The 71,862-nt window shown below is 38.8% G+C and overlaps 6 protein-coding genes across 6 annotated transcripts; 3 read left to right on the top strand and 3 right to left on the bottom strand.

Moving 5' to 3' along the window:
- Positions 1-9,490: 9,490 nt before the first annotated feature.
- Positions 9,491-11,122, bottom strand: LOC108595263 (4-coumarate--CoA ligase 1-like). The gene is given in 7 exon segments (XM_033293880.1): positions 9,491-9,845; positions 9,847-10,095; positions 10,444-10,564; positions 10,567-10,650; positions 10,653-10,792; positions 10,794-10,930; positions 10,979-11,122. Coding segments are annotated over 7 exon segments (1,230 nt in total).
- Positions 11,123-13,488: 2,366 nt separating this feature from the next.
- On the top strand, positions 13,489-35,432 carry LOC108595272 (4-coumarate--CoA ligase 1). The gene is made up of 4 exons (XM_017980488.1): positions 13,489-13,679; positions 13,734-14,632; positions 35,055-35,267; positions 35,410-35,432. Exons 1-4 carry the CDS (start codon positions 13,489-13,491, stop codon positions 35,430-35,432), a joined length of 1,326 nt encoding a protein of 441 aa, XP_017835977.1.
- A 951-nt stretch (positions 35,433-36,383) lies between these two features.
- On the top strand, positions 36,384-50,509 carry LOC108594409. Its single transcript, XM_017979577.1, is given in 7 exon segments — positions 36,384-36,955; positions 38,374-39,175; positions 44,050-44,258; positions 44,960-45,095; positions 47,931-48,193; positions 49,301-49,427; positions 49,546-50,509. Coding segments are annotated over 6 exon segments (1,146 nt in total). The 5' UTR covers positions 36,384-36,955; positions 38,374-39,069; the 3' UTR covers positions 49,851-50,509.
- Positions 44,330-44,924, top strand: LOC108594410 (ribosomal L1 domain-containing protein CG13096). The gene has a single exon (XM_017979579.2). It carries the CDS (start codon positions 44,404-44,406, stop codon positions 44,845-44,847), a length of 444 nt encoding a protein of 147 aa, XP_017835068.1. The 5' UTR covers positions 44,330-44,403; the 3' UTR covers positions 44,848-44,924.
- Positions 50,510-61,371: 10,862 nt separating the features above from the next.
- LOC108604620 lies at positions 61,372-61,992 on the bottom strand. Its single transcript, XM_017994169.2, has one exon. The coding sequence runs from the start codon at positions 61,921-61,923 to the stop codon at positions 61,552-61,554; it is 372 nt and encodes a 123-aa protein (XP_017849658.1). The 5' UTR covers positions 61,924-61,992; the 3' UTR covers positions 61,372-61,551.
- Positions 61,993-68,315: 6,323 nt separating this feature from the next.
- LOC108604557 lies at positions 68,316-69,127 on the bottom strand. Its single transcript, XM_017994089.1, has 3 exons — positions 69,110-69,127; positions 68,800-68,990; positions 68,316-68,748 (listed from the first exon to the last, which is right to left on the bottom strand). The coding sequence occupies exons 2-3, from the start codon at positions 68,975-68,977 to the stop codon at positions 68,402-68,404; spliced, it is 525 nt and encodes a 174-aa protein (XP_017849578.1). The 5' UTR covers positions 68,978-68,990; positions 69,110-69,127; the 3' UTR covers positions 68,316-68,401.
- Positions 69,128-71,862: the final 2,735 nt, after the last annotated feature.

Here is a 71,862-nt window from a genome sequence, read left to right as displayed (position 1 = left end):
CGAAAAATTGCAAATGTCAATGATTTTTGTTGTTGTTGTTGTTGCTTCCTTTTTTTTCGCTTATGATTATCATCTGGCTGTTTGCCCGTCTGTCTGACTTTTGATCAGCAAAAATTTATGAATTTCAGCAATAAGTTGGTTACAGCAAACAAAGAAAGTATTGTGTACTGTCTATGTTTGGCATGGAGTGCAACAATTTCGAGGCACTGTGGTTATCAATTGTCAAAGTCAAGTGAATATTGCTAAGCTTAATTAAGTGCTTTGTAATTTTAGCAACAGCGTTAGGAATATATAAAAAATAATGTAATTACTAATAGCATTGTTATTGCATAAAAACAGCCAGAAAATTCTATAAATTTAATATAAATAGTTGCTGCTAAAATTGGTTAATAGAATGTTTAATGCTTAGTTGCTAATAAAATTGTTTAAGCATTTTACTATACTAAACTTTTCTATCATTATCTTATTAGTTTTTATTAATTCCAATCAATTGATCTATTAAATGTATTTTAAGTTAAAGAGACATTCATTTTATAATGTACAGCTGTAATTAACTTGATCTTGATGTTTCTCTCTCATACGCAATGTTCAGCCCTAAGCTGATTTCGAATTTCAATTTTTAAGCATTTGCATGTTAAGCTGATCCACTGTTTTTAACAAGCAGCCAACCGCCTACAGTTTTTGCCTAAACATGCAATAACCATAACTCAGTCAGACTGCTACAACTTGCTCATAGCCCCTTACCTTATACGCTTGTTGTCTGTCCGTCCGCCCGCCTGTCTTGCTGTCTGTTGTGCGCGCTTTTGATTGACAGGCAACAGCTAAAAGTGGCGGCTAAAAAACGAGAAAAGTACAAGTGTTGTATCTTTGAGCAGCATAATGAAAAAAAAAAACAAAATGCAAAGATTGCAAAAAATCAAAAACAAGTCAGAGAGAGTGAGAGCGAAAGGCTGGGAGCGAGCTCTTGCTTTGTTTTTTGGGTAATTGAACTGTAAGTGCTCGTTTGTGATTTTTCTGTTGTCAGAGTTAGGCAAATGCAGTGCGACGAGTACGACAACGCACTTTTGAGGGCAAACAGTAAATAAAGTTTAAAATTCAATTACAAGGCAATGGCTCACAAGTTGACTGACTAACTGACTGACTGATTGATTGACTGCCTGACTGACTGACTGGCTGGCTGGCTGGCTGGCAAAGCAAATGATAGAGCAGCTGGCATATCTGGTCTGGGATTGCCTTTTGTCATGTTGAAAATCAAATCCTTTATTGCTGCTTGCTGTTGGATCAATTAACGTTGAATGTGTATGCAAAGGCAATACCGCAAAAGCCACACACACACACACACACACACACACACACACACACGCATTGCTAGTATATGTGTGTGCTGGCCGAAATGTGGCAACTTCAACCACTGACAACCACTCAACTGCTGCAGTTTTTCGGTTAACAATTTTGTGTGTGTGTGTGTGTGTGAGTGTTGACAATGCAATTGGTATGTGCATCATGGCCCGGTCCAGTACGGCCCGGCCCGGCCCGTTAGCCCGCTTGTCCGCTGTCCGCTGTCCGCTTGGCAGCAGTTTTGCGGTAAAACGTTAATTTACCCCAGCGAGTCACTTGTCAACACACTGCGCACAACTGAAACGCGGTTTATTGTTTCAATAACAACTTGGCTAGCAAAACAGAATCTGAATGCAACTAGATTTGCTACAAGTTTACAATTTTATTCTGTTATTAACCAACCGAATGCAAGGCAATGTTATTTTAGTTTACCCTCGTTTGCTTCTTTTTTGCGCCTCAACTCGCTGTTAAACGAGAAAATTTGCTTTAGACGCAAATTGAAAGTGTTTGCTTACATGAAGCACTTTGGTAAATATCAATTAAAACTGATTTACCCTTAGCATGGGATTTTGCTTTTCAAGCGACTCTCTCTCTCTCTCTCTCGTTTTACCCTACGCCATATGCTTGGTTGGCTGGTTGGCAGCGCTTGATAAAAACCGAATTTTTGTGGCATTGCCTTTGCCTTTGGGTTTTGTACTTGACTCTCAGGTACGTGCGGTAAGTATTATTACGTTTTATTTCTTGTTTTTGCTTTTGTTTTGCTCGAAATTTGTTTGGCCAACAAGCAGTTGGCACTTAAGTGAGTTTTCGCTTTGGCAGTTAATTAATTTTGAAGCCGCTGCTGCTACTGTTGCCATAAACGTATTTGCATTAACTGTTAACATATTAAGCATACGCAGCGTGTGTGTGTGTGTGTGTGTGCCACACAATTGAGCTTAAAGCAACAATAAGCTTAATATTGCTGTAAAGCCAAGTGGAGAGCACTTAAGCTGCTTAGTCGATTGCGCAATTGTATTAAAAGCATTAATAAACTAAAAAATAAATTTCACAGCATTTCTATTTATTTATTTGGTTTATGGCTGTGCTTTATTTGTTGTAAAATACATCGATTCATTTTAAGTGAGCTGCTGAACTGTTGAACAGTTACAACAATAACAACAAAAGAGAGGCAAACACAGTGGCAAGAAGTGAAATGGCAAAAGCATAAACAATACAAAGCAATGGCGCCGTTTTCCATTTGCACTTTGGTATATAAATATTACGTATACGTAAGTATTTGTGTTTTCTTTTTCTCTGTGCTGCGCTTTGTTTCGCTTGCGCTGGCCCAACAGAAATTTCACGATTGCGGCGGTTTATGTGATTGCGCAATATGCGAAGCCAACAACAATGCATGTAACTAAAAAAAAAACAAGAAATAAAAGTATAAACTATATATAGTATATATATACTTACAAGCAATTGTAGGGGAGCAGGCAGGTTTGGTTAGTTTGGAATTTCGTTGTGCGGCTGAAAAGTATGCTACGATTTTGTACTTGGCTGACTGCCTTACAGCACACACACACACACAGGTATGTAGGCCCGCCTGTTCGGTGTGCCATAACCAGACAGCTGCTGCCTTTGGCTTTAGCACGGCCCGATGGCAATGCATTGATAAGACTATGGCAGTCCATTATGCAGCTCACTTGGCAGCGCATGAAAAAAGAAATTGTATTGAAACTGATAAAGCCTGTGAATGCCAAAAGGACTATATAAAATAGTTGAAATCGCTGCTGTTGCTTTAAAGTTGACTGACTTTAGCGTAAACTAATTTTAATTGCTGTTGTTTTAGCGCAACTCATATAATTAACTAAAAATTATTTGCTTGTTGTAGTTGCATTTAATATGTTGCTAATGGCAAAATACCAAACCAATTGCCACTAGACTTGCACATTTTGTGTGTGTGTGTGTTTCAGTTAAATTGTCTGCAACGATTTCTGCTGATGCCTCGCATTTGCCAATTTTGCATTTGTTGCACAAATGTTGTGGCCATTTGTTAGAGCGCTACATTTTCATTTTACACAATTTTCGCGCAATTGAAAAAATTGCATATTTTGTGGTTCGACGATAGAGAGAGAGAGGCGACGCATAAAATTCAATTGCAATTTAATACATTTAGTGTAATATGTACGTGAGTATAAAAAAAAGCAGAATGCATAATGCGCTCTGTATATAACAATGGCTCTTTATAATTATATTCGGCAATTAAAATGCAATTGCCGCAGAGTGCGCAGCTTACTTTTGATGCGCTGATGAAATGTTATATGCTATGCAAAATAAACATGCTTTTGTTATTGCTGTGCTAAGCTAAATGTTATTAGTATATAATAAAATAAAATTTTAGTGGCAAGTTTAACAATGGTTTCAAATTTTATGGCAATAACTTTAATATTACTTTGAATTATACTTTTAGTTTTAAAAGAAACTTAAGGGCAACGCTCTTAGCCACTTTGAATATAAAGTGCAGCTTGTTTCCAGAGTCGCTGCCACTTACTCTAGCCACTAGTTTGAGCTCCCTTACCCTTAATATTCTAACGCTGCTTATAACTTGTAATTTTTCCATTTCATGCTTATTGCCTGACAAGTAAATAATTGATTAGCTGCATTCCGGCGGCTGCTGCTAATGCCAATGAGACGCACCCCTCTCTCTCACACACACACACGCGTGCATTTTATATGTAGCAATGTCAACTGTCGTGTTGCTGCGTTGCATTCATAAATCAAATGAGTATAAATGCGTTTTCAATGTTTTTCACTGGCTGCATGTTGATTATGACTATTTGATGTTTGTGTATGCGGCGACGCCAGGGGACAGGGAGCTGAGAGCGCTGAGCGTGTTTAGCGCGTTGACTAAAATTTTGTGTGCAGCTAACAAAATATTCATAATGCGGCTTACATGTCGTATGCGTGATGTGTGCTACTCTTTTTGCGGCGTGGCTTAGCTAAGCGCACTGCGTGCTTAGCGGTTACAGCTCATACTCACATATACATATATGTATGTGTATTAGTTTGTTTTACATGCAAAACTGATCTAAATTGAAATGTATTTTTGGTGTTTGCCGAAAATTAGCAAATAATGCTTCAGGTGTACGTTGCACGTTGCGTTGAGAATTATCAAAGCATCATTAGCTGCAAAATACAAGTTGACATATCATGCGTGTGTGTGTGTGTGTGTGTGTGCTAAGGCAAAAAGTTGTTATTGATTGCAATTTCGTATAAATAAATACGCAAAGCCGTTAATGTGTATTTTTCTTTAGCTCGCCGCATTTAATCAAATTAAATATACGCTGGGCGTAGTGGGAAATTCAATTTTAATCAATTTGTCGTTTTGTGTGTTGTGGAAAATAATTGATTTGCCTGCCATTAGCGCCACAAATCGCAGACAATCAATTGCAAAGCGTTGAGAGAGTAAACAGCAGCAAAAGCTGTTGCTCTCTCTTTCATTTTTGTATGTTGCTGTGTTTGTTGGGCTGGGGAATTTGTCTCGAAGGCTCAAACAAATTAAGGACAATTATTTCAATTAACCAAATGCAAATAAATCGAACGGCATTAAGCCCACAGAAAAACTCAGCAGGCAGCAAATATTAAAAGCTGTGGGTTTGGGCTGCCAAAGTAGAAATGGAAACACGCATACACTTTCAAATAAATCTATAGATGTATTTTAGAAAATATACTTGTTAAAAAAAATAATGCAGGCAATACACTATAGAAAGATATGCTGCTGGTTAGCAAATTATATGCATCAATATAAAAATACGTATACGCAATTTTTTTGAAGCGCATTCAATATTTGTCGTTCCCGCGCTTGCGCCTGTTGAATTGCTTATAATTTAGCATTTGGCGTTTGTTTAGGGGCTTCAATTAATAATGTATTGAGAAACTCATTACGCGTCTGCAAACAAAATATAGCCAAGGCAAAAGCCAAGGCAAAGGTTAAGCTAGCCGTGCGCCTTGGCTGGGGGTCTCGCCCAAAATTTTGGTTGAGCTAAGCGTTTTGTGCAACACTTAAGGCTAATTACAATGCCAGGGCGTAGATATGCTGCTACGGCAGCTAATGAGCCTGGCAACCTTTTGCCAGACACTCTAGATCAGTGGATGCCATTTGATTGGTTTGTGCCCGTTATATCAACAGGCAAGCAAAGCAAACCAAACCATGCAAACATTGAGTAGAGGCACTTCAAGCAATGTCCTCTCTCACTACAATACAGTTATTTATGTATGTGTGCGTATCTGTGTGTGTGTGTTTGTGTGTGGTTTATTACGCTGCTCTTGGCAATTATATTTGTTACCCAATTAGCGTAAAATTGTGTTTATTGGCATATTGCGGGTAAGAGAGGCCGCCTGCCTAAAGTCGCAGCCGCATTGAATTAGCTAATGAAGTTGTAGTTGCAACTACACGCAAAATTCAACATGTATGTGTGTTTGTGTGTGTGTTGTATCTATTAGTTTGCTAACCTAATTTGCTAAGCACACTTGGCCCTGCTGTGTGGCCAGGCTAGAGCTGCTTGAGTTGCCATAACTTCTTAGCTCTCGGGCCTGTTCTCATAGGTGTTACGTCTAATGCCCGGATAAAATATCTAATTAAGTATTGTAGTTGCTGCTCCTGCTGCTGGTCTGGGGCTGGGGCTGGGACTGGGGCTGTTATAAATCGCTTGTGGGGCTTACGCTACTTTGCTTTATGCTCTGGCGAAACTTTATTCACTTGGCTCGCTTTGGTTTCCTTTACTGCCGCCATCCAAAGCAATTAATAAGCTCCACCACAAAAAAAGAAAAAGTAAACTAGCTTTTGAATGTTTCCAGCTAGCGCTACAATTGGCTCAGCTAATAGTTGCATTTGCCTTTGTTTAATCAAATTCAACTGCTTTATTAGCCGTTTGTTTTGTTTCAGCGCGCGCTACTTGAGCTACGGCGCTAATTATTATAATTAGATTGCCAGCGAGTCATTTAAAGTGCGCCTGCATATCAAGTCTACAAAATGGCTTGCAAAATATGAAAGATAAGTCAGCTATTTAAGTGGACGATGCGGCTTTGTTTGCAGTTAAATGTTTTGGAATTAATTAAACGTTACTACCCCATGCTCGAGAGTCCTCACTTAGAGCTTCACATAATTGTGTACTCAGCTGGCTTGCATAAAATTTAACTAAGAGATTGTGCGTAAATATTATGAATGAGATTTATGTAGATTTTAATTAATGCTACTGGGCTGCTTGAGCAACTTATAGTAAATGTAAATGCAGTGATTTTCACTTTAAAAACTTTAGAGTGTCTACACAAATATAAAATACAATTTATGTTATTTCAACAAAATTCATGTTGAATGTTCCATTGAATTGACTAAGTAGAGATACAAGTTAAGAAGGATAAACATTATTTAAATATTTTGCCAAAAACAATTTAATTATTGAACATATTAAAGAGAAATTATTTATTTAAGCGCTCAACTATCCAAGTATGCATAAAGCTGTTGAATTGGAATTTTGTTGAAATTCTAAACAAAAGCAAGTAAAAGCTCTATTGGTTTTTTAGCCATAACTTGCATTAAAATTATGCGAATATTCAATGTTTTACTACATTTTGCTCGTATTGATAATAAAAACAAAGTTGCATCATTACAGTTTTACAATTTTCATCTTTAAAATATTTTACAATTTAAATTTTCATGCAGTTTAATTCTGGGGAATTTCACAAGTTTAAAATCGGCTGCCATTTAGCAAAGTTGCTCAAAGTAACTCAAAGAGTTTTAGGTTTCTATAAAATTTACTTAATTTGATTACATGACTTTATTTAATGTTTGTTGGTTATCAAGCAATCGCTGCTTACGTTTTTTATAGCTTAAGAGTCTTTGCTTTTCGTTGCTAAGCCAGTTTAAATATTTAAGCTTTTAGTTAGCTCATGCGTTAATTTGTGGCATCAACTGTTGGCATTTAAGCAGACACCAAGACACATGCAAAAGTCGCTGCTTAAGTCACACAAGAATCCCCAAAGCGTGCATGATTTATATGTGTGTGTGCGTATTTATTTATGTTTGCTTTAGAGAATTTTTCACAGTCTGACAAAACGCATAGGCGCTACTTTGTCTTTTGCTAACCAGACAATTATTTATTAGCTGCTGCCTGTTGTGGTTGCGATTTTCACAGCTACGCGTTTGCCTTTTTGTTGTTACTGTTATCTTGACTGCTTAAGACAGCTTAAGACAGCTTAAGACAGCTGGTCAGACGACGAGCAGACAGCAGGGAGCACAGGCTGTTGAAAAATTGATTTTCATGTTGTGAGCTCAAGTAATTTTTCATAAACATGCGTTACCAGCGGCTTGTTGCGCTCAACAATAACAGAAAAAAAAGAAAAAAGAAAAGAGCAGGAAAATTAAATTTGCTGCCGCTTATGCATGCTGGCAGTTGTAAGCCGCTTAGTCGGCAACGCGCATATGCTGCGTGCATGGAGTGCTCAGGTACGCATCAATCATACGACAGGCAGGCCGAGTATTTAAAACAGCAATTACACAAGCAGGCTGACTGGCTGGCTGACTGACTGACTGACCAATGAGCAGCTCAATTAAGGCATGTTTTCGCTCGCTTTGAGTTCGCAGAGTTCGTTGGCTGGTACTTTTGCTTTATTGTGATTATTATTTTTGCATGGCGCTGGCGCTGGCGCTGGCAATGGCAATGGCAAGACGGCTGCTTGACCATAAAACAGCTTTAATGGCGGTCGTTTGTGCGCGCCTTGTACTGGCGTTTAACTCCTACGATCATTTATCATCCTTTTTACGCAGGCCTCGGCTCTGCCAGCAGCGGATCCATGAAATCCGTCTGCTGTCGCCTCGCCAATTTATGTGTATAAGTGTGCATATGTTTTCGCTTCGACTTCATAGCCGTTTACGTATGTATTGGCTTTCTTTTAACTGCAAGTGTGTATGTGAAAATATTTATGCCAAGTGCTTGCAACGCTTAAAACTTTTATTTTCCATATTGCGCATTTCATTTCAATGTTTGCGCTCAAGCAGCTTCCGCTTTTGGTCGCTTAAGTCGTATTCATGACGCAATATGGCCACTTAAATTGATGGATCTGCGCTTTATTTGTCGCAAATTTATTATGTTGCATTAATTGCGCATACGCCACACACACGCCCTTTAAGCAAACATGCATATCTCAATTTCAACTTTGGCTTGCGTACTATATTAAAATATTTGATATGCATATCACAAATATTGCTTGCTAGCTATATTTTTATATATTTCGCCTTATTGTATTGTAGTCGAAATAAGTCACGCAGCTGTACATTTGCAATGAGTTGCATTCAGCGCCAGTCGCATCAAAGGCAGCAATGCGTTTTGCATTTTCTGACACTTCCGTTTCCGTTTACACACGCATTCTTGCCGTGGGTGGTGCCGGGCGTTAGAGATATGATGCAGTGTCAAGCACAATGCTTGCTTAACACTTCACTTCGCATGCATATTTTAGCTGATTGCAACGTCTTGTTGACGCAAAATATTTTTCTATATTTTCTAAATACACTTAAACGCAGTTTACTCGGCTGCTCAATATTTAATGCAAACAAGTTTAGTCAGCAATGCAAGATGAAAGCTGAAAACTCATAACTTAATATTGAATAACTAAAAGAAACTGTAAGTTGTATTAAAAACTGTGTTCATATGTTGCTCCCAACTCACCTGCCTAAGCTACAAACGTGCCTTTGTTTTAATTTTGCTGCAATTTGTAGTTAGACGAAAGCCCAACTAATTGAGCTTTTATCTTTTAATTTCTAGCACATTTTAAATGTATTTCTATTTTAGCCGGCAAGGCCACTTTGCTTGCCACTCTGCTATTGTTTGCTTTTAGATTTTGCTATGTTTTAGAACCATTTGTTTTACGGCTTGCCGCATAAATTATTGTATTATTTGCTGGTCGCCATAATGCTGAGCCAATGCGTCTTTGCTCATTTCGCTAATAGTGTTTATCTTCTAATTGATCAGCTGTCATTTTAAACTTATGTGTCGCATTGTTTCAAATAGCTGCACTTGTATTATAATTGCACATTAAAATTAGCCAGCTATTACATTTAGTTATTTTATTTTTTAAATACGTAATGTAAGATTGTAATTCAAGCTTGATGATCCAATTACTGTCTAAGCTTCAAAAAATGCGCCTTGTTTGCCTTACGATCCGTTTTACCATTAGGCAGACGTTTCAGATCGTCCACAATTATAGCTCCAGCATGCAAATGCAGATGCTTGGCCTTCGCATGCTGCTGTACATATTCGACAACGTCCTGCGCAGTTATTTGTGCGTCTAACGTTTTGACAACGACTGCGGCAGCTTCATCGCCGTACTCATCACTAAAAATGCCAAAGACGCACACATCAGACACTTCAGGCATTTCAGCAATGATAACCTCTATTTCTACGGGATAGTACATGGTGGTATTATATCTTAGCATTTCCTTCTTACGACCCAGCAGAAATATAAAACCATCCATAGCCCATGTCACCAGAGTGAAGCCACAAATCCGTGTCCTGGATCTTGCTACTCTCTGCTCGATCACCATAATAGCCAACCCAGTTTTGCTTATAGCTAAAGCATACCTCACCTACTTCACTAGCTGCTAGAGCCTTTCCATGCTCATTAGTTATCTTCAAGTGGAGCCCAGCAGTGGCTCGACCCACAGCATTTATCTTATCATCAAAATGAAAGTTTATGAATCCATATCCAGTAATCTCTGTCATACTAAAGCAAAACGCCAAAGCGCCTTTCTGTACTTTGCTTCGAAACTGTCTTTGAGCAGAGCCCACCTCCATAAAATATTCTTTGCAAGCTGCTCAGATCTGACTGCTCAGAGGCTGCACAGTCCACCATTTGTACAGATGCTAATACTAACCAAGTAACTTTGTACTTTTCAATAATACGCAGCATCATTTCCGCACTAAATTTAGAGTCAGCTAAACTTGTCACTGCGCCGCTCACCCAATCACATGAGCTGCTTGTAAAAATTATGTGAGCCGACGCTACAGCGCTGTTTCGTATTAATTAACTATTTTAATATTTAGCATATGTAAGTGAAAATATGCTACTCACAGATATGCATTGAAATATCCGTGCGTATTACTTACAGTAACAGCTTTTGGTGTTCCTGTAGTTCCGGAGGTAGATAAAATAGCCAATGTTTGATCATTGCCATTTTTCAAGCGTGCTGGTAAAAATTCTCTTCAATGGGCGTCTTTAGCAGCTCCTCAATTCTCATAGAGCCTTCTGGGTAATTACGTATTGTTATGATCGTAACTGCTGCTCAGTGGCTGCTTTTATTTTCTCGTACTCATCTCCATCGCAGAAAATAATCTGAGGCTTAGTTATAGCTAAGAGTTTTTCAATTGTAGTTGGTTGACCTTTCCAGTTCAGAGCATGATATGCGATTCCATTCAAAAAATATATTCGTAGTATTTCTAGCTGCGATTGCCACAATATCCGTTTGCTTCAATCCCAAGTTTCTCAAATAACTGGCAATTCGCATGGAATTTGATAGTAGCTGCTCACGAGTGAGCACTGTACGTTCAGCGGCAGATATCTGTTTAATTATAATGTTATTTTTCAATTAATTAATTAATTTAAATACCTGTGCAATTTTCTTTGGATGCTGCTGCAGCACTTCAAAAATTATCTGTCCAACCGAATTATCTTTTGGAAATAATAGTAGAGCTTGCTTGCTGCTCCAAATATTTTGAGCTGAATCGTAGCCGACTTCTGGCTTACAGTACATGATGTACACTTATAATACGTATAATCTACTAACGTAAAAGTAATTTAGTTACGCCTTTTATAAGTTCTAAGATAGGTATTGCTAGGCAACCCAAATCTTTATCTGTGCCCCAAATTATATCAAATAAAATGCAATTCACTTTGACTTTCGTCTATCAAGCACAATCATAAACACAACAATGATTGCAACAAGAAAGTGATTAGTTCTATTTCTATAATTAAACAGAGCTGCATATGTAGCTTTTATTATGTTAGGTTGTTTCAAGTTTAAGTCTGCAACTTGTATAAAATAAATATTTATGGCTAAGCTTACTGCTCTTATCAATATATATTTTTATATGCTTTCCATTTATAATTAAATTGCCACTTAGTGAGCTGTTTGAATGAGCAAACAATGATGATTATATCCGACATATATATATATATATGTAAAAAAGACAGCTTAGCAGCTGCTTGCATTTCAAATGCTCATTGCTTAGCAACTAATTAAGTGCGCTATCTAATAAATGGCAAAGCAAGTTGAAAATAATCCATTTGCAGACAAACACCATTAATGAAATGACCAGAGACGCATTGGCTCAGCATTATGGCGGCCATAAAAATAATACAATAATTTATGCGGCAAGCCGTAAAACAAATGCTTCTAAATTGGCATAAAACATAGCAAAATCCAAAAGCAAACAATAGCAGAGTGGCAAGCAAAGTGGCCTGGCTGGCTAAAGTAGAAATACATTTAAAATGTGCAAGAAATTAAAAGATAAAAACTCAATTAGTTGAGCTTTCGTCAAACTACAAATTGCTGCAAAATTAAGACAAAGGCACGTTTGTAGCTTAGGCAGGTGAGTTGGGAGTAAGAAATTAAACATTTTAAATGCTTGATCAACTAAACAAAAGTGAGCTCACCATTTGGTTCATAACTCACAGTTGGCTCATAACATAACAGAACTAATGTATATATATTATATATGAAGTAACGAGATGATTAGAAATTCAATGTTATATTCATATACAGATTGAAGGTATACATAATAAATAAGAAAGGTGATCAGCTATAAATAATACTTTAAGATAAATTAATTAAGAAACTTAGCAAACGAGCTTAAGCTATCTGCGTATGTAGATCTGAATATTTACCTTAATAATATGAAATTGCGAAGTAAACTCAAGCTTCACTTGCAGTTTCACTGGCCGAATAAAGTATCTTATATATATATATATTTAATTAAAAAATCTATATCCGTATCATACGCTTGTTTAACATGAATAACTTAACTGAACTTATATCAAAAACAAATAAGTTAATGATTCAAATTAACGAACGTGCTAGAGTTTGCTAGAGCTTTATGCTTATATCTAAACATTTATCTTACAAAATAGATAAGGCATTTGTCTCAGTTGATAACATAGTTGTTGTTTTAATAATACACTTTAACTTTTTTTTAAAAATTGGAAAAGGGCATCACGAAGATGAAAATAAAATAAGAGGGCGTGACAGACCCTGTATTCTATATTTTCGATCAGCAAGCCCAACTGAGTACACCCGTGTTCGTCTGACTGACTTCCTCTCCAGCAACGGGAGCTATAAGAATTCAGGGACTATAATGGAAGAGAGTTCAAATTTGGTATGTATATAGTCCCGGTTTTTAAAGATCCGATATAATAATTAGATATAACATAAGCAGTGTACGTGATTGCGTGTGTCGTCTGCGACCAACATTAATGTCATAATCTAATCATAATCATAAAATCTTAAATCATAATTATCACACATAATCCAAAACAATTGTATAAAATGCGTAACCAAATTTGTTGCACGTTAGTAATTGAGGTGAGCTGAAAGCGAAATGTACAAACCAGAAGTCAGCTATGATTCAGCACAAAATATTTGGAGCAGCAAGCAGGCTCCACTATTATTTCCAAAAGATGATTCCGTTGGACAGATAATTTTTGAAGTGCTGCAGCAGCATCCAAAGAAAATTGCACAGGTATTCAAATTAATTAATTGTATAGCATTCCAGTGAGGTATAAAACATTTTATTTCAACAGATATCTGCCACTGAAGGTACAGTGCTCACTCATGAGGAGCTACTATCAAATTCCATGCGAATTGCCAGCTATTTGAGAAGCTTGGGATTAAAACAAACGGATATTGTTGGAATCGCAGCTAGAAATACTACGCACATATGTTCTGTGGTTTATGCTTGTTTTTTTAATGGAATTGCATATCATGCCCTGAACTGGAAAGGTCAACAAACTACAATTGAAAAACTCTTTGCTATAACCAGGCCTCGAATTATTTTCTGCGATGGAGATGAGTACGAGAAAATAAAAGCGGCCACTGAGCAGCTGCAAGTTAAGATCATAACAATGCGTAATTACCCAGAGGGCTCTATTAGAATTGAGGAGCTGCTAAGAACGCCCATTGAAGAGAATTTTTCACCAGCACGCTTGGAAAATGGCAATGATCAAACATTGGCTATATTGTCCTCTTCCGGATCTACAGGATTACCTAAAGCTGTTACTGCACGCAATACGCACGGATATTTCAATGAGTGCTTGTAAGCTTAAAATCTTTAGTTAATTCATTTAAATCATTATATATTTTGATACAGCGCTGTAACATCGGATGACATAATGTTTACAAACAGCACATTTGATTGGATGAGCGGACTTATGCGATCTATTATTGGTGGAGCTTTCGGCGCAATGTCAGTTATAGCAGACGCTGATTTTGATCGCGCCCATGTGCTGAGTTTTCTTGAAAAGTACAAAGTTACTTGGTGTCTGTTTGCTAGTGGACAGTTGGCTCAACTGGTGAACTGTGAGGAATTCGAGAAGACAGATCTGAGTAGCTTGCGTAGAATACTTTATGGAGGTGGGCCCTGCTCCGTAGAGAATCAGAAACAGTTCCGAAGCAAAGTGCAGAAAGGAGCTATGAACTTTCTTTACAGCATGTCAGAGATTACTGGATATGGATGCATTAACTTTTATTTTGATGAGAAGACAAATGCAGTGGGTCGAGTCACTCCTGGTTTTCAGTTAAAAATAATCAATGAGCATGGAAAGGCTCTAGGAGCAAATGAAGTGGGTGAGGTATGTCATAGGAGTAAACAATACTGGGCTGGCTATTATGGTGATCCAGCAGAGACTAGCAAGATGCAGGACAAGGATTTATGGTTTCACTCTGGTGACTTGGGCTATGTAGATGACGATGGATTTCTGTATCTTGTAGATCGCAAGAAGGAAATGTTGAAGTATATCAACTTTAAGTATTATCCACGAGAAATTGAGGATATTATAGCCAAAATGCCAGGCGTTGCAGATGTCTGTGCCTTTGGCATTTTCAGTGATGAGTACGGCGATGAAGCTGCCGCAGTCGTTGTCAAAATGTCTGGTGCACAAATAACTGCTCAGGATGTTGTCGGTTATGTGCAGCAGCATGAGAGGGCCAAGCATTTGCACTTACATGCTGGAGCTATCATTGTGGACGATCTGAAACGTCTGCCTAATGGTAAGACGGATCGTAAGGCAAACAAGGCGAATTTTTTGCAGCTAAAGCAGCAAGACGCGCTGAACTAAAACTAAAGCTAATATAAATATAAAGCACACAGCTGAGTTGACTTGGTTATTTTGTAGTAATTCAAGTGTTTTGTGATTTGGTAATAAAGATAGAGACTAGTCACGTTTTTATGGCATTCAGTTGGCTTCGAGGCGGAAAGTCAAGCAGCGATGCGTTTACACAAATTAATTGTTGCTATAGTTTTTGGTTGCTGTGTGTGCTTGTCTTGTACTTCATTTATTATATAGTTATGGTAGTTGTACTTGCAGTTTGGATAACTGTATGTGTATGCGTATGTGTGTGTGTGTGTGGAAGAAACTTTTGCAAGCCGCTTATCTGACAGTGAATGGAAGTTAAAAAAGCCCGCAAGTGTGTGGCATTAAAAACTTTTTAAATTTACGCAAAACGTTCGTTATTATGCGACTTAATTGTTGGCTGTTAAGATTTAACACACACAGACACACATACAGCGAGAGTAAAGCGTGGGAAATGGAGACAATTTGCGCAAGCTACTCAAACATAGTTAAATTGTTGATGTTATATTTTTAATGCCTGACGGGGCTTTCGCAACTTTGCCACTAAAAACTACAGTCGAAAATATAATGTTGTTTGCTTTAATCAAACAGCTGGCATGCTAATTATATTTTTAAGCTGATGTCAAGCTAAGAACATGCAAATTAATGTTTTATTCTTAGTGATAAGATAAGAGCACAGTGTGTAAACTAAATGCAGTTGCTTATCAGGTGCGTTTTATGTTTGAATTAGCTTTGATTTCGAATACGAATTTTACACTTTCAAGCAGTAAGTAAAACTATAAATGTGTTTGTTAAGTTTAAGTTGAGCGTGCGCCCAAGCCAAGGCGCAGGTAAAGCCTTAGCATAGCAATAAAATATATATATTTATACGACAAAAAAATTCTCTTAAAAGCAGTGAAAACTTATGTATGTATTAGCTGCAAAATATGCACAGCAGCTGCAGCCAGCTCGCTTTTTAGTCTAGCAGCCGCAGCACTCAGCGCTTGCAGCTTCAGCAAAGCCCATACACACATTAATGTTGTCCAAGTGCTATGTTAAATTATGTATGCATGTGTTGTTGCTGTCTGTGTGTGTGTGTGTTTGTTGTTGGGCAAATAGTTTTCTAGCTACTTCTAGCTGCACCTGTAATTATGTTGAAAGTAAAATGCTTGTAAAATATTAACTGCTGCATGCCACATGTTACAAGACAACCAAGCATGTGTGTGTGTGTGTGTTGCGTCTGCAAATTTAATATTTAAAATGCGTTTGCTTTTCTTTTTGCGCCAACATTTAACTAACAGCGATTTGCCTTAGTCGCAGCGATTTGCTCGTTCATTGAAATATCAACCTGCATGCCCCACCGCGAGCTAAGCTTAACTCAGCTGGCCAGCTTGGGCATGCTGCTGCTGCTGCTGCTGCTGCTGGTTTTCATTTAGCCTCGTTGGCGCAGCAGCAGCATCAGTTGCCTGCTAATAGAAATAAAAACAAAACTGCACACAAACTAAGCCAAGCTAAATGCTCAAAGGCTACGCTGCCTGCCTGCCTGCCTGCACGCCTCTTGCTGCTGCCACGCCTACTTGGCCTGCTGCCTGGCTGGCTGGCTGGGGGGGTTGGCAGGCGGCGGTGGCGGCGGCAATGAAAACAAAAAGCGATTTGCAAGTTTTCTATTGCGCATAAAAGTATGCTGTGGAAAATATATTTTTTCCCATGACGTTTTGCTTAACATTCTTGTTCTCTCTTTCTCACTTGTTGTTGGGCTCGCTCTTTCACGCTCTTGCCGCTGTTTTTTTCATACTTTTCTTTCTCTTTTTTTGTGCTTTTCATAAAACCAAACTATTAAGCCAAGTGTTAAACTCATTTAGCGCGGATTTATGCGCCCGAGTGCCCCATACAAGCTGGTTTTGCTTCAAGCGTAGAGTGCCAAGTGTGTGGGTGATGTGTGTGTGTGGGATGCAGGCTTGAATATTAAGGGTCATATATCCACTCATACGTACGTGTATGTGTGTGTGTGTGTGCCAGTTTGCTGTTTCTGTGTGCGTTTGCTTTGTAAACGTGCCGTTTTCTTTTATGCGTTTTTAATAAGCCTTTTTGCCCAGCTTGTTGTCGTTCGTTTTGTGCTAATGTTTTCGCTTCTTTTTGTTGTTCTTGTTGTTGTTGTTTTTTGTGTTCATGCACATTTTTCCATATGCATTTTTCGCTATTTTCCATTAGCTGGCGCTGCATTTTGATTGCTGGCATTTGTGTGCCAATTTTTGTTTCAGCTCTGAACTTGAAGCGTAAAAAATAGCTCTGCAGGCCTGCAGGCAAACGTGTGTGCGTGTGTGTGTGTGTGTGTATGTAGTTGCTTTTGTGTGCAGCCTATAACGTTGTGAGCTGTTAGCTAGCTAATTAATAATCCTACTTGTTTTTTGCCAAGCGACCCAATTATTCAACAATAAAGAACTTATACGAATTTAACATCCGCACCGGAATGAAGTTTTCGCTAAGAATATAAAACATTAAAATATGTAAGCTATGTAAGCTAGTTAGCTATAAATTGTAAATTTTAAAAATATTTGATTGTTATTCATTTAAAAAAATTCGTGAGATTTTACGTATAAACAAATAATTTAAATGTATATGTCGGGTTATCACAATTCTCGTTGTTGGACATAATTGCCTTATTTAATATAACCGATTGTACTTGGCGAATAGTCTTGTGTTCACTGCAGCTAACTTAAGAGTGAGTGTTCCTGCCGCAAACACCTCACATGCTACCTTGCAGTTTCTGTCAAAGACCTCTCACCGTCTCTGTCTCTCGCAGTGACTCAAGAATACACGCACGACAATCGTATTGTGCGTAACTCTCTCAAACTTCTAACCTGACGCATCAAGCCCGTTTCGAACTATTTTGGCCACCTGGCGAATAGCCGGAACAAAGCAAAGAATCAACGTGCCAAATTATTTGTCATACACTGAGTATTTTGGCCACCTGGCGAATAGCCGGGGCAAAGCAAGGAATCAACGTGCCAAATTATTTGTCATATACTGAGAACAATGATTTTAGATCCGACATATATATATGTATATTATATATTGTCAATTGCTGCTGTCTATGCAAAATGTCAGCTCAACTGATAGCCAAATGTAACGCCTGATGCTCATAATAAAAGGGCCAACAGCTATTGCAAATAAATGACAATTTTAATTTTAATAGTCAATACGTTTGTCAAGATTGTTACATATTTAATCTATTTAATTTCAATGTCAACGGACAACGGTTATGACTATGACTGAATAATTATTAGGCATTGTCTGATTTTCGCTAATTGTAATTTCGGTGTGAAGGCAGCCTCAATTTATTTGCCATAAATTTGACAGCTTTTTAAAAGTTTATTTCTTTCATATGCTTTTTGTTGATTCTAAATAATTTGTGCAAATATACTTAAAGTCGTTCACATGACAAGCTTGCCATGCTCAAATAATCGACATGAATATTGCATAAATGTTTGATTTTAAAACAAGTCTAAGGTCAGCTCAAAAACAAACTAACATAGAGGGGCAGACAGCTCGAGCTTGGAAAAGTGTCAATCAAAGTTAATTGAAATTTCATTGAATTTTTGCATATAAACTTGTAACTTACATTGGGATTTTTGGGGCTCTTAGCCATGTCAAGACTCTGGCTTACAATGTAAACAATTTTGAGGCAGCTGCAAAAATAGAAATTTCGAGTTGTTGTTGAATAATTGAATTTTAAGGCATTAAAAGAGTGCAATGTGCAATGTGCAATGTTCGTTGTTGAAATGCATACAAAGCGCCATCATTAATATGTTTCAATGGCCTTGCACATTACGACACATTTTGCAATACAATGTAGACACTTAAGCGTTGCATGCGTTGCTCCTGTTGTTGTTGTCGAATCAGTAAAAATGTATTTTTTATTTGCCATTTCCGTAGCACAAATTGAACTGCAAATAGCAGTATAGCTGCTGCTGCTGCTGCTGCTGCTGCTGCTGCCTGCGACTGTGGCCAAGTGTGACTTGGCGCTGTAACTGAATCTTGTGGCATTTGGTTGAGTGGTGTGTGTGTGTGTGTGTGTTAGGCTGTCATTGAGGCAAAGGCGTTTGCTTTTGCGTTTTTCCTGCACTCTGCTTCACTCTCCAGTTCGCAGCACTGTCATTTGCATTGCGCTACGTCGGCTACACTTAGAGCTTGTGTCGAGCTTGTGTGGCCCGCTAAAAGTGTTTACCTTTTACTTAAGAAATTACACTTGAGCAAACAGAATTTGCGTGCGGCAAGGTCCAAGTGGCTGTGTAAATTTTTCATGCTCAAAATCAAACGCAACATCGAGCGGCGGCAAGTGCCGCCTACAAATTGAAGTTTTCTCTCTTACTTGCCGGATTATTTGGTCTTGTTTGAAGTGTGCGGCTGTCTGTATGTTGACTTTTGTGCGCTAATAGCACAGAGAGCCTGCTGAGAAGTCAGCAGCCAAGACCATTGTGGCTGCAAAGTTCAGCAAAGTTCGGACTACTGTAGACAAATTGTGGCTGTTGAAAGTTTTTAATAAGAGGTCATTGATTTACATTAACAGCTCGCAGTTGTCGACTGTTTTGTGGTGGTTGTAATTGTCTTTCTGTGCGCCGCATATTACGTATACGCCCTGCTGTGCACTGATTAAGCAATTGTCTTATCGATTTAAGCGTTTGCTTTAAAAGCGCTTAGGCACTTAATTCCGAGACCACCCAAGGGACTCATTGTGTCAACTGCCAAGCACATAAACGGGTACTTTAAATGCTTGGGCAGTCTATTGATTGGCTAGCTAGCTAGCTGCTTGGCTGGCTGGCTGGCAACAAAAATAAATAAGCTCGTACACTCAATATTTATGAGCATTTTAACCGCAAGCAATTGCAGCTTAAAAGCCAAACAATGAAATTTAGAACTACCAATTAGGAGCTGACCAAACTCTTCACACTCTTTGCTGCTTTTGTCTTGGCTCACAACGAAACGCAATAAAAAGCAACTTTATGGCCAGCACAAAAGGCGTGTCGTGTTTGTACCACAAAACGCCAGAGCCAGAGCCAAGGACAATAACAAGCTCATAAAGCCAACTCACCTGCAGAGTACTAACCAATAAGTAGCCATAAAAAACCACAAAAAAAAAAAAGAAACGGGAAAACAAAACATATGCATGCTTACATGATGAGGCAAAGGCTCAGGGCGCTGGCAACTGATTGCGTTAGTTGCTGCTTTTTTTTTCTGTTTTGGGCAAATTTAAATTGAGCCAGTGGCCTTTGGCATGGGCGTGTCTCAAAGCGCAGTAGCTGCGACTGCTCTAACCAAAGCTATTACATTCAAATCAGCGTGCTGCAGTTAGTTAGTGACCATTGTGCTCAAAGCAAGGCTTGTTTACTGTGTGTGCTGTGCAAGGCAAGAGCGAGAGAGAGAGAGAGCGCAAGCGGAAATTTGTCAAGCGTTGAATGCAACTGCGGCATACGCTGCGATCAACATTTCAAATAGTAGCACTTGTAATTCAAAGCATAGAGCATATTATATTCTGCTTTGTATGTTCGCACATCAAGCATACGCAACGTGCACTAATAGCCAATGCTTTATGGGCTGAGCTCAAAGCCTTTATAGCTGCATTTTATTGTTGCTACAGCTTCAACTGCAGCAGAGACTGTCACAACTGTCAATTCGTAGCTAGATACACTGGCTGCCTGGCTGGCTGGCTGGATAAATTAAGTTGAATTTTGGACTATTTTTGTTCGGCAGACCGTTCGATGCGCTCCAGCAGCATACAGTTCAATTATAAACTGCCAGGCTATTGCTTGCAGCTCGCTGCCTTTTAAAGCTGCTTGCAATATAAATTTACACAAGCTGTAAGCAACAATTTCTTTGCTGCTGGCAGACGGCAATGCAAAATGGCAAGTAACAAATTGCAATTGACATAATGAGCTCATATCCGCTTATATCAAACTATTTTAAGCTTTAGTTTGCTTTATACGAAATGTATGAGGTTATGTAAGATTAGCAACAATTATAAGCACATCAATCAATTAAACATAATGCAAAGCAAATGTGAGAAAGGTTTACTCAAGAGAGTAAAAGAGTTAAAATTATTTAAACTTGCTTTAAATTTGATGCGAATTTAATTGCTTTGAATAAGTTTAAGTTGTTAGAAGTTCTGTAAATTTTTATAAATTTTTCTTTTTAAGCATATTAAGCACTCGAGCTCTCGCCTTAGCATATTTTCTTTTGCGCTATGCTCTAAAAATATTTGCCAATGCCATTTTTCTTATTTTGAAGTTTGACGCTGTGACGACGCTAAGCTGCCACATAAAACTCAACAGCTCAGCTCAGTTCAGTTGAGAGCTACTGCCACTGCTACTGCTGTTGCTTTTGCATAGTTTATATATGTATATGATAGCAAGCATATATATTTGGCTTTATGTAAGTTACGCCAAGTTTTTCTCTACTCTTGACTTGCAGCTGCTTACACTTTGGCTGCAGACACTTTGGCCATAGCTCTCTCTTTTGGGTTAGTTAATGAAACTTTGCGCCAAACCATTTCCCATTTTCCATTTTTGTTTTTTTGTTTTTTGCGCTAGCCATTTAGCTTAGCAATCGTAATGTGTGCGTATGTCTTTCGGTAGAGAGTCCAGTAATTATAAGGCCATTAGCAAACGCATTGCTGGGGTTATTGTGTAAATGCATTAAGCGTAATGTTAAACAGAAATTAAATAAGTGCACGCCACTGCAACTGTGTGGAGAGAGAGAGAAGCAGCAAGAGAGCTGCAGCTGATTTTGAAACCAAGTGATAAATGGTAAATGCTTTGCTTGTAATACACAAGGGGGCAGTGCAGACAGAAATATGCGAATGAATAAATCGGGCTAGCATGTGCTTTAAATAGGGCTGGAAGTTGAGCTCACTTATTTTTATCAAAATTTTTTTTTACTTGATATTTTAGTTTAGCGCATTTGCTCTACTATAACTAGTGTACGATTTCGAGACAAGCAGAAAATCGTTCGCTGCAGATAGGTAACAGATAGTCCTATACAAACAGGCACCGCCAGCCACATGATCTGACCTGCATGCGTCATAAACTTAAGCGATATAAGACAAGCTATTATACAACTGTCTAGCCTAAAAAACTACGAGATAATAACTATTGATTATAAGGCTACCCATTGTAAAGTATATACAGATAATAATTAGACCTAAACAAACATTAGTCCTAAAGATTTTGTATATAAACCCTGCACTATGCACAATAAAATCAGTACTTAACGAAAACTCGTGGTATTCACTTCTCCGTGCTCAATTTGTTCAAGTACAGATTGCGGCAACGAAATTGTTACTGGTACAAGAACCGGTGACAGACAAAAGCTAAATTTTCAGCTAACTAATTCTACAACTAGCCTAGGGTCTACTTTACATATCCTTTTCCTTCACCAATCCACATTGAAGATTCAAATAACCCTCTCATTGCCTCCTACACAGATGATAACGCGCTCTTGGTAAGCAACTGTAGAATTTCTTTACAGCATCAAGATCTGGACTAAGCACTGAGCTTCTGTCCTGACGTACATCACTGGGTACTTGGTTACTTGGCGTCTTACTTATGCCACGCGACAGACTTACCCAGCAGCAAGCTTATACCACAAAAAGGTTATACAAGTTGCGTAGCTTAGCTGTAAATAAAAATAAAACAAACAAAACAAATGTTAAATTGCTTAGTATTAAATGTTAAAATTGGAATTGGAAATGATTATATAAAGTATAGAAACGGATCTCGGATTGTCTACAGCTATATTTAATAAAAAAAAAAAGAGTCTTCCATTAGAATTGAATCATATTATCCATAGGTATATTTAATAAAGCAAAGTAATGTGTATGTAAATATGAAATAACACATCAAAGTCACGAAATAAAATATGTAGACTATACAGCTATAACCATTAAATTGGTTGATTAATGTAAAATAAATAAATAATATTAATTCACAAAAAAATATAATAAATAATTATATATATTAAATACTAATTATTATTATTATTATTTTTCTGGCCGCTCGTTACGGCTTGTTTAATCGTCAACAGTCTGGACACAACTGACCTGTCAGTGGCTTCGCTTGCTGCCTACCCGCTCCGACCTCTGCTGCTCTGAAATGCTTGGAGAGCATTTTCGTTCACAAGCGCTCGATCGCTCACGTTCGCTTGTTGCTTGAGCCGCCAGCCTCACACACAAGTGAGTGGAGCTTGTGCTCTCAGCTGCTCTTTGCTCATCGTTGATCATCGCTGCCATTCATTCGCTCAATTACTCTGCGCTATGTGCTGCTGCGGCTGAAGCAGAGCGTCGCTTCTCTATTGGTAAGAGAGCGCTTAATATGCAGCTTACGATGGGATTAGATATTATTTTGACTGTCATAAGAGCTAGAGAACATTTAGGCTTTATTATCTCTATTTTTAAGTACATTAAAGTTTTGCTTAAACAAGCGATTAATTTTTCTATCCAACTACTTATAAACTTTACATGCTTCCGCTATATTCTTTATTTATACTTATTACAAAATAACTCACATTTCTTATCTTTATTATCTCATGTGTTTGGTGCCCACGCTTCAGCTCTTTATTGTTAACTACACACAGCTGCTTGGCGCTCATTTAGCCTCAAGGTCAGCTAAAAATATAAACTTTTGCATATTTGCGTGCATTTAGTTTCATGTGCGCTACATTAAAAAAGCCATAAAAATAGCGCCACAGGAACAGACATGCAAATTTAGCCAGCAGCAATGGGGAAGGCAAAACCAGCAACATGTTTGGTAATCATTAACAAAATAAGTAGCTGTAGTAAAAATCTCTCCAATAGCAGCTTCTATGTGTGTGTGTGTGTGTGTGTAAGCTGATTGTGTGCTGGTTGCCTGGACAACACATGCATAGACTGATACTTAAGCTCTAACCACACGTAATTGCCGCATTAAGCAAATAACGAGCAGTAGTTGGTAGCTATTTGGTAATTGTCATCAAATTTCGTCAAGCATTTCGCTTACAAAAGGGATAGAGAATGGAGAAAACGTGGGCGTTTCGCACCTGAGCTTGGGGTTGGGTTTTATCTTGACAAAAAGTTTTCCGAGAAAAGCTGCTTCAATTGATGAAGGCCGCATGTGAGGAATAACTTGACAACAATTAAATTGTAAAAGAATTTCTTGAGCATTGTTATACATTTTTCATATTGAAAGCAATACAGTTGAAAAATAAATGCTAAATTGAATTAATTTATTTTGCAGTGTATAAAAACATAAACAACTCTTTGTGCTTCAACTAACTTGAGCTATAACTGGCAAAAAGTTTTTGGAATTTTGCCTGCGCTTATTTCAGCTGCAATCATTTGTTTGCTTAGCTAATTAAACCAAACCCATTTCGTGTAAAAAATTTAAAGATAAACGCAGCAGCGAAAACTTGCTGGCTGTGTAATTTTTAATGCTTCAAAGTTCTTTATGTGTGACTGAGCGAGTCTAATAAATAGAAAGCAAGTTGGGGTTGGCAACACTGTGGGCAGCTTGGTTTCCATTTCCATTTCCGCATCCGTTGGAATGTGACGGCAATATATAAAATAAAAAACAAAAGACAAGCAAGCCAAAGTTTGTTTTACTGCTTGAAATCGGATGCTTGCTGCTGCTGTCGGATGTTGTTGCTGCCATGGCTGCTGCTGCTGCTGTTGTTGGTCAATTGCAATTGCAACTGAGCTTTGATTTGTGCAGTGTTTGCAATTTGCAATTCTATCGGCAGCACAAAGCTTAGGCTCAGACTCAGCTTTCAGCACGTCCGTCTGTCTGCTCAATCATATTTGTCGCTTAAAGCAGCGCTTTAAATAGTTGAGTGTCTACGTCGAGCTGAGTCAAGTGCATGGCAAACACTTGCCGCTAGACATTTGGGCGCTTCGCTATGCTTTGTATAATATTTCATATAGACAGACACAGTGAGTGCCACAAATGCATAAAAAGCGAGCCCAGACAGCAGCCTGAGCATAAAATATTGTTGTTATATGAAAAGCAGCCGCTGTCTCGAGCAGCAGCAGGCCGTGCATAAAGCCAGTCCAGCCAGACAGCCCATTGAATGCATGAAAAATGAACTGCAGCAAAACGTTACGTATACGCAATGTTATGCATGCAGCGTAGCATAATTAAAACTAACTTGGGCTAAGCGTGCAGCAAAAATTTAATACACGCCAAGCATCAAAACTAAACTGACATTGAATGAGCTAATGCCAACGCAGCGGACAAAATTGACACGCGCCACTATTAAGCGAACGCGGGCGCAATGAGCTCATTGTTACGCAACCCCCACCCATCCCGAAATGAGCAGCATAACTCAATGAACAGGCATTGTTAAAGCTGCCAGGACACTGGCGCGACAGCAGCGACAGTTTGTTGGACTGACTGCCTGCCGCAATGACTGTTATCCAGGCAACCGTGCACATATTAAATAAGCTATATAAACAGCAACTGCCTGCCTGGTTGCCTGACTGGCTGCCTCGCTGACTGCCGCCTGGCTTGTTATAAAGGTAACCGGCAGCTGGCTGATTGGCTGGTAACTGCTGACTGCCTGTCGGTTTGCCACAACATAAATTATGACTGCTGCTGCTGCTGCTGCTGATGGTTGACTGCTTCATCAGTCAGACGCTGCCGCGTTGCGTTGCGCGCTTTATTAGCTGCGCGTTGACGGCATAATTTTCTGTAAAATAGCTTAAAAATTTGCATATATGCGCCAGCGAGCGACAACGCCTAGTACAAGGCATACGCGTGGCAGTCTAATTGAAACGCTGCGGCTGCTCAAATGGAGACAATTAGACGCGCCAGCCCTGAAAATTCCAACAAACACAGCTGCTACATTTTAATTAACAAACAGAGCACATATTTCTATTAACATTTCGTAAATAAATAAATAGGGTAAACAAAATATTTGGGCATATATTATGAAGGGTTGAAGAAATTAACCAAAGGTATGAACTGAAGCACTAAATGCAATAATGTATTTTGATTTGAATATATCGTAAATTGAAGAATGCATAAGATATGTTTACACTATTCTTAGCGGAATATTTTAAATAAATAGTCTTAATCGAATTTGTTGCTGCACTAAATGAAGTATAAAGCACTAAATGAAGTTGTAATAAACTAAATCGCAATTATGTATTTTAATATAGAAATTAATTTTATTTATTTATTTATTTAATGCCAACTATGGACAGTCGACGATCAAAGAAAAGGATTACAAACAATATTTAAAATAAAATTTGAAAATGATTTAAAAAAGTATTTGTTTTTAGATCTAAACTTATAGATTGGGAGTGTTAAACAGACCCAACATTCGTGGCAAGGATTTGGGAAAACCCAAAAACCCAATCAGGTCTAGGTTAGTGTTAATTATTAATAGTTAAAAAAGTTATATTATTAATTGAAGAACTACTTTTCTTAACTCTAAGTGAAATTTACTAAAGCCGCTTGTTTCTTTTAGCTTAAATATTTATAGTTAAAATATGTAATAAGTTTGAAATTGAGCTGAATTAAGTTATTACTGAATATGGTAACTTTGTTAACTATTGCAAGTCTTAATATAACTAACTAACTATAAGACTCACTGCGCTAATCTACGCTTATATCAAATGCACGCAGCGCAGCTTTCGTTTTGTATGCTGCTCATGTTTTAAGTTCGACAACGACATTATGAATTTGATTATATGTCAATTTATTACAACTTGAGCCTTGCACACATAACTAATTTGCCACACACGCACACATGTATAGTATAGCAGTATAGTCTACTCAGCTGACATAAGTTCGGCTTAGAGCACGGCATATTTTCTAGTCGAGTGTCAAATTGCGTTGGCTCTCGCTCCCTTTGAATTTGAATGCAAGCCACTTGCATGCTTCATTCTGTGAAGGACTTGAGCACAGTCGAAGGACATTTGCATAAAAGCGTTACTAATACAGAGCAACAGACAGCTAACAAGAAACACTTAATGAAGCAATTTTTAGCAGGCAAGTAGCAAGAGCAACTCGAACTGAAGCTGCAGCTGCATAAAAAGCAACAATTCAAGTTCCCAGGCAAAGCCGAAAAGCTTCCACTTGCTCTCAGCAGTTTCATAAACATGTGTGTGTGTGTCCCAGTGTGTGTGTATTTGTGTGTGTGTGGGCGTGTTTGCTTGTGCAAAAGTGTGTACAGGTGACTTAATCAACATGCAACTCATTTTGTTTTCCATACAGCTAGCTAAAGTGTATGCAATGCATATGTATAAAATGCATGTGTGTGGTTGTGTGTGTGTGAGTGTGCATATGCTGCCGCTTGTTTGCTTTAAGCTACTACTAGCGTAGGTCGTAGCAACGAGGCAGCGCGCTGGTATGACCTGTGTGCAGGTATTTAGCCAAAGCTCTACTTCTGGTTGCAAGCAGCAGCGGCAGCAGCAACAGCAGCAACAGCAGCAACTGCACAACAGCAACAGCAACATTATGCAGCTGCATATGACACTAAATTGTGTTGAAATCAACAATGAGCTCAACGCATATGCAGCCAAGTTGCTGCTATTGCTGCTGCTGCTGCTGCTGGAGACAAAGACTCCAATACGTGCCTCAGCCTGAGGCAAGCTCAGTTGGGTAAATGCATACAAATGGTAAATGGCTTGGCAGCAGTTTATGCCAAGGGCCTGCCTCGAGGCTCTCTCTGGCATACATTGATGTGAAATTATGCATATAGACAATATGGTTATGGATACTCTCAGACTGGCAGGCAGGGCCAACCAAACCTCTATTGATGGCCAGTCTCAGCTTCATTAAGCTGACAACTGTACAAATTTGAAAGACAGTGCAAAAATAATAAAAGTTGCTTAATATATATGCAAATGTTCAGATGATTGTTATCAAGTGTTTTATATGTGTTATGAATGCAGTTAAGTTGTTCAGAATATAGTTCGATTGAACTACTGCTCACTCAAAGTGAACAAATGAACTGCGTTCGTATTTATTGTTCAGTTGATCAGTTGTTCAATAGTCTCTTACTCAGTTGTTCTGTTCTTGCTGAATAAAAAAATAAGAATTCATTCATAAAACGATCGTGTTTGAATGAAGAAATAAAAAGGAACGAGCTTGGGACTGAGCAACTAACTACTGAACTGAACTACTAAGCTGACTACTGAACTGACTACTGAACTGACTACTGAACTGACTACTGAGCTGACTACTGAACTGACTACTGACCTGACTACTGAACTAACTACCGAACTAACTCAACTGACTTCCGAACTATATAGCTGATTAATTCGGTCAGCGACAACTGAGCTGCTGAATCCCTCAATTGAACTAAGATTCACAACTCTAGTTTGCAGTGCTTTTCTTAATTGCTGAGCCCAGCACAATTTGTATAAATAGATAATACAAGGATGTCCAGGCTTAAGCCTGTTAGCAGCATAATAAATCTTTTTGCTAATGCAATTTGCTCTAGCCATAGTTTGCTTGTGACATTTGGACAGACAAAAAACTCCATTACATTGCATATTAAAAGAGAGAGAGAGAAAGAGAGAGTGAAAGAGAAAGACTGTTGGCAACACCTTGTCTATTAAGCAACAAAAATTTAACAATGTCCCAAGTCAAAAACTGACTGCCCAACAGTCACGTATAAAGCATACATATATGTATATATGTGTGTGTGTGTGTGTCTGTCTGTGTGTGTGTGTGCAACGCCACAGGTCATAAATTCAATTTGGTTAACAAACACACAAGCAGTTGCAGCAAAAAGTTGCAATTGCTGTCGTACATTTTTTTCATTCAACTGAAATATTTTCATTGTTGTTCAAAATCAAATGCTACAAAGCAAGCGTAAACTAATTAAGATGATTACAATCTTTTGTATTTTTTTTGCTGTTCGAGCTTTAAATTGGCTGTATATAGTAGCCTAAGAATTGTTGTGTGTTGTGCGTAAATGTGATTTAATATTTAATTTCATTTAGTTTGGCATGCCAGTGAATTTGGCAACTGTAAAAATCTATAACAAAAAGTTTGGTTTGGCCAAAATAAACTTAAATAATAAAATGGCAGCCAGCAGTAGCAGCAGCAGCAGCAACAAATATCCGATTAAATTATGCTCAAAGTCAAAAGCGCAGACAAAATGGCCAAGCACTCTATGCTGCTGCACAAAATAAGAAAACTTTTTACACACACACACACACAGCAAGTGAGTGCGATAAAGTGTATGAGAGAGAGAGAGAGAAGCTTGCCAGCAAAATAAATCAAATAATTCAATTTTAAGCTAAACTTATTTTCGTATTAAAAATGAAAATCAAATAGAAGATAAAAAAGGATCAAGCTGTGCTCTGCTCTCCGTTTACCGCTGACCACCCCCCAGCCGACGCCCACTTAAACTAACTGCCTGGCATTCCACTCTTGGCTTTGCCCAATGTGTGACAGTGGGCGTTTGTGGGTTTTAGCTCGTTTTGTTGGGCGTGGCTGTGGCAGCAGCCATGCCAACGCATAAAACTGCAACCGCATGCCATAGATACACACATACATATGAGTGTGTCTCTGTGTGTGTGTGTGTATGGGAAAGTCATATCCTTTTGCAATTTTCGTAGTTGCTGGCCACTAACCTCACTCATATCGCATTGTGCATGCACATGGGTGTCTCATTCCCCCCCGTCGCTTGCCAACCACGCCCAGCACAATAAAATTGTTTGTCGTTTGTTCGCTGCTCTCTCTCTCTCTCTCTCTCTCTCTCTTAGATTTATGCTAGCAATGTGGGCTGCTCTACGTTTAGCTAAAAGTAGTTTACTTTTGCTGCAAATTGCATGAAAGTTAAGCAGTTCAGCTTCAGTGTCGTCCAGCTTAGCTAATGCCGCGCTCTGTTGCACAAAAGCCGCAGCGCTAGAAAGAGAAAGAGAGCGAGCATAATACGCTGCAGTCTTCACTGAAGAACAAAATCAATTAACTGCTTAAGCCGCAGGCTTAGAGCTTTTGATTTTATTACGCATACGCAGCGCATGCTGCAAGTTTGCAGTCAGCAACTAGCTGATACTATTTTTATGTGTTTACTGTTATTATATATGTATGTGTGCATAATCAAGCACCAAAAGTCTATGTGTTAAGGCTGCGCCAAAAGCAAATAAAATTTTTCATAATCGAAAACGTGACTGTAATTTTGAGCTACTAGCTACAACAATAGACAGCGCACAGTTGCTTTCATTTCCATTTCCCACGCGTATTTTCTCTTTACACATTTATGTTTTATATTACATTTGAGTTTACGTTGCTTGGAACAAGCGTCAGGCTATTTTTGCTTTGAAGCTTTTTTTGTGCGCTGACTGACTTTTGTTTGAATGAAATTGCGATTTATGATTGGCATGTGTTAATAAATTTTCAAGGCTCAACGCACGTTGTCCGTTTTGACGCACACATGTATGTGTGTGTGTGTGTGTGTGTGTGTGATGCCCGACACGTGTTTTGGAGTGTTGATGATGGCTGCAAATTAACTCACACTAATTTTGTGGTTCAATGAGCAAGCTGCTGTCCAAGCCAAAAGGTTTTACTTAAGCCCCCAATATAGTGAGTGTTGTAGGTGTGAACAGCAGTTGCCTGAATGACAGTTGCCTGTCAATAAAATGGGCGCAGTTAGTGTGTGTGCAGTTAAAGTTAAAGTAATAACTAAAGCGCGCTCTCTAATAAAAGTGCGCTACTTGATCAAATTCATTAGCCATATTACTCGCAGCTATGCGGCAAATTAACTTAAAGCACTTATAGCTTGTTAAAAAATTTATATGCATATATATACATATATTTATTTGTAGCTTTTGCTGATGTGTGATTCGTATTATGCCATAAAAACAAACGTCCGAAAATGGCTGCAAATATATTTTCATTTATGCGTTTATAACATTTCGATACGCATTCATCACAAACTTTTTGACAATTTTTTAGCCGTGTGCGAATGTGCGAAAGAGCAAGAGGCAGAGAGAGAGAGAGCGACCATTGGCCATTGGGCAGTGGGTGTAGTAAATTTATGCCAACGCCAACGGAAATGCGTGTTTAGCCAAATGTTTTTTAAATTGTATAACGAGAATTTATGATGGGCAGCAGTCTGTGTGTGTGTGGGTAGCTAAAAATTGCATGTTGAAATTCGTTTAATATTTTTATTATTTGCCTTTTTATGTTAGGGGTGCCACACACACACACACACACACGCAAACTCATAGATACGTAGATACTTTGACAGGCATGCGTTGAGTGCGCACATAAATTGTCATTTATGTATTTTTGGTGCTGCCTGTGGCACGTTGCCGAATGTTTTGTGTATTTGTGCAGCATTTCAATGAGTAAATGCAAATAAATTAAAAATACACGCAAATAGCAAAAGACGAAATGCTCTCTGGCCTGGCCTGGCCTGGCCTGTTTGCGTTTTATGTCTACAACTGAGTGCACGTGACGAAAGCCTAACTGAGGTGTAGGCGTAGCAATAATATATGCTATAAATTAGATGGCAGCGTCTAATGCGGCGTATGCGCAATGCTCAACCAAAAATGATTATTATAAAAAGCCAAGCAGCCAAGACTGAAATTAAAGACGCTGCGGCTTGCGCACACAGCTGAGCCATGCGGTTTGATGTGTGAGCAGACGAGCTGACGAATGCCAGCAAACCGCTTAATTATTCATTCTGAAGTCAAATGCATTGGTAGGCCACACCACAGGCTTATAAATAGCGCTGAAGCTAAAGCTAAAGCTAAAGCTGAAGCCATAGCCCAAGCGACAGGCTGCTACATTAATCAGTTGGTCACATTGATTAGAGCACTGGCGCGTATAATAAATGCCAGACAATGAGCAATAAACACACACACACACACACGCACTGTTGGCAACAAAGTATCAACGGCAAATCAAACAAACAAACAATCATAACACATAAAAGATCTGCAAACAGTCAAGTTGCCAGTTGAGCAAATCCCAACGGGCATCTAATGTTATTTTTATGGCAATTTTACGTCTCCCCTTCGCTTTTGTCTGTCAACATGCATTTGCACATTATAAACTCAACGATAATTGCAGCTGAAAATAATATATGTAACATATATGCAATGCATTGTTCTTACTGCTCTCTTCAAGTCTTGTGCGTGTGTGTGTGTCAAGTAATAACATGTCTGTAATCATTACACGCCAGCGTGAAATGACTTTGCATATAAACATAATACATAGGCAACAGTAATGAAACACACAACAAAAGTTTCAAAAGCATTTCTATTAAGCTTAAAAAAATTCAAAAAATTCACCAAATAATGTTTTTGAAGTGGCAAGTCCATTAAAAGTGCTTGGCTTTAAATGTAATTATATTTATTTAGTTTAAGTGAGCATCTGAGCTTAAGGATCGTAGTTAGTTTCATTTAGGCTCAGACTGAGTAAGCAGTAAACTCAAATTGAGGCTGAGCAACGTGCATTTAAATTTGCAAGCTACAATTTAGCTTAATAATTAATTTATACAATCATTTTTTTTTAGTTAAAGTGAACTGTTTGCTATATCAGGGTATCTGTTATTTTTTTTTAACTCAGCTTACAAAATTAAAATTATTGTCATGCCACTTTGCACAGAAATATGTAAAATTTGTATAAAAATTGTAAAACTGTAAACATATTTCAATATGTTTTAATGCAAGCTGTATATTTCTCATATATTTCATTTTATTTTATTTTATTTTATTTTATAAAACGCTAACAATTTATCTATATTAAGGACTTGTTATGGAGTTTGGACTATGAAAAATTGGAAACGTTTTAATGCAAGCTGAAATTTCTTATATGTATAATCGAACTCTTCTCTGCTATAATTAGACTAATAGAATTTATTCGCTTAATAATCATTTTATGTACAGTTTTGTATATAAATACAACATTTAGAATAATTATGTAATGTTTAGTGTTATTATTGGTCAATTATTTTTATTCATATAATTATTAAAGCAAATTTTATTTTGCGTATGCTAATAACATAATATTATAATAAAAATGTGCTCATATAAAAAAGTTTATATTTTAAGTTCAAAACAAATGCAATCGACTGCTTAGTTGACAAAAATGTCGCCTGTGCCACCAATACATATGCATATGCATATCAACTTTTGTGTGTGTGTGTGTCAAGCTTTGCGCATTTTTTTTTTAGCATTTAAGAGCTGAAACAAAATGTGGCAAGCCCAATGACCGACTTCTTCGCTTATGTGTGCGTGTTCATATATATGTGTGTGTAAATTTGTAACGCTTAGAAGTGATACAAACGCAGACAAGAGACTTTTGATTTGTGTCTCATTTTGTAGCGTGAAAATATCAAAAAGAATTAACTAATACTGTAACAAACTTGTTAAATAAGTTGTTTATAGCTAACACACACACATGTACACGTACACACATGTATGTGTAGTGCTAATCAAATGAAACATTTAAATTATTTTCTAGACAGTGCGAAAACATAAAGAAAAGTAATTTGTATGCAAAATAGCTGTGACTGTCAACTATGTCTATTTGAACTAGCAGAGTTACAGTTACGCACACACACACACACACAGATAGGGAGAAAGACGCACATTTACATGCTAAATAGCTTAGAGTGAAGTAAATCCGTTGATGACAACGTTCGTCGGCAGCTATTGCTGAGAAAGTCGAGCATTTGGCCATTGTCTCTGATCTGGCAAAATAAGCCAGGAGTACAAATTTGATTTTGAATTGCTGCTGCTGCTGCTGCTGCAGCTCTCTGAGCTCAGTAATTGAAATGTTAAATAATAAAGCCTGGACTAGCTGGGCTCTGTCTGTCTGTGTGTGTGTGTGGCAGAGAGATTCAATCAGTTCATGAATACGACATAGAGACGGCAATTAGGCCGAATTGCCTTGGCTTAAACGAATTTCAGCTTCAGCTTTGGCCTAAGCGACTGACAAAAGGCCAAAAGATGCTGCAAACACGTAGCACCTATAGAATATACAACTCGTAGTAGTACGAAATTCGATAATCAAATTTATGCAATTTGCAAACAAAAAACTTGAAACAAAAGCGACACAAAGCGACGAGCGAGCGAAAGAGAGAACTGTGTGCGTATCGAAAAAGTTGACGCAATCAATTTCAGTTTACTTCATTTGCTGTGCCGCTTGCTGTTGTCGCTGCCACAAGCTTCATGCAACAAGGACACACGTAGACAGTGCGGCAAAGAGTGCTCTTGAGTGTCTAAGAAGTGGCAAAATTAGCGAGCACTTGCAACCTGGCAGCAAAACTTTTACGCTTAAGTAAAACTGCAATTGCTTTTCTCCACAAGTCGCTCGCTCTCACTCTCTCTTCTGTCGCTGTCTCTGTCTCTGCATGGCTTTGGTGTCGCCAGCGCCTTTCTTTTCACAAATTGCTCACAAATTAGTTCAAGTTCCTCAACGTTTCAGCGTTATGACTGTCAATGAGCCCGCCTCTGCCCAAATTGCCAATGCCATGTGCAACAAAACGAAAGCGAGAAAGAGAGAGAGAGAGAGAGAGAGAGCGACAGAGCGAGCGAGCGGTGCAGAGATTGAAAAAACTTTGGTCCTGGCTCAATAGAACACACGGCTTGCCATTGAATTGGACTGGGTTTGAGTGTGCTCTGCACTAGTCAGCAGTTTTGCCTTTGGGCTAATGATGCGCAGCCTGAATCTGATGGCGTTGCTGGCATTGCTTTGAATTTAAGTTGCAGTTGAAGTTGTAGTTTTTACTTTGAGTTTGAGTTGAGCTCTGATTCGCTCAATAAAAACAAAGCAGTTCATGTGTTTGCTGCTGATAAAATTATTATTTATTATTATTTATAGTATTACAATTGTCGTTTAATTCGCATTCATAAATCACTTAAGCAATAAACAAGCTGTAGAAACAAAAGTTGCGCAACAATAACTGCTGCACCCGACTTCAAAAATGCACTTTATTTTAAGTCGTAAGTGCATATCATAAAATAAAATGAACAGGTGAGCTTCCAAAAAATCGCACGTTAATTGCAAAGTGTGCAGCGATCAGATAAGATTAGCTTGAAAAACAAACAAATAACAAATATATAAGAGAAGAAACAATTTTCTTGGAATACACACACACTTTGGTATATTGAGTAGTAAAAAACGGTAGTCAACTTTAATACACTTTGATTTATTAAAGGCGCATGTGTTCAAATTTAGTCTGATGTTTGTTTCTTTTTTGGTGATCACTTTGATAACAAAATCTTACTCATATATAAGCCTATAACATTTGCTGCCATGTTCAGTTTTAGTTCAGCACTTGAGAGCTTGACACGTTAATTAAAAGCACGGAATAAAAAGTTATAGTTAAATAGTTTACAATGAAATTAATATTTTGGCTAGTGTGCCTGGTGGCTTTTAACTATGCAAATGGCAGTTCGAACGCCTCCAGTTGCCATGGCAATGAGTTGGAGCTGCTAACAGTACCAGGCATTGAGCCCTTCTTTGCGCCCTGCGAGTCTCGTTTGGAAGGTGATGGCTGGACGATCATACAGCGACGTTTGGATGGCAGAGTGAGCTTCGATCGCAGCTGGCAGGAATATCGCGATGGCTTTGGTGACTTGAGAGGCGAATTTTTCTTGGGCTTGCAGAAAATACACAAGATGACTCAAGCGCAGCCTCATGAGCTATATATTTATCTACAAAACTTTAAGTATGCAACAAAAACAGCTTACTATTCAAATTTTACAATTGGCAGTGAGCAACAAGGCTTTGAATTAAGCCATTTAATTTATGGCAAAATGTATTGCACTCTAGATGATTCAGTTATGACTAACCGATGCATAAAGTTTACAACCTATGATAGAGATAATGATAATCATTATTGGGGCAACTGTGCCAAAGAGTTTGGCGGTGGTTGGTGGCATAATGCGCCGTTTGTGCAGCCATTTAGCAATTTAAATGGCCAAGTTAATAAGCAACTCGATTGTAGAAAATCGATGAAGGGCATTGTATGGGATAATGAGCAATTTAAATCGTCGATAATGATGATTAGACCTGAAATTAAAAATTTGTAATGCATAATAATAGATTAAATGTCTTATTTTGAATGATGACAATAAAAGGAAAATTAAATGAAAATAAATTGTATTTAATTTAATTCGTGTTAAATAATAAATTCGATATATTGGCGTAAACAAATGCAAAGGCAAACAAATCCCATTATTTTATTTTCAAAATGTAACGGCTGCGCAACAATTTGGAATTGGAACAGCTGCATAAGAGACACAAGCTCAGCTGCGCTCTTACGCTGGCGCTCTTTAGCCAATGCGCGCGCTCTCTCTCTCGCTCTCTTGCTCTCTCGCTATGCCTGAACCTCAGACAATATGAAACTGACTGTGGCTGCGCTTGGCTCGGCTCGTGCTTATGCTGATATGCGGTCGTTGGTCTCGTTCGGCATCTTCGTGTCGCTGCTGCTGCTCGTGCGGCCAATGCTGGCATTTGCAGTCGTGTGTGTGAGGCGCGCCAAGTGTGCAAAACCAGGTAATGAGGAGAGCCAAAGCTTTTAGTCTTTGTCGGTTATTGGTGCTGTGTGGTTGACGACGAAACGACAAACGCAACGGCTCAGTGGCACGACAGCCAAAGTTTCAAAATAGCAGCAGAACGACGACAACAAAATCAACGAGCAGCAGAGCATTTGCTTGTGTCTGTGTCTCTCTGTGTGTGTGACCAAATTATGAATATTAAATGCAGCTGTGTATGTGTGCCGCTGACTTGGCTAAACAACAATTACACTAGTGCAATGCAGTTAAAACATTAGTAAGCTTACTAAACACTTGCCGCAGCATAATAGTTAACGCTCCAGTTTGTTAGTGTGTGTGTGTGTGCCGTTTGACAAATTAAAATGCATAAATTATGAATAAAACGTAGCGTTACGTGCGTGACAACAAATAATTTGTTATTATTATAATGCATGTGGGCAGCTAAAACAAAAACGAAAAAACGCTTACGAATTTCGCTAACTTTGCAACAAGGTGTAACTTTAATATTGCAGACAAGGCCAATTCAGTTGAAAACAGCAACGCACAGAAATAAAATGAAAACAACTAAATATGCCAAGTGCCGGCAGTGCCAACAACAACAACAACAACAATGGCTCTAAGGTAAAGCTGCTTGCTTTTCATTGCCAACAACGTTGACTTCCTGCCCACAAAGCATATTAAGCTCTAGCCAGCAGCAGTAGCAACAACAGCAACAACAACAACGAGTAAGAGAACGACAAGGCAAATAACAGGAAAATGAATGTAAGTATTACAGTGAGTCGCAGAATTTTACGCCATAGCTATAGTATGTAGTATTTGCCCTGGGGTAATGTGCTTTGCAACATTTTTCGTGCGCTTATTGCTTGTGGACTGCTGCACATGGAACTTTTGATGCCCAGCCCCAGTCCCAACTCTATTTCGTAGCTGTCATGCCTCAGGTGTCAGCATAAATTGTTATAATTATAATAGGCCAAGGCTAGCATTAATTTTTTTAAATGATTTGGAAATCAGTTGCATGGCAACAGTTTGAACAATTCTTAAGCTGTAAATTATGCTTTTAAGTTTTAATGGACTTTTTTACGCTTTTGCCATTAAATTTGCGCATTCAGTCATTTCGCTATTCACATAGTGAAGCACACGCTTAGGCGCTTTAGCCTGCCTTTTGTGTTTGCCATTGCCATTGAACATGAGCAATTGAAATAAATTTGTTTGGCTTGCAGCGTGGCTTTAGCTTAAACTTTAAAGCTTAGCACACGGCGTATGCGTAATTTCATTAACTAACGTTCTAGCGACAAGTAGCTGACCTTTTGTAGCTGCTGCTGCTGCTTGTCGCTTCTTGTCTCAACTGTGTTTAAGATATTTGCATATTTAACAAGGCCACAACGCTATGCTTGCCACATTATTAATTATGCAAAAGGCTGTGAGAGAAAAACACAGAGAGCTTTTCGTCTATGTAAATGACTGAGCGCCGCCTAGCGCGGCAAAGTCGTTTTGGCTACTTGCTAACACATCAAGCATACGCACTGTGTTGGCCCCAAAACTATTTTACATAAGCCGCTGCCGTCACACTCAATGTCTGCGCCACTAAGTAACTGACAGTCGAGTCGAGTCGAGGTGCTAAAATTATTCATAGCTTCTAATTACAAAACATGATTTTCATTTGAAAAGTTTTTGTCACAGTTGTTTGGTTTATTGTATGCTATATATGATTTGCTTATGCTTTGTCTGTCAGTCTTGGTTTAATTGATTTTATGTAAATTTAATTTGCCCACAAGGCAGACGCACACACACACACACAGAGAAGTTGTCAGCAAATAACGAAATGTACGCCTATTTATCTGATGCTTGGGCATTATTAATTTATGCTTTTACTTATGTTTGTCATTCGGGTTTTTGAGCAGCATAATTGAGTATGTGCTCGATTGGCAGCACTTGGAGCTATGCCAAGCTGCAATTGACTTGAGGCGGAGAGCAAACTGCTCGAATGGCTAATTAATAATGTAGAATGACAATACAATGCGTATACTTAATCTAGTGCAGCGGCAATACGCGCACGATTGCTTAGCTTAGTTTATGGGCGAACAATAGCTTAAGCTCTCTCACTCTCGCTCTTATGCATATTACATTTATTTTTCATAAGATTTCAACTAACATTGAGTTTTGTATTTTGCATTTTGCAGCGACAATAGCAACAGCAACAGCAACAGCAGCAATTTGTATTAGTTCTCGCATACAAAGCAGAGCGAGTGCAAGGCTCAAGGGAGTGAACGGAAAAACGCTTGCAAATAGACAAAACGCAAATAGCTAAACAAACAACGAGGTCGCACGCATGTAAATGTAACCAGCACACAAAGAGATAGACAAATACTTGCATGTCTGTGTGTGTGTGTTTGTGTGTGTCTATGTGTGTGTGTATAGCGCATAATAAGTAGAGTAAACAGCAAAAGGAGCGCATGGAAAATAAAAATAAATAGCAAGCGACAACTAAAAGGAGCAAATAAACAGCAGGACGCAGCAGCGAGGCAAGAGCCTGACGCGTTCCCTCGTTGGCGGTCAACTCAAATTTATTGCAGTGCACAAATGAGCCAACAACAACAACAGCAAACTAAAACGCAAAGCAAACAGCAGTAAAAGCAGCCAGCACAAAAGCAAGAGCGAGAAAGTGTAGCGAAAGAAAAATAACCAAAAATTGGGAAGCAAATTGAAAAATTAAAGTTTTACCAGCAAACGACGAAAGCGACGACGACGACGACGAAAAGAAGAAAAACTTGCAAAAAAGGCGCCACAAAGTGTTACAAGCGCCAACAACAACAACAACAACGAAAAGAAAAGCGTAAAGCAGCGTGAGGAGCGAGCGAACACATTAATGCAACAAAATGGGTGCAACTTTGAATAGACGACGACGGAGCCTGCAACTGAACTTGAGCAGCTGCCAGTTGAGTCTGCAGCTCGCTTTGATGTTGGCCACAACGCTGTGCAGCGGTAAGTTGAGGAGCTGGGGCGTGGGTAGCACCAAATGCGGGCTTGAATGTTTATTTAATTTATTAGCAACTTTCTTCTTTTTTGCTCTGCTGCTCGGCAAGACCCACAAAAATTGGCTACGAAACTTTTTTCGCTCTCGCTGCCAGCAAATAATTTAGCCCAACAATATTAGTTGCCAGCAGAGCAAACAGCGAGCAAAAAGTTTCAAAGGCACATATTTTTGGCTTTCGAGCCCTTTTATATACATATATATATATATATGTATAAGAATGCGTCGGCATGTGTCACAATTTGATATTTCGATACTTTTGCTGGCACACTAATCGATTTAAGGCCAAGCTGAGTGCTTAGCAGCTGCCAAAGCAACTTTGACAGTGAGTTGACAGAGTCAGACGACAACAAAAACAGCAAACAAAAATACGCTGCTTAAATCTCTGCTGACATAGCTAGAACGATAAACTTTTGTGGCTTTTGCCACAGCCTGCAGCCTGCGCGACCTTCAAGACAGTCTTGAAGCAAAAGTCTGGCTGGCTGCTGCTGCTGTTTGCCGCATTAATAAACAAGTTGACTTATTTATTTTTAATTAAGTTCATCAAACTACTTAAAAATATTACAAAATTAACTTTGTGCCGTCATGTTTGTTTACGCACACACACACAAACACACACACACACACACACACACACACATTTCGTATGCACATATTCAGCTGCACGCAGCGTATGCGCAATTTAAAATTTATTTTCACAAGCTGAGAAAATTTGCGCTATTTAAAGTCAGCAGTGGCAGCAGCGCTCATAGTTTAATAATAAAATTAATTAGGCTGCTGAAGTTGAAACTGATGCTAGTTAACTTATTTATATGCCCACTCATGCGTATATTCCATTAATTAACGTTGATTGCTTACCCAGCTAATGGTTTGCTTTGGACTTTTAACAAAAACTTTCGACGCTGCCGCATTTAATTAAATAGCTACACATACTAAATAAATAGAAAGCAAGTTTTTTGCTCAACGAAGTTGTCAATGTGAAAGTTTTTCTAGCTCTTGCTGTTCGTTTGTGTGTGTGTGTGTGTAGACAACTCGCTCAATAATTACTGACAAACACAATTGAGTCTAGACAGTGTGTGTGGAAAAAAAGGCAGCTTATTATTTTATATTATTGCTGCAGACGTGCATACACACACACGTTGAAACATATGTGTGTGTGTGTGTGGCCACTTAATTGACTCGGAAGGCGCGTCACTGAATTATAGATAGAAATCTTACTTTAGTTATTATGAGGTCACGTACGCAGCAAGAAATTCGAGCGGCTAACAGTAATGAAATTAAGCTAACGTGGCCAAGAGTAAGCGCACATGGCACTCAAGTAAAACAGACGGCAGCAGTTTAAAGCGAAATTTAAAGCGCGCACAAAAGTAGGCAATAGCTATTTTACTTTTGCTGCGGGCGTATATCGAACTGTAGCTGTGTGTGTCTGTGTGTGTGTAATTAATCATAAAATACAAATATCATGTTTTCAGTTTAATTGAATTAATTGATTTCGCCTGCACATTGCCAATTGTTATCGTTATGGTTAATGTCTGAAAGTTTTTGGTTTCGCCGTCAGCCAATTTACAAGCTGCAATGTATTTTAATTATATTATTACAGCTGCTGTGTGTGGTGTGTGTGAGTGTGTGGGTAAGTAAAGAATGAAGGCTGCAAGGCCTCGCAACTTGATTACACAAGTGACAAGACAATTTGTCAATTGTCACGTTTATTTTAATGCCAATTTGACATGGCTACGCCACTAACTAAGTTTTAAGCTTTAATGGCAGCCAGACAAAAGCTTTGTATATAACAAGCTTAGACTTTCATTAATTCACTGGCATTTACATGTATTTCTTTTATTTTTTTTGCCTGCCTATGAGATCTTGTTTAGCAAATCGATGCCAAAAGTTTTGCTGCACTCTGGGACAAAAATATGCAAATGCAAGTGCTGCTGCTGCAACTGCAATGCAGAGCAGAGAGTCTGGCACTGAGTGAGAGTGAGACGTGCTCCATTTTAGCAAAAAACAGCAACAATAGCTGCAACGCACTTGCTTGTCAAAGAGAACGACTGAGCCAGAGCAGACAGCGTCGTGCATAGACAATGAACGAGTAGACTGAGCGACAAACTTCCGCAACTGATTGCAGATTAAGCACGTTCCAGGCGTCTGGGCCTCAGCCTGAGTGGGTAGGCCCAAGCTCTGAATTGATGCGTATTGATGCTGCTGCAGCAAAAAAAAACATTTTTATTTGCCCCAGGGCTTGGCTGCATAGCAGACTTCTTGCCCCCAAGCTAAATTGACAACTGTGCCACATACCAAACATTTTTGCTTTAACTCTCTTTCTCTCTCTCTCTGTGTGTGTGTGTGGGTTCTGCTAAATTTGCATTGTAACTGATGCCTCATGCTATGTTCATAAATTCTGCTTGCTCTTGCTAAGCCAATCTATTCCCATTTTGCATTGTTAGCTGTAGTTATGCATTCTCCAGCTCCAAAGCAATGCATTTCCAATGAACTCTAATCAAATTAATTGCATATTGTGTGGCATATTTTTCAGAAACCCAAAAGCACTCGGCATTTGAACGTTTTCATGAGTTAGCTTTATGGCTTAGAGCTGACTACTGTCCAAAAATGCAGATGCCAAGCAGCATATGAGAATAGTTTTGAAGAACAATGTGAATGAAGCTGAAGCTATAGCAGACAATAGCTTATACGATTTGCTAAAGAGCAACCAAAGCTCAAATTATATATTTTAATACTTTTTGTGCTTTTCGAATAGTTAAATCTGTTACTAATTTAAACTTTTTATTATAATATTATAATAAAGCGTGCACTACTTTGGCATTGAGCTTATCTGCGCTGATTTGTTGCTTATTTGTAGTCGTTGTTATCAAGTATACGCACTGTAAGTAGCAGCTACTGTGCTAAGCTTGCCCCTTGCTTGTCGTCTGCAGCTGCATATTAATAAATAAGCAGCTTACTAGTTGAGCTTTGCTTAATTTATACAATGGAATTTCAAAATGTGTTTTATTTAACACGAATTCCAACAATTACAATGTTTACCAACTGACACAAACAACGAAGCAGCAGCAGCAACTAATTCAGCCACACTTGGCTTGTTGTCTGTGTGTGCGGCTGGCAAGCGGCAAATGAAATCATTTGAAAAAATCAACAATAATTAAGTACAAAACTTTTGGATGGCAACTTTCCATTCAAGGTAATAGTATTTAGACCAAAAACTGTGGCGTTTGCACGACATCAAGTGATAAACTTTTTACTCGGCCGCGTTACTTAATTAAACTTTGGCTTGCAAAGACAAAAGTTTTCATATTTCAAGTCTGTCCGGCAGTGTTGATAAGTTGCTGTCAGCATTAAGTCGTTAGGTGCTGCTTTGGTTTTCACATTTTAAAATTGACTACACCTCAATTATAATATTAAAGAGCAGAGACTCCTTTTGAGCGAAATTTATAAGCTGTCAGCAGCAGTATGATTAGTTTTGTATATAAAAGCCGCAGTACACTAGGAAGGCAAACTTTGTTATATGCAAAATAAGTTGCTCAAAGAAAAGCTTAAGCGAGAGAGAGAGAAAGAAATATAAAATCAACTTTGTAAGTTTGTGTTGTGCATTGCATTTAGCTGCGAGTTGAAAGTGCATAATGCTAAATCATACTTATGGCATAAATACTTGGCATAAAGTGTTGACAAGCAGCTACGCATAGAACAAATGCACAAAAAGAAGCAGAAGCTGCGCCATCAAAAAGAAAATGCACTCAAAAGGACACACGAGTGGGGGGAATGCAGAACTCGCTGCTGCTGCTGCTGTCGCTTCAATGGCGGCAGTTTGCCTTTGTGCATTATGCTCAGCATGCGCTGTCTCGCTCTTAGTCTCTACTTCACTCTTTTGCATGTTTACGTTGCCGACAAAGACGCAGCGCGCGACTCAGACCACAATAAAGCAAATGCCTTTAATGCTGCCGCTTCCTTGAAACGCGTCATGGCAGCATAAAAATAAGCATGCATTTATTTTTAGCAGCAAAAATGTCAACGCACTGTACACAAATAAAAAATGTATTTTTGTAGCAGCTACAAAAATAACATACGCGGCGTATGCTTGATTTAATTGCTTTGCTTGAACTAATTGTCTGAGCAATTGATTTCTTAAATTTGATTTACTTTGCAACTAAAATAGTTTTAATAGACTTTTGCTCTTAGTCTAATTAGCGTTGCTCTTTTGCTTTCTTTTTGATTTAATATTAAATGTTCTATCTTGATGCGGTGGCTGCCATAACTTTGACCCAAATTGCTGAGGCCTATGCCTTTGTGTTCAGTTTAAGTTGCGAACGCGCAAGTTGGTTGGCAACTTTTCGTTTTCAAAATGGAAAGCAGTCTACTAGGCTAAGCCTCGCCGCACTCGCATCTCTCACATCTCATCTGGCAGTCTATTTTCAGCCAGAGCACGTTTCACACGCCTCAACTGAGTAGGAACTCAAGTTTGGGTTTGCTTTCTTACGCTTTCTATCGTGTGCTGGTGGCTTTCACTTGTGGCCCATTGTGTTGGCAAAACAATGGCCGCATTGTTTAGCTTTCTCTGCTGAATTTCTTTCGATTTCCTTGACTTTTATGCACTTGCTGCAAGTTATTTATGCTGCTCGCTCGCTCGCTCGCGCGCTGGCATTGAGCGTAGCGACATCGTCGTCGTCGTCGTCGTCGTCGTCGTTATTGTTCTAAAACGCTTTTTAAAGCGCATTCAAAAGACAACCAGCTAGTTGCTTAATCGTGCAGTTGCTTTAACAAACTAATGCTTTAACTAACTCTCTCTCTCTCTCTCTCTCTCTCTCTCTCTCTCTAGTGACAGTGGAGAGCTTGACGATGACGGAAATTCGCATACCAAAGCATATTATGCGCCATGAGGACGCTGTGCTGGGCTGTAAATTTGATTTGGACGGCGAGTCGCTGTACTCGGTGAAATGGTATAAGGATGGCTTCGAATTCTATCGCTATGTGCCAAGGGATATGCCACCTGGACAGGTGTTTCCGCTGCCAGGCGTCGATGTGGAGGTGAGTGTACAAATTACATATTAAAAATTAAATATTGCGTTTGTTATATCTTAAATTGTATCAGTTTGGTTTAGTAGGCAGCTGCTGCTTCATTTGTTATTTGTATTTATTTAAGTTGAGCTTGCTTGAATTTGTTAGCAACGTTATGTACGCCAAGAACAAATCGAAAGTGCTGCAGACGCTGGAGGAGACGCTGCCGCCTTTGAGTCACGACGATGCCATCGATATGATAACAAAGATCATACGCAAGCCCGACTCGAATCCCATTGAGGCAGGTCTGCGCCTGGGCAATGTGGATAAGCATAGCAAGGACAGCTGCACAGTGAAGCTGCAGGCAGCGCTAGGCGAAGTAAACGTCAGCAGCGAGGCGCTGAACAAAGTGATGCCCGTAAGCAATGAGCAGCTAACAGAGCTGGCGCAGCTGAGCACAGCGCTGCAGCAAGATGATGAAGATGAAGATGAAGACGATGATGTTGAGTATGATGAGGATGATGACGAAGACGATGATGATGCTGATGATGATGACGACGACGACGACGACGCAGCTGACAGCGTAGCACACGATATTGGCTTTAATTTAATGATTTAAGCTTTGCATAATATCAAATTTTGTTAGCTAGCCAAATTTGCAGTACACACATATAAAAAATACAACTTTCACTTTAGCAGCAATGTTTCGTTTTTGTTTGTTTGTCTTGCAGCTACAAAACTCCACAGACGTGTCCGTTGTTTTGCGCTCGGTTAGTCTGCAGTCCTCAGGACGCTATCGCTGCGAAGTGTCCGGCGAGGCGCCTTCGTTCCAGACAGTTTCCGGTCATGAGGACATGATTGTTGTGGGTAAGTAAGCCAAAAGACAAAGGCGGCGAGCGAGCGAGCGAAAGAGTAAGAGAGCGAGAATGTTTGTTAGACATGCAGCAAGATTAATTGCTTCGCATGGTCTAAGCGTTGAAAAGTAATCTGTTTCACACACACAGAAACACACACATACATAAAATATTTCACATTTAGTTAGTTTATGCTTGGGCATTGTTTTCTCGCTGCGATTTACAAATTCTCGAGCATGAAACCTGTGCCAAAAAATAAAGTAAACAAAAGAGCAGCATCCAAGAGCTGCACACGCATTGAGCTGCTACTCGGCCAACGTTCAACAACCTTCACACACACACACACACACAGTTGAGTTGTCTGCACAGCTGTCTCTGTGTATATGTATATGTGTTTTTTATATTACACAGCTGGCAAATTGCCCATGTACGTGATGCAATTCTGTTGCTCACTTTACAGGCTACAGCCAGCTACAGCATCCGGTTAGGGTCGGGTCGTAGTCGAGGCTTGTGCCTTGGCTGCTGCTGCTGCCGCTGCAACTTAATTTGAAATTTTTGCGCAATCCAACAAAACGCAATATGAAAAAGTGCTTTGGGGAAAACTTAGAATAAACGTGTTTAATAACAGCCAGCGCTAGTAGTAAATCCCAGTTGCTATTTTCGCAGAGAGCATCAGTTATTTACGTTGCTCAACGTTGCGCTCAACTTATTGCTCAAGTTGCAAGCGCTGAAAAATAAACCAGCAACCAGCTCTGCATATTTTATAGCCTGCCAGTTGAAAATCAATAAGCTGGGATAGAGTTAGGCTGCGCCTTTAGTAGCTCAACATAATTCATAGGCCTGACTGGCTGGCTGGCATGATTATGATTGTGATTATCATTGACATCAGGCGGGGGGCTTAATTGTAACTCCCTCAGGTAATTTGTTGTTCATTTCCGTCGTACTGAGTGGACAATCAAACTGGCCATAGCCCATATCGCGCAATCAGGCCAACTAGCTAGCCAGGCATAATCAAAGCCATACGTTGCTTCCGCGTGTGCTACGGGGAATTAGTTAATTACGCTACAACAGCGTTCCATGCCCTTGCCTCAGTTGATGCTTCAAACGCGCCAAATAGTGGCCTGGCCTGCGCTCCATAAGCCGCTTAAATCAGCATCAAAATGGCTTTTGCCAGTGCACTTTCTATAAATTATATTAGCTGCTAACGACAAACGCAACCAAAAATAATGTGCAAGAATTACAAATGATTTAAATTACCAGCGTATTGAAATTAATGCGACTGCGTGTGTGTGTGTGTGTGTGGAAGTAATTGAAAGTGATTACGTTCGGGCAGCTAAATGACGAGGCGAAATACATGTATATGACCTAGTTAGTTAGCTGAGCTCTGATTCCTTGATAGCTATAAAGCTGTGTAATTGAAGTGCGCCCAGGAAATCGAAAATAGCAGCGGAAGACTATTTTGAGTTGATTACAGTTGCCTAGGCAAGCAACAGTTGCAGCTAGTTGAACTTTGTATTTATTTATTTCTCTTTTATTTTAGCTGCTTTTGTTTCAACAACTCCATCAATGTCTGAATAATTGCAAGCTAATAATAATTTATGCAGTTGAGCAGCAAAAGAAAAATAAAAGACAGCGGCAAACAGCAAAAAGCGTACACATTTTTTATCTCAACAATTTTTGCTTTCATTGCTTGTTTTTCTTGCTTTTACTTATTTTTCTTGCATTTGTAATAAGCAGGCAATACTAGAGCAATCAACATGATTATCATTATTAATGCGAACGGAAGTCAAGCGACGTTAGCTAAAAATAAAGCCATGCGCCATTAAAAAATAAACTCAAAGCGCCCCAGAAAGACTAAAAATAAGTCCGAGATAAATAAAAAAGAGCATGCTTTAAATTTTCTTGTTAATGGATGACTTTAGTTGGCAACCCGAAAGGGCAGTGGAGCAGCTTTCGGATATCAAAGGCAAGCCTGCGGAAATAATAAAATGAAAACACAAGGAAAATAATATTACATTTCAAGCTGTTGTATAAATATTTTCAAATAGTTGGCCAACTAGAGAGAATTTATTTATTAAAGCGACAGGCCACAACAATTTTTGTATGCAATAAATTAATTATTAATAATTTTAAGGCGCGGAATTTCAACGAAATTTTAGTCTAAATTATATTTATTATATTATATTTAAATGCAAAAAAATCTAAAGTTTTTATGTGATTACAACTTGTTATTAATATTTTAATGCGCGGAATTTCCACGAAATTTCAGCCTAAATAAATGCAAAAAATCTATAAAGTTATTATGTTAATTATTTCTATGGCTTGTGAGTTTTAGCCGCTGATAAATATGCTACATTTTATGCACGTAATTTACTGCGATATCAATTTGGTTAAGTTCGGTATTGCTAATTGAAAATTCTAAGAGTTAATGACTGCAAGTAATTTTTAAATGCATTTATTATGTTTAAGTATTCAAAATTTTCGATTTGCGTGCATTTACTTAAAGAAAACATTGCAGCAAATATTATTTGTTTGCTTTTTACTTAAATTGCAGTTGATATGATATGCATTGCTATATATTTATTTTAGCTGTCTTGTTGCTCTAAATGTTAGCGCGCTTGATTGCTTGTATGTGTGTGTGTGTGTGTGTGTGTGTGTGCTTGTTTGTTGTTATTGCATGACCTAATTGGCAAACATCCAGGCCAGAGTCAGCGAACGACAACAATAATAACAACAACAGCAGCAGCAGCAGCAGCAGCAAATAAAAATAGTTGGCTGCCAAAATTTGTTTGCAGGCTATCAAAAAATTGTTGTTTAATTTAAATTGCTCACTTGTTATCGCTTGCAGTAACGCCACGACGTGGGCCAGAAATCACAGGCGGTCAGCCGCGTTATCAAATTGGCGACATGGTGCGCGTCAATTGCACGTCGAAGCCCTCGAAGCCGGTATGTCATCTCAGCTGGCTGATTAACGGTATGCACGCGAACCGTTCTCTGCTGCGCCCCTACGAGCCGCTGGTGGTGGGACGCGAGGGCTTGGAGGTGGCGCGCCTTGGCCTGGAGTTCCGTGTGCGCGCATGACATTTCAAACACGGCGACATGAAGCTAAAGGTAAGTTATGGGCTCCAACGACTACGGGTTCTGGGTTCGCTGGCCAGAGCCAGAGCCAGAGCTGGCTTTAAGCTGATTATGGCCAAACGAAATTGATACATAACATGGCCAACACTGACGGGCGGCGGCAGCGTTAACGCGCTGATTCAATTTGCGAAAGCATTACATGGCCAGCGAGCGGGGGCGAAGTGCAAATATGTGTTGGAAAGGCCACAAAATTTCATGTGAACACACACACACACACACACGCACACACACATGCATAGCTTTTATGAGTCGACTACTGCGGCATGGCCAAGGCGATGAAGCGCTCTGCTCTGGTCAGTTCATGGCCACACACACACACACATACAGACGTGTTATGGGCCCATGGCCATTGGCCGTTTGCATATGCGGCTCATTTTGGGTTATGCGCTTTAGCCCGTGTATGTGCCAAGTTAATGAAATCATAAAACTTTTAGTGCGGCACAGATTTCATGAGATCGTAAACAGTCCAATGTACAGTACACCAGAAAAAAAACTGAGCCCAAGCAATATCAATTTATATATTTGAACTCAATTGAACTTAAACTCAAACTAAAATGCGCATACGACTAGTAAAACACAAATGTGGCTATTCAATTAGACTGTGTCGATCGTATAAAGCAGAATTAATGCATTAAAAGTTGCTAAGTAGTTATCAAGGCTAAGACTAGTGGCTAAGCATTCGTAAAGTGGCAAAGTTGATCGCTTAGTGGGTAAAGAAAATGTCTCAGCTGACTACAGACTACGCTCGATACTCATAACCTATCGATTATAGCTTTAATATAAACGCTAAGGAATAATAATATAGTCTGTATATATAACAGATCATCAGTTCTTGGCTAATTATGAAATTAAGTACAGCGAGTTTTATTTGAATTAGAATTGGTTTTATTTGAATTAGACATAAACGCTCTACTACATAAATAATTTAGCATAATAATAAATGCACATTAAAATCAAAAATTAATTAGCATTTAAAATTATACAATCTACAATCAAGCGCTTGGCTTAACACTAAATAATATAAAATGGTATAAACTCACTCGCATTTTTCTCTCTCTGTCTGTGTCTTTGCCTGCACAGTGTGTCGCCAAAATCTCTTCGGTGTACTGGCAGAGCAATGAGGAGAGCGTGGAGAGCGACAAGCATCAGCGCATACCAGTGCTCGAGTCAAGGGAAACGGTGCGTCAGCAAGACAAATCACTGGAAGGTGAGTGAGCATCCATCAAAGCAACTGCCAAGAGCTGCAACATTGCCAACCCATTTGTATTTTTGTTTTTGTGTTTTTTGCCGTACGCTCTGCTCTGTCCATTTTCATGAACCCGCAGACAAGCAGCTTAAGAAGAGTCGTCGTCCAGCAGCGGCCACGTCTGTGGCATCGGCGGCGGCGGCGGCGTCAAGCGCGAGTGCGTCACGCGCATTAGCAGGCAAATCCATAGCTCGCATTTCGCTCTATGCACTGCCCGTTCTAATAGCATTTCTGTGTTGCTGTGCGAGCAACAATTGGTTAACGGTTAATCCGCTCACGCCCACAAGCACTAACAAGCACGGACACGAACACGGACACGTTCGCGGACACGGACACGGACACGGACTGCAATTAAGCGATGCCATGCAAGCTTTGGCCAGATAACAATTAAGGATGATGTATGGGCCAAAGGCAATGCGAGATGCTGTTGCTGCAGCTGCTTGCGCGTGTGAGTGTAAATATTTGAACTTCGCCAATACACAGCACAGAGTTGAAAAAATGAATACACATTAAGTATACGCTGCAGACAATTTATAGCCCAGCACACAGCGAGCTCATGTAAATAAATTTAGCATAAATTGTGTGCGTCGCTTAGAAATCTGCTCAAAGATAAATAAATATGCGTAAATAATTGAATGCATATTTAATTAGCAGCTAAGCGCATAAGTAGCCAAATATTTAAGATAAGCTTAGACAATTCTTAAATAGTAAAAATGCTTGTTGTAGTGAAAACAAATGAATTTGTTTGCTTGCTGTTGTATGTAAAAGAAAATTAGGCAATTAAAATATATAAATGTAAGCTAAGCATTATAAACTAAGCTGCTTAAAGTTTTAAGCGCTGCTTAATTCAACTCAAATTGTATAAATTCCTACGAATTCTCTTTTTAAATTAAATGTAAATTAAATGCACATCACTCATAACTAGCGCATATCCCTGCAAACATATTAAATGTTAAACAATTGTTAAATGTTTAGATTAAGCCGCAAAGCAATTTGCTTAATATGCAACGCATAGCTCTAAGTTGTAGCACACTGTAAAATAAAATAATAAATGTTATTAAGTCTTTAAAAAATAAAAATGTGCAACGCCTGCTGTTTTTTTTATATATAAAGTGAAGCGTTGCAGCTGCCGCACTTGACCTAAAAATGCAGCAACTGTTGTGTTGTCAGCAATTGTCGCTGCTTGTCTTGGCGCTCGCCTTGGCTGTATTCAGGCCTCTGCTGCCGCTTCTGCTGCTGCTACGTTTTATTGTTATTATATTTACTTGGCGGATTCGCTGCGCTCGCTACGCTTTTAATGCGCCATATTTATTTTGACTTATACGCTTGGGGTGCGCATGTGTGTGTGTTGGTTGCAGTCGTGGGCCAGCGTGCCATGCACTTGGGCATTAACATTTGATTACGTGTCATATATCAACACATTGTGCCGATTGAATTTCGATTCAACTACTGATTGCAAACAGAAATGAAAATGTGTGTTTACTGTAGCTAAGTGGCGCAACCCCTAAGGAGCTATGTAATGCTAAAACAAAATGAATACAGCTCATTTATCACATATATATCAAGTTCAGTGAACTCGTATCAAAAACAAGTGAACGCATTTAAGTTGGGCGCAGCCAAAGCCTTTGAGTAATGCGAATGACATGAATGTATTGCTGCTGGCAATTGTGCAACTTTAATTTTATAATTTATGGCAGAGACATGCTTAGTGCATAATTTGTTTGTTTACTTTTGTTAAAGTTTTAGCACAAAGCAAATGCAGTTTGTACTTACTTCTTACTTTGTTTGTTTGCTAAAGTTAGCGCTTGAATTGTTCAGTAGCCAGTTAAACATTTTATATTTCAATGGGTGTGAAATCATCAGCACAGCACTCGATGCTCGCTTTCTAGAAATAAATATTGAACAACAGATTGCTCAATTAATTTTAATAGTTAGCGCCTCTATATAGCCAAATGTAAAATATAAATTTAAATATAGCAAATGTGTTGACAGCGATGAATTAATGTAAATGTATAAGTCATAGCTCGGAAATAACAGTCGACCGTTTTTCTTCTTGCGCTCTCGTTGTGAGCACAACCGAAAAAGATCATACTCTTTCGCTTTCGCTGTGAACAAGAGACTCTTGCTGTCTTCATTTATGTTTTCTGTTGAGCGGTTTTCGTTGAGCTCTTTGTATGTCGCTCTTTCAATGAGCAATGCGTAAAGAGCGAATCGAGAAACGCTCGCACAATAAGAGTCAGCAAAAGACCGATTGACCGACTCAATTCACGATCGCAATTAATTCATTTCGTCGGCAAAACAGGCGTTTAACAATTTGCTTGCCAATGCGTGCGCAGAGGGTAATGTAAGTTAGTCTAAGTTAATTTAGTTTAGTTGTTAAAGAGTAGTCGATCGCGACACACACAATAAACAGACAACACTAAGAACACAGCAATCTTTCTCGTGGTGGGGAACACACGTGCGAGCTTCAGCAACATCCATAGAAAGCTCCATCGAGACTTGTCAATTGGTATAAAGATAACCGCAGGCCTTCGCCACCAACAGAAGAACAAAATATAATTTATATATGACAAATGCTAATTCTAAATCTTCTAAGAGCTTCTAATGCACTTTGAGCGGCTTAGTTTTTTGCTACTATTAGCACATAAAATAAAGCTGCTATGTAAAACAACAAGAACTTAAGCCTTAATACCTCAAAGTAATTTTTTCTTTTTATTTTTTTTTTAAAGCTTGTGCTGCAATTAAAAAGTATGAATAGCATTAGCATTTGGATTTAGTATGCACCTGACTTAATGCACAAAAGGACATCAAGCAGCTAAAGCCAAAGGCCAACTGTGTGAGCGAGTGTGTGTGTGTGTGTGTGTGTGTGTGTGTGGGTGGAGTGGCTGACTGTTGGCGTTTTTATTTATCACACAGCCACTTGCAATGCATTTTGTTTAGATGGTTTTAATGCAATTAGCACGCTTTTCACTTTGATTTACGCGCAGTCAGTCGTCTGGCTGCTGCTTTAGAGACAAAGCGACAAAGCAACAAACAGACAGGCAGACAGACAGACAGAACGCTGCTTTGAAGCCTGACTGACTGCTCTAAACAAATGGACGGATGGACGGACGGCGAGCATATGCTCTCGCCCATGAGTGAGTGCACTGAGTGTATTTTCAGCCATTTGTGTCATTTTGAGTCTGTTTGTCTAGCTTTTTGTCAACGTGTGTATTTATGAGTGGCAGCCAGCAGCGCAGCGCAGCGCGGCTTTCTATGCTTTGGTGACGCCCATTTTGCCATTGCTTGCTGCTTGTTGGCGCCAGCCTTTGTTTTCGCTGCCAGTTGCAATGGCTTCATTATGTTGTTGTTTATGCAAGCATTACTGCCATTTTCATTAGCAACGCAACGCAACGCAACAGTCACTGCCATCAGCAGTCAGCAAATAGCGTTGAAGTTGCAGCCAGTTGCTTCAGCTGTTGTCAACACAGTCGAGTGCTTTGACCTTTTGTGCCATGAAGCGTAATTTGTAGCGCTGCTGTTGTTGTTTTTTCTTGTGCTTGGCGCAATTTTAATTACAATTTGCTCACTTACATTTCGCTGCCAACATATTGCTGTCTAACTACTGATTACACTTCAATCAAACGCGCGCGTAAATATCAATCAAGCCAATGGGCAATGAGTTAAGCAAGCAAAACTCATTTAAAAGTAATCAACAAGTGCAAAGACAAATGCTATAGCATACTTTTCTGCGCCCAGACTCGCCCACACACTTGCGTTTGAGTTATGGGCATAAATAAATGTCAGAGCTGCTGGACACCTTCAATAATTTATGTTTATTGCTTATGCAAAACACAACGCCAATAAGCACAAAATCAAACAAATTGCTAAAAGTTCACGACTTTGTTGTTGTTGTTGTCCGAGAGCTGCGCTATCAAACTGAGTGTGGACTCATGTTAATGTGGCGCTGCTCGTTGATAAGCTACACGCCTGCAAAATTAGCAAACAAAGTGCGTAGCTGTAAATGCCTTTGCTGCCTTTATATTCTCTCTTTTTTTATTTTTATTATATTTGTTGGGCTCTGGGCATTGTGGGCTAGCTCGACCGCAAGGTGAAAATTGTGTGTGAAAACTCGTACGTGCGTGAAAATGAATGAAGGGCGCGTGCACAAAATATAATTGTTTGCTTAGAGCGAGAGAGTGAGAGGGAGAGAGAGTGAGGGAGAGGCTAAGTTTGAGTGTGGTCAGCTGGCTGGCAAGAGATATGCGTCGGCTCTTGCTTTTATATGATTTAATGTTAATCACTTTTAAGAGCCGCAGCCGCCACTGCCGCCGCTTGGCAATATTGAAAATACAAGCTCGTAAATTAAATTTTACACCGGCTGGGCGCAATGAATAGCAAAAAGTCAACGTACGGCGGCCAAATAGCCGACACTGCTTGCCATAAATTTGCGCTAAGCACACGCAGTGCGCTGGTCATCTATTTGCCCCACCAGCTACCCCCCTTCCCATCCCTCTCTCTCACACTCTCTCACTGCGCTGCTGTCTGTTGGCCTTTCTTACATATTTTTTTTTTATCGTTTAATTAAAATTCGCAACACGTAAATCCATTTGAGCCGCTGCTGCAATCTTTACTTTAACCTTAAGGCGACTGCCAACTGCTCAAGCTTTATTTGTGTGTGTGTGTGTGTGTGTGGTAAATCCTATTTTTCTATTTTGTTGCTCCATAAAACCACTTTACACAATATTCGTCTTTTGTTTTTCGATTTGCTGTTGTTGAGCTTGAGCTGCTTCTATTTCTATTTCTATTTTTTTCTACTTACTCTGCTTGATTTTCTATTGCTGTTTTGCTTCGACTTTTACCAATTATTCCTTGTGCAGAGCCAGTGAGCGAATTAGCCTTTGTTGAAGCTACCAATCAGTCCCTCCCCGCCCCAGCCCAGCCCCCACTACACATTTCCTTTTAACGCTTGGCATGCCAGCTTATCCTTAGCTACAGGCATTGCTCGACTGATTTTCATTACTTTTCTATCAACGTACTTAGGCCATTGTTGTGCAGTTATTTAGCACAATCAACACCCGTTGCCGCTGATAGCTGCCAACCAACCAACCACCCACCCAAACACCCAACTAGCAACTTGCCTCGCTTTTCTTTTTCACTGTTTTGTGTGTGCGCTGCACCTGCAGCTGCTGCCTTTTGTTCATTTTCTTTACTGCTAAGAGAGCGAGCTGCACACAGAATTAATGGAAATTGCTCTGCTCACGGCTATCGACATGAAGCATTTAAAAAATTAATGAAAAAAAACTAAAGCGCTAGTAAGTAGCAATCGCTTATTGCATTGACTGCCTTAGTTTACCCTTGACTGGCTGTGGCCATTGCACTCCAAACTGACTGCCCAACTTGCTGCCAGACTCTACTTAGACATGAATAAGCAGCTTGTGCTTAAATCGCAATTGGGCGCGTGTTAATTATTTGTGTGCTGCCCCCATTAAAGTGAGAGCTTCGACAATAGGCCAATTATAAGATAAAAAGCGAATTGTGTCTAGCTGAAGCTGCTAAATTTACAAAAGGCATTAAAATGTTTCTATGCTGACTGCAATTCTATGTTACTTAAATAATGCTTAAATAATAAAAACTATATAATTGTTTGCCGCTTAATATGTAAATGAGAATATTGCAAAAAGTTTGCAAGAGCTTAGCACTACTTATGAAAATGCTTACATATTCACATTTATGTATACAAAAGCATTTTTGATTAATTTGATAACTTAGCGTAATGGCATTCGATAGCAAAATTGTATTGACTTCTTAGATTCATGAATTGCATCTGCACAAAATTACATTCAAATTGGGCAATGTAAAGCTATTTGATATTTTGTTGAAAAAGATTCCAAAAATTAAACTTTGTTTCTAGCATTAAAATAGCATGAAAATAATATAGAAAATGAACAAAATTGCATTAAACTTTGGCAATGTTAAGTTAAGTAAAATGTGCTTAAGATTTCAAAAATTCAACTTCGTTTTTAGCATTAAAAGAAGCTTAAAATAATGTAGATTTCAAGCAGCGCTTGGGTATTAATAAAGTTATGTCAGACAGTCTTGCAGCTAGCTAAGCTGAGTCTCAAACTTTCAGTCAATGGAAACTCAAGGACACGCATGTTTCCTTATTAGCTGAGAGCGCGAGTGAGAGAGATCGAGGCAGGAATGTGGCACAGTCTACGATTTGCTTTATTTAAGCTCGCAGATCTGCAATTGCAATCTACACATATTAAGCTGAAATTCGCAAATATTTTAAATTATTCTTATACCCAAAGCTTGTAAATATTTTGTCTTTGAATCTTGGAAACTATTCAGACAACTCTTGAGTGTAACTATTGACAACATCTTTGAGAATATGCGCGATACGCAGCTGTAGCTTACTGCAGGTTATAAAAAAAGCACAGCAAATGGCAAAGGTAAAAGCAACGGCAACGGCAAAGCCGAGTCGAAAAAATAACAACTTTTTGTTAATACAATAATAAAAAGTTGCAGCATTGCATTGTTGCTTAGCTGTGTAGTAAAAAGGCAGCAGCAGCAGGAGCAGCAGCAACTGCAGTGAGTATTAAGAAAAAGCAAGCAGAATGAATAAAAATAAACTAAAGCGAGTTGTGTAAAAAAATGCGAGTAAAAGTTTTGCCGCCAACAAGTTGGGAAAAGTTTGTGCATTGTTGCTTAACCTTTAAGGTATACGCCACGCCCGTGGCCATGTGGGCGTGCGAATCTAAGTGGGCGTGTGGCATCAACAAGGCAACTTAATACCGCATGACGTCCGCGACACTTATTAGATTTATCAACGCTACCAAATGAAGTTGTGCCCCACCACTCGTTGAGTGGGTTGACATAATTGCCGCTGAGTTGTTTGGCTTGTTGGCGTTGCAAATTTATGCGCAAAAATTTCCACAGCAACAATCAAAATTCAATCAGACAGGCAACAGTTTGTCAATTTAATGCATATACATGCAGACGGCAACGGCAACGCAGCGTATGCGCAATTTTGCATCAGCAACATCAACTGCAGCCAGCTGCAGCAACAGTTTGGGGTTGATTATACGTGAAACATGACAGCCGCATGTTGCCGCTTGTAATGAGTGTACGACAAGCCAGACGTAGGGAAAAAAAAAACAAAAAGCTTGCAGATTGCAATGTTAAAGTCGAGAGATGCGTGTAACGTTTGATGCGGCTACTGCAGAGAGATAATATTAGAATTAAACATAAGCTACTTATGTATGGCTATATTAGCAGCTGTAGAGAGACTTATATGTATATAAAGAGTGAAAAGTGACTGAGAAAAAACAAATAATGTGAAATTAGCGCTTAAAAATTATTATTAGCTAAGCTAATCGCTATATAAATTCACAGCAATGAAAAGAAAATTAGCGCTTAAAAGTATGCTATGAAAAATAATATAAATATTCAATTGAGCATAATTTTATTTTTTAAGCACATTATTTAAATTTAATGCAATAAAAAAATCAAAGCAAAGCAGAACAAAGCTCAATATTTGATTTATAGAAATAATAATGATAATAATAGTAAATGCAAATGCATTTAATTCAATAAATTCAAATCAAAGCAGAGCAGAACAAAGTCTTACATTTCATTTAATATAATATTAATAGTAAATGCAAAGCATTGTTAAAAGCTCACATGTCTGTTTACATTCAATTTAAGACTAGTTATGTATTCTACTTTAATTAATCAAGCAAATTAATTAATAAAATTTGCGCACACGCTCTTGTCAAAAAGTGCAAATTAAAAATCGCAGCTTAAGCTGATTACTTTCAGCTGACAAATTTGTTAAAAATATTGCTGACACTGCTAACAAATCAAAATCAGTTTAATGCATTTGTTTTTGCCAGCGCACATCAAATGTCGAAGCAGCAACAGCAACAGCAACAGCAGCATAAGCAATCGATTTGCCCTTTGCTGTTAATGCAGACAATGTCTGGCAAATATCACGCGCTCGAATCATAAATGAGCAATAAATAACACATTGCCACACAGACAGACAAGCTGCATATAAAGCTTGCAGCAACGAAGCAGCATGAAGCAGCATGACGATGAAGCGAAGCAATAGCTACGGCTACTTATGGCGTTCAACAACATTTATAGATGTCGTCGAAGCTGTTGAACGTGCTCGCACGCAAGCTAAAGAGTGAGAGAGTGTGTGAGAGAGAGAGAGAGAGAGAGAGAGAGAGAGACAATGTGTGCTTGCTGCTTGTTGATAAAATTTAATCATATTACACATATTTTGCTCTTTACGGTCTGTTACTCCATTTGACTGCGAGCCATGGCCACATACACAACGTTGGCCAAATGGCCGAAATAACCAATTTCAAAATTAATGCCTCAAGCATATTATTCATAAAATTCATCTATGTGTGTGTATGTGTGTGTGTTTGTTGTTTAAAGCAACATCGAGTGAGTGTGGCAACAAAACGAGACCAAAACCAAACCAGCAATGAAAGCAAATCAGTTAGCAGCTGATGCACAAGACCATGCCCCATTTAAAGCGCCCAACCCACCTACGCGCCCCAAAACATATTTATGCATGTAGATTTTTGGTTTATGCTACGCTCGTTGTCCTGACATGGCTTCATGCGTTTCACCAGCTGCTGCTGCTGCTGGTTCTAGCGCAAGCTTAGCAAGCCTCAGTCCAGCTACAGCTACAGCTACATCTACAGCTTCAGTCCAGTCGCTGTTGTTGTGCCTTTTGTGCTGTAATTGCCCTGCGGTATTTTGGCGCTTGCTCGCGAGCAGCGCCGCGCCAAAGTTCTTGGCCAGGCGACCGCAAAAGTTTATTGCGCGCTATAAATTTAATGCAAAAGCATTTGACTGAGATGATGATGATGACGGCGGCGGCGGCGGCGGCAAAATATGCAGCGAATGCCATAATTCAATTTAAGCAATTTGCCGTTAAATGGCACACAAATGAAACGGAAAGTCAAGCCACACAACAGCGAACAGCGCAATGCTAAAAACTATGCGCCTACAACATAGTTGAGGCCTTTGTCTGGCGCTTGGCATGTCTGCAATGTTGTTAGCTATGCGCCTTTAAAAAGAATCAAAAGAGATATGAAAATAAAGCATGCAAGCGCAGGTAGGCGCAGCCGTTGCCAAGGTTAAGCGCGTCAGTCAGTCAGTCAGTCATTTACTGCGAGTGCTTGAGCTGAAGACACTCGCGGCTTGTTGGCATCAAAGCGCGCGAGCGTTGCCATAAAATGTTGTAGGAAATGATTGCGGAAATTACACTAAATCGCAGCCAGGCGCGTGTATGTCGCCCACACAGGCCAAACAGTTGTATGCGTGCGCTTGTGTCTGTGTGGCACAAATGCCAGCGAGCAACAGCACAGGCGGCGTATGAGTAATGTAAATATTTTGTTGCGGCCTGTGCTAAGCGCAGCTGCAAATATTTGCGCAAAATTGTTGCAAAAAATTTAATAAAAAATTTACACAAGCAGCTTCATAAATAAATGCAGTACTTATAAAGCAATGCGTTGAGCAAAGCATATGCCAGCTATATATTAAGTATACGCCTCTAATTGCTGTAACCTTTAATTGATGTTAGCTTAACTTGCAGTTCGACTCAATTAATTTATCGCATTCATGCTCGTTCTAATTGCTGCATAATAATTTATAATTTAACCCCAAAAAAGTATAATAATAAACACGCTAGTTAAACAAAACTAAATTGTGTTTTGTCAAATATTTCCGCATTGTTTTTTTTTATTGTTTAACTAATGTAAATGTTGCAAAATGCAAATTAATTTTGCGCTTTATTTGTTTTTGTCGAACGAGCAGCATTAAACAATTTTAATTGTGTTTAATCGACTTAATTTAAGGCGCTTAAGTCTAGCATAGTCAATTCGCTAGAATTCTGAAATTAAACATTCACATTTTCATGCTCAAAGTCTTGCGACATTTGTGAGCAAACGACTTTCGGTTGCTTGCAATTATGTAAAGAGCAAAGTTTGAAATGATTCTAAATTGCCTCGGCTTGGCTTAATCGAATGAAATGGCTTTAAAATAAAATGCATGCTAGTTAAAATTGCCTAAACCAATAAATTACATTAATTTAAGTAATGCGCTGTGGTGGAGCCTGTGTGGTTGTTAAATGCCAGCAGCTGCCAGTGCCAGCGCCAGCACCAGTGCCTGAGTGTGTGTTAAGCAAAACTTTTGCCAAATTAGTTCAAAGTTCAAAAATATACAACAACAGCAGCAAAAAATGCGAACCAAACAACGCCGAGTCAATTATTAAAAATAATTACTTTAGCCAAGTTGCCCACAGCCCACAATGTGTATGTGTATGTGTGAGCACACACACATACGTATTTGCATTGGCTTTGTGTTTTTTTGTGCGCGCTCAACCAAGTTGGCCAAGTTGAAGGGCAAAAAGCAAGTTGTGCCACTTGTTATTTCAAAAAGATTAAATAAAAGTTCTTGCTGCGAATTTTAAATACACAAACTTTCGTATTTTGTTTAAGCATTTGATAAATAAATGTGTCTATGGCTCAGCTTGCGCTTTGTTGGCTGTCGCTTTGTCGCTTTGTCGTTGTCTCTGTCTCTGTGTGTGGCTTATTTATGGCCACGTCCCTAATTGAATTGTGCCTGAGGGGGGGGAGGCAGAGGCAACTGGCTACTTATACAATAAAGTTGCCCGCGCGTTGGCCACAATTTTTTAATTAACTTTCCGCGCTGCGCTGCCCGCAACGCAGCTTATTTTGTTTGTGTTTGAAGTAGCTGCTGTTGTTGTTGTTGTTGTTGGCCAAATGATTTATACCAAACAATTATCAGTTTAAACGGCGTATTGAAATGGCGCATATTTATTTTACTTTTTTTCTCACCTGGCTGCAGGTCTGCGTGCCAAAGTGCCAGCATCAAGCTTTAATTTTATTATTTTTTGTACACGTAACGAGATTAAAAAGTTTGTGACAGGCAAACTGCTCGTCGTTGTCGTCGTTGTTGTTGTTGCTGTTGCTATTTTGCTTGTTACCAGCGCTCGAGCGAAATAATGAACTAGCTGCTGCTGCATTGGCTGCAAAACTTGTTGCTTAATGAAAATGGCTGGCTTAATGCATTACTAACTTAACAGCAGCAGCAGCAGCAGCCTTCATCAAAGCAAATGCTCTCAACAAAAGCAACACACTTAACCGCACACAAAACCAACCGCAGCTGAAAATCAAAGCATAAAAAATGCAAACAAATGCAATACAAATTAAATAAAAGCTGAAAACCTCACTCAACACACACACACACACAACTGAGAATAAAAAATTTATCGGGCTGGCTGCCTGTGGTGAGTGTTAGATAGATAAATGAATACAGTGCTTACCATATATATGTGTATATAGCTTTAGCTCTACACGAGTAATAAAAACATTTTATTGAAATTAAGGCGTTTCCTTATGCATATCAAATGCAATGGAAATGTTGCGAGCAGGCGTCAAAGTAGCTTTTGTTTTACTTTTTAATTAAAATAAGCGTAAATAAATTTATTACACATTCAATTGTCTGTGTTAATTTATTAAAAAATTAATAAAAAATAAATGTATGCTTATTTATTAGACATTCAATTGTCTGTGCTAATATATTAAAAAATAAATTTTTAAATATTGATTTTGGCTTACATTTTTGAAAGCAGCGAAGATTTTTTATATTATTCTCATAATTTTATAATAAATAAAAATAAACCAAGCTAGCTATTAATAATACAATTTATTTTTATTTCTTTTAGCTAACTTGATTTGCAAATAATAAAATATTGATTTTGTCTCACATTTTTGAACGCAGCGTAGATTTTATTGTATTTTATATTAATTTCATAATTTTCTAAATAAATAAATATGCCTAACTAGCTAATATTAATACTATTTATTTGAAACTCTTTAAACTCTTTTTCCATATATAATAAATGTCTTGAAATTTCGCTGATTTTGATTTCTTTTATTTAGGAGTTCAATCTGGGCCAGCTGCTGTGACTTGCATTGGAGCTCAGCTGGCAGTTAACTATCTTTAGCAATATTCAACTGCCAGCTAAGCTCGAAACACAGCACGCAACTTACGCAGCTCAGCAGGAATGATGAGCTGCTGGTGTTATCAGTCCATATTCCCCATTGGTGGTTATCGAGTACTTCAAGTTATCCAAATAGTTCATGGGATAGTTGCCATGCGCTCTGAACGCCTCCAGCTGCTGCTTGTAAATGGGCGCAGTGTAGCACGACCGCAAGCGACGTCGCTCAGCGTATTGCTTGAACTGCTCAGCGCCGAATTTGTTTAAGCTTTCCGCATAGATGCGACCGAACTGTTGATACTGCTGCGCTTGAGCCAAAGGATACCAGGAGCAGAGATCGTTCCAGCGATCGCGTGTATTATTAATTTGGCTGGCTATATAGCGATGATGCTGCAGCTGCTCTAGCGTTATAACCTCCTCAACGCGCATGACTTTAATGCAAACTAATACAACGTGTAATATATTTTTGTTATTTTGTTTTAAATGTAAAAAGTTTACTTTGTTAAATTGTAAATGAAATGCCATAAACTGTGCGCGTATTTTCGAGCGACAAAACAATTAAAACTGCATGCTGAGCGAGCAGCCCCAAAATCTAAATTCGAAATGCGCAAATCGCAGCGTACACAGACAGAAGTTTGGTCAGAGGGCGTGTCACGTGCGCTGAGCCATAAATTTTGTATTATTGCCAGCGTATGCGTTGGCCATAGACTGTGCTTAATAAAAATGCAAACACACACACACACACACAGAGAGACAGACACAAAAAAAGAATAAAAACGGCACAGCGCGCGCGCTTGATGTGCAACATGGCGTATGCTTAACCACATCCGACTACATACTTCCGCGCATTTGGTGTAACAAAACCGAGCGCTTTGGTTGTTAACAAATGACTCGATGCGGTCGACGCCTTTGCCAACGTTGCGGACAACAACAACAAACGGAACAGCAGCAGCAGCTGTAATGACTCATTTCACATCATGACCAAATGCTTAGAGCTCCTCCAGTGTGACTGTTGCTCGCATTAAATCAGTTACAAATCGCTTTACTGCTGCTGCATCAGCATTTGGCCTCAACAGTTTTAAGCTGCAAATTGCTGCTGCATGTCGACGCAACTGTCCGCGTTCTAGGCTCGACTACGTGAGCCAAGAGTTCATTACATGGCTAGGCCCAGCCCGGCCCTGCTGCAAATATATTACAATACTTAGATAAAAATATATTTAAAAAAATTTAATTTAGCTTGCTAAACTCAAAAGGTCAACTACATGTGCCAGAGATAAGCGCCAGCAAATCTGGTAAAAAAAAAAGTTTTGCAAAAATGCTGACGGCGACTGCAAGCGTCGATTGCAGCAGTTGCAGCTGCAGCTGCATTTGAGTTTATCACACGTGCCAAAAATTGTGCGGCCAAGCTCCTGGCGCGTTTGTCGCCTCAACAAATCGTGCAGCCAACAGCGAGGGCTACGTGCTCACACTCTTAGCTACTGAGAGCTAGTTCACTAGCATTTTATGATTTATGCGGCGAGTTCAATGCAAAAAGTCAACGAGTCCAAGCCAAAGCAGCAAGCGCATAATTTATGTTGAATTATTTTTTATGCTCAAAGCATTGCTGGCATTATTTCAATTGTTGGCACAAAAGCAAACTTGCCTAATTGACTGCGCGCTTTTTCTTTATAAAAATATTTCAACTTTGCTGCAATTATGTTTTAATTTTTTAAATTACTAAGAATTTGACTTTGTTTATTTGCGCTGTGCGCTGTTTATTTGTTGCTATTGTTGAAGCTTAGCTGCTTGTCCAGCCGTCGCACGTAATTCAATTCAATTGTATGAAAAGCTTTGTCACTCAACTGGCCACACAGCAAGTTTCCATTAGCTACGCATAAAGCAATGCCAAACAATGCGGCCCCAAAATGTAATTGAGCAGTGACAGCAAAAAAAAGAAGCATTTTTTACTTTTTTTTGAGCCATGTCCAAACACCCACACAGCACTTAAAAAAGTTCAAAGCAACGCAAGAAAATTAATTGCAATAAACGTGGCTTGAAGTGAAAGCTGAGGCAGCAACAGCAACAGAATTGCAACTGTTGGTTGCTTGCACGCCCGAAAACTAATGAAGTGTCGCAATGGGATAATTAAGCGTTTAATCGCTCTGGCTAAGCGTCCTTTGCGCTCTTACACTTTTGGGCGTGTTAACGTGGCTTACAGCACAGCCGCAGCGTAATTAGTATTTTATGATCGATTTGTGTGCGGCCATAATTTAATTTGTGCTAAAGCAAAGCGGAAATGGAGTGAAAACTTTAAATCACACCAAAGGCGTCGCCATGTGTGTGTGTGTGTGTTGAAAGTTTTTGTGGCAACGGCCTAGACAAAAGCGCCAACTCAAACAGTCAAGCACAAGTAAACAAACAAACAAACAAAACTTCAAGAGCACAAGACAAAGCTGCAGCGGCGAAGCTTCTTGGCAAAGATAAACATTGCAGCTCGCTGGCTCTTGTCGTCGTCGTCGTCGTCGACGTCCTCGTTCCATTGCCTAATCCTGTATTCGTGTGAAAGTAGCAAAAGCCACAGCTTTCAGTTGTTAATCCTTTGTATACAATCAGTGCCAAAGCCTAAGCAAGGGCAGCCACACCAATTAGCAAACACAAATAATTGTTCAATGACAAACGCTTTGAGCACACCTCGCTGTAACGTAAGCATAGATTTTAGTGTGTGTTAGACAGACATTAAGCTGATTGTTTTGTTAGGCTTAACATTGAAATGTTGATATAAATTAATTAGTAACAAAAAGGCAAACTAATGAAGCCATAAATTTAATGAATTGACAGATTTGTCGGACCTTTAAACTTTTGCAGCTATAATCAACACATTTTGTTTGCATTTCACACATATATAAGCGTTATATATCCGACTTGGCTTTTGTGCTATTCTGCTTGTAATGACAATTTGATTGACTATTTGCTTAAACGAAATATAATACGCTGGGCATTCATTAACAACAAAATACTGTCAGCCACATTTAAGGCTTACTAACTTTATTTATTGAAATGTGTCAAATATCAAAGCTTTATTGACTGACAAATATTGACAGCATGTCAAGAGCTGCATCATTACATGCAGCAAATTATTTCATGGAAACGACGCAACGTTTGACAAATGCAAATAAAAACTAAAGCTGAGAGAGCAGCATTTACATGGAACTGAAACGGAGTTAAGTCAAACCAAAGAGCATTTTAAATATAAAACAAATATTTAACGGGAAAGCAGAAAATACTACTGCATACTTTTTAAAATAACAACCCATCAAACATATTAAATATTCAAAAATTTCTTAAAATAACTAAGCTATATCAACTTATATAATTTAACTAGATTAACTTACCTAGACATAAATAAGAAAATACTAAAACCTGAGCTGGTGCCTCTGCCCCCAAACTCCATCGCTAGCTCTTAATTTAAATGAATTGTTAGTTTTTTATAAATAAATAAACTACTGCATACTTTTTTCTTATAACAAATTAGGTCAGAGATACGAGAGCTGCTCCTAAGCAACAATTTTGCAAACGTAACCAAAGTGTAAAACTTTAGTAAATATTACTGTGATTTATGACTTGTGCTAAATATTTATTATTTAAATAAAAGCGCTGCTAACTGCACTCATAATTTAAGCTCGCTTTGCTCTACTCTTTAGTCTATAAATGTAACTTGGCTGATGAACGAAAAGTCGAGCATGTTTAATTGCAACTAAAAACAGCACAAGCAAAAATGTTTGTCACTGCTAAAGACAAAAGCAAAGAGTGCAGTTTACCAAAAAAATAGTTGAAATGACTAAAAGCACAGCGAGTGGGACGCAGTTTGTTGTTTAGCTTTGCTTGCTGACTGTTTGTTTGGTCGGTCGTTCGTTTGTTTGTCTGTCTGTTTGTTGCGCGTCGTTTGATGTTGCCCGGTTTCCTGCAATTTGTGCACAGCCAATGCTTCCTACTAAGCGCAGCAGCAGCAGCAACAGCAATGGCAGCTAGTAAAGCTAGCCGCAGGTGTTGCCCGTTTGGCTGTTTGGCGTTGTGGCAACAACGACAGCGACACCAGCGAAGCGTCGCTGCTTTCCTTTTTGACACAGCATTTTGCATGTACCACCCATATATGTATGTGTATATGTATGTGTGTGTGTGTGTGTGTGTTGCATATGTCACTTGTCTAAATAGCGTTCACCTTTATGCTGGCAAAGCATGAGCAGCAGCTGCTGGCTCTGAACCAGCAAACTGGCCATGCATGCAAATGCAACATTTGCAACTGTTTGTTGTCTCTCTCTCATTCTACATTTTTTGCTGTTGTTGTTGGCTTGTAGTACAACAAGGTGGCAACACTGACACCAGCGCTAACAACAACCGGCAGTAATTTGGGCAAGTTTCGTTTGCTTTTCAACACAAGCAAAGCCAAGTAGAGTTGCTCGCCTTTATAATTTGATAAGAGTTGCGCTAACTATTTTGCAATTTATTTTGTAATTTGCGCATAAAGTTTCAACAAGTCGCAGCTAAACATTTGCCAATATTTCTTGAACGCAAATTCTAGACATTTTGACCATGTATTAAAAAGTTTACAGCATATCGATGCAAAATATATGTATATACAAAGTATAATTCATATATGAATACAAACTGATAGCAAAGTATTTTTGCTGTCTGTGTCTGTGTCCCTTGCTCCACTCACATGAAACTCAAACAAATGGCAAAGTTAAATTTGAAAATAATAGAAAAACTTTTTACACGCTCTCGCTCTCTCACTGCCAAACGGCAGCAGCTACAACTACAGCAATAACGATAACAACAACAACAACAACAACAATAGCAACGAGCAAATAAAAGCGCAACAACAAGTAGTAACAACAATAACAATAATGCAACTAAAATGAAACTATTTCGAGTGAAATAAATCTGTTAAAATGTGCAAAACTCTGCCAGCGCATTGCGGCGAGCATTTTAAGGCAGTCTGATGTAAGGGGCGAAGGGTTGGGGTGGGCTTGCATATTAAGGGTAAATTGGGGGATAGGAGCGCTGTGGCAACATTGGCATCATTTTTATTGCCAAACGTGTTTGTTGCTCAATTTAACTAAAAGTGTTCGGGGTCTCTGTCGACAGCGTCAAGTAATATTGAATGGCTTTAGATAAGCAAGCAAAGCGACTAAGACATACCCTGTTTATGTTTTAAAGACAATCATTTGTTAACTAACTTAAGCTAGTGAAATACAAATAAATATTAAGCCAAACTTTGAGTTCGAGCAAAACAAAGTTCGATTTGCATAGCAAAATAAATTTTGGAGAGCAGCAAATCATTTATATGAAATAAAGTTGAGCTTAAAATAAAGTTAAATCAATTTAAAGTCACTTTTAAATTTATATAAACAATTTTGTGGGACAGCAATCAAAACTTCATGGATTTAATATGATGAATTAAAAATAATGTTGAAAATGTAATGAACTTAAATAAATCAAAAGTTTATAAAATAAAACTCAACCCAACAGCCTTAATCCCTCATAGGTTGTAAATCCATCAGAGGAAGTTTTAATAAAAACAAAATAGTAGAAATTTTTTAATTAAAGCAAGCTTTGCTTTTCAATCGTTTCATTTGTATTACTTGTTATTATTTTTAGCTTTAGTCTTTTCGAATTAACAATAATTTCAATTGCAAACGCCTTTGAATTTTATTTACGTTTATTTTAACAAGCTTTTCGTACATTTGCTGTCAAATCAATATTTGTTGATAGCTTCACAGTCGAACATTAAAACGTTGTTCAATTATATTAAGCATTTGCCCACAAATAAAATCAAACAAACACACACACACATACCACTATATATATATATATATATGCGTGTGTGTTGCTATGCTTACACAATTATTTGTTGGTTTTACTCGTACGCTCGATTTTAGTTTTTCAATTTGCTTACAAATTTTTTTCGCTGAATTTGCTGCATAAATAATAAATAATATCATTGTCGGTTTGCTGCTGATGTCGTTCATCAATTTTATTTTCATTTTCATTTAGTTGCGGCTTGTCAACAATGATAGTGTTTGCCCATTGCTCTGACCGCAATTGCAACATAAATATGCATGTAATTGCAACAACAACAACAATAAAAAATAAACAAAGTTTAGTGTGAGTAAATGGCGTCAAAGATTGTGGAAGAGAAAGCAAAACAGTGTGCATGGGCAATTGCCTGGCAGGCAGGCTGACGTGCCTCTTGACAATTGCTACGTTTTTCGATTTGCCAAAAAGTAGCAACGTAACTGTTGTCGCCACAGCAAAGGTGTAGGGCACGCCTATTTGTGCACAGTTCAACGCCCCCCTAACACAACGACCGATGCGAGTGCAAGAGCGAGCGACAAAGCTTACGTGACTTGTTTCATAAACAAACAGGCCAAAGTGCACGAAAATTGGCAACACATAGCTTTTGGCACAGGTGTCTGTGTCGCGCTCTCGCTCTGCCGCTCGCTCGCGCTCTGTTTGACATTGAGAAAAGTTGTCTGGCAATTTGCACTTTTGCATACAAGTTGGTAATTGTTTCCGCTGAATGTTGCAGCTGCTGCTGTTGCTGCTGCTGTCGTTGCTTATGACCAGTTTTAATCATGCGCGTTGGGCAGCTGCGTCTAGCTTTAGTCTAAGCACTGCGACTGTCATTTAAACTAAGATGTAAGGCTGACTAAATGAGACAGCAAAACTTTTCTCATTAAGTCGCATACACACATACAATGACACTTATGGCAGTTGCAAGTGCGCTCCAAACTTTCAACATCATTAGCATGCGCTGAAAAGTAGGCAATTTTTTTTTGCAGTTTGGCTTTGCTCAGTTTTATTGCAATATGAACAGTTACAGTGCTTCAATGTGTGTGTATCAAACAAGGCGCCGTCACCTGACAGTTCACATGACCTTGCAGAGACAACAGCGTCCCTTTGGCAATTGCTCAGCATCTTCCTCTGCCGCTGGCAGCCGCTCGTGCTGCTTGTTCACAGCTGCCTCAGCTGGTTGCGGCTGCGGCTGCGGCTGCGGCTGTGGCTGCGGCACATCGCCAACGATTTCAGCTTGTAGGGGCATAAAGCTGGCCATAGCTTCGAAGCCTATGGGCGGCAGTCCTATGTCGCCGCTGGGCAGCTCCGCTGGCAGTTTGACGCGGCTTTCGCGCCAAATGCTGTCATAGCGCGCTCCATACGAAATGTTCTCATCCTCAGCATTGCTCCAGGACTCATAGCTCTGCACTATATTATCAACTATGTTGCAACTATCAGTTGGCATTTAAAACTGCAAGCAGCGCTACTTACAGTCGTTGACTATTTTGGCGGCCAGCAGGCGACTTGAAATGCCAGGCACAAAGTCTGGCGCATCTGGATTCAGGCGACTGCCACTGGGCAGCGGCTGCAGCTGCTCATCCGTTGCCGAAGTCTGCTGCAGCTCAGCTGGCGCATGTAGCTGCTCACTATCGCTGCTGGTTGTATCCATTGCTAGTGCAGAGCTGCAGAGTTTTCAATTTTAGAGTGAGTTTCACACAATCAAATGCTGACTACAACTACAGCTTGAGCAATAAAATACGCAATGACAGTTGACTCAAGGCAACATAACAATAGAAATTACCTGTAATGTATACACAGATACATATGTCTGTTTAATTCTAATAAACTAAATATTTTGTCAAAAAATAGAAATGATGTAAATTTCAATGCTCCATACTCAATTGTCAGACTATATATATCATATATGCATTTTGAATTGTTCACCTGCACTGCAGCTGCACGGAAAACAATGTGAAATATATATGACAGCTTATATTTAAAAATTGTGCGCGCTGCATTGTCAGTTGATATGCATATATGAACTGAAGAGCATTGTTAAAAGTTTATATATGAACTACACAATGGGCCGCTTGCTGTGGTTATTGTTGTTGCTGCTGCTGCTGTCTTTTTGCTATCGGAGCTGCTTTTCGTACAGCAGCTGGCACTAATGTAAACCGTAACTACTATTGTGCTCTTCTACTAGCTTTTTATGTACATACATATTCGCATGTAAACCCCATTGCCCCATAGCTAGAGCAGACTGCATAAAAATGGCGTGCGTCAGCCCCCAGCACTTGCCAAATATTTTGCCAAAGCAAATAAATCCATTTCAATACCGTTTGCCATTGACGGCGACAACAACAACAACAACAACAACCACACAAGCGAGGCTATCAAAAAAAGCAACGCAGCAAAGTATTGTGTATCGTTTTTGGTATCGAAATGCAACCGGCATTGGTATCGAGTATTAGTGGATTAGAGCCAGCGCAGTCAGCTTACCCCACTCCAGCCCCAGCTCCAACCCACATGCATGTAAAACCGCTTAAACAACAACGTAAATAAATCAATGTAAACAATCGAAACAGTTGTCGGTAAATTGAAATTTGAAATGCGAATGTTGCCAAATTCGCAATCTCACCCAACGGCTGTCACTTGCTTTAAGCCCATGTGACAGTAAATGCAGCTCTAAAATAAGCAAGAAAAAAAATGCATTTTAAATATGTTGCTATATGAACTATGAGCAGCTTAAAAATAGCTATAAATATAGTGAAATTTGCAAGTAACACAATTAAGTCTTCACTGCATAAATTCGTTTTGGCTATTAAAGTAAAATATTTGTTTTAAGTTCAAAAGCATAAATTGAAAAAAACTGATTCTAAATACAGTGACCTATAAAAATAAAAAAAAATAAAAAATATTTATAAATTCTGTTTGTAGTAGTTTTGTCATACTCCACATTGGAGAAGCGGCAGAGTGCTGAACGCCAATAAGCGATAGTAGCGATTGACGCCCTGGATCTGCCTTCACTATCATCTAGATCATTTTTCTTTTTACTTTGTCAACTAGATGAGTCATTGTACTACCAAATCGTGTACATATATATATATATATCTTCTTGAACTGAATTATACACAGTTAAATATTGAACGTTGAAGTGTCTTGATTTCTAAATTATCTAATGTGCTTATCATTTTCATCATCCCCGATAAAAAAAATCTATAAATTTCTAAAAGCTTTGCTGCTTAAATTTGCTTAACGAATGTTTAATTTAAACTGTCTATTAATATATTAAAATATTTGAGCAGATACAAAGAGCTATAAAATCTTTAAGCTCAATTCGATACCCATAGAATGCAATAATTCAATTAATAATTCAACTAATAAACTTAATTAATTATTATTTATTAAATAAAGTAAAATATTTGAGATGACAAGTACAATGGGCTTCAAAATATTTATAAATTCTATAAAATTTATAAGCATTAAAATCTTTACTTTACTGTTTAAATTTGCTGAATTTAAACTGGCTATTAATGTATTAAAATATTTGAGCAGATACAATGAGCTATTAAATCTTTAAGCTCAGTTCGATTACAATTAATCGATTCATTTTCTTTGCACTGACTAATAAAGTAAAATATTTGAGTTCAGTGCTTAAATTAAAACAAGCTGCCATTAAGTATACAAAATGAACTTGAGTAAAATGGTTATTAAATATTGCTTTAGCTGAAAATCGTTATCGTGCATCAATTTATTATCCACTTAAATTTTACGCAGAACGCAGCTCAGCGGCGCTTTGTCAAGCATTTTCAGCAGAAAAGCAAAAAGAAAATTCATGCGTTTTGTTCAAGTATTTTTTATACAACGCCTGCTTCTTCTTCTTTATTTTTTTTGGCGCATTGCACAGCTGAATGTGTGTGTGTGTGTGTGAGGCGTTGGCATCATGTGGCACGTGTCATGTGGCAGCAGTGCAGCAAATGCTAAGCAAGCAAAAGCTACCAACGACTGTCAGCAAGCCAAAGCGAGATAGCGCATGAAAGAGAAAGAGACAGAGAGAGAGAGAGTGTGGGAGTGTGAGAAAGCAGACGCCAACGCATGTAAAGCTTTGTCAGTGAATGAACTGCGTATGAAACAAAGCAACAGAGCGAGCAACAAAAGAGCAAGAGCCAGAGCAAGAACAAGAGCTCCAACGACAGCTCGAATTCACTAGCGGCAGTGACTTTCAAGAACACGAGCAACTGCCTTGTCCAACTGTCATGTTAACGTTTGTCCAGTTTTGTTAGCTGCCATTTCACACCGCATAGATTTTATGTACTGTGAAATTTTCAACGTAACAACAACAACAACAACAACAGCAGTTACTTGTGTCATAAAATAAAGTAATTAAAAACCACAACAGTCAGTCAGTGTGTGTGCGAGCGAGAGAGCTAAACTGCTGGCGCTTTTATTGAGCAAATACTAGAGCAGGTGCTTGTAGCAATTTTTATGATGAAATTACAAAATTTTAATGCCGGCTTGTTTGTAATTAAATTTTTTTTCTTTCTTTGCTAAGCA

Source organism: Drosophila busckii, chromosome 2L (assembly GCF_011750605.1).
Source record: "Drosophila busckii strain San Diego stock center, stock number 13000-0081.31 chromosome 2L, ASM1175060v1, whole genome shotgun sequence".
Lineage (NCBI taxonomy): Eukaryota > Metazoa > Arthropoda > Insecta > Diptera > Drosophilidae > Drosophila > Drosophila busckii.
Note: the sequence above shows the minus strand (reverse complement) of the source record. Positions and strands in the feature narration are given on the sequence as shown.

Excerpts from the sequence above, each read along its gene's own strand:
- LOC108604557 (XM_017994089.1), bottom strand. The coding sequence starts at position 68,977 with ATGGATACAACCAGCAGCGATAGTGAGCAGCTACATGCGCCAGCTGAG. Across the intron at positions 68,749-68,799 it reads CGCCAAAATAGTCAACGACT|TTGATAATATAGTGCAGAGC; the intron begins GTAAGTAGCGCT and ends GTTGCAACATAG.
- LOC108595272 (XM_017980488.1), top strand. The coding sequence starts at position 13,489 with ATGCGTAATTACCCAGAGGGCTCTATTAGAATTGAGGAGCTGCTAAGA. Across the intron at positions 13,680-13,733 it reads GGATATTTCAATGAGTGCTT|CGCTGTAACATCGGATGACA; the intron begins GTAAGCTTAAAA and ends ATTTTGATACAG. Across the intron at positions 14,633-35,054 it reads TCTGAAACGTCTGCCTAATG|TGTGCCTGGTGGCTTTTAAC; the intron begins GTAAGACGGATC and ends TATTTTGGCTAG.
- LOC108604620 (XM_017994169.2), bottom strand. The coding sequence starts at position 61,923 with ATGCGCGTTGAGGAGGTTATAACGCTAGAGCAGCTGCAGCATCATCGC.
- LOC108594410 (XM_017979579.2), top strand. The coding sequence starts at position 44,404 with ATGTACGCCAAGAACAAATCGAAAGTGCTGCAGACGCTGGAGGAGACG.